We start from the raw sequence: 72,089 nt of genomic DNA on the forward strand, positions 1-72,089 counted from the left end.
ACCTTATAGGAAATTAACAGCATGGTAAATAAAAAAAAAAGGATTTATATACACATATATAATGTGTGTGTGAGTGTGTGTGTGTGTGTGTGTGTGAGAGAACGGTCAAATAGGAAAAATTACGCATGTAATCACTACTTAAAATCACTTTTTTTCCCTTCTTGGACAACCAACCAATCACAGTCTTCAAAAGATTGTGTCCTACATAGCAACGGGGTCAACCCCGCCTCCTTACTAAGATGAAAGTTTTTGTCTTTTCCTTACTCAGAGTTGCTCTCAGATCGGTCATGAATTGCTCTTAAGCTAAGACTCCTACGTAAAAGTTTTTAAGCTAAATTAAGAGTTTTCTGAGAGGATTCTTAGAATCTTTATGAATACGGGCCCAGGCTCCTATCTAAATGAATGGGCAGAGAGTCAGAACTGCACTTTCACTGGTCACCGGGACATATAAACTGCATGTATAGAAACAGCAGTAAAATATGATAAAAATCGCTGAAAAAGTTTGATGACTTTGCCCCAAAATAAGGTTTAAAACGCCTTTTCCCCCACATGTTATACTTTACTACGCATGCGCAAGGGTTCACGACACCAACTTCATTTACGTCTCTATCCAGAATGCCGGTGTTGTGCAATAATCAATGTCAATATTGTTCTCCATTATTTAAATATAAGCAGGTTTGCACTTTATCAGTAATAACAATGTATTGTATAGATCAGGGCCCGTATTCATAAAGATTCTAAGAATCCTCTCAGAAAACTCTTAATTTAGCTTAAAAACTTTTACGTAGGAGTCTTAGCTTAAGAGCAATTCGGGACTGATCTGAGAGCAACTCTGAGTAAGGAAAAGACAAAAACTTTCATCTTAGTAAGGAGGCGGGGTTGACCCCGTTGCTATGTATGACACAATCTTTTGACGACTGTGATTGGTTGGTCTATTCTAAGCCTTCACTTTGAAATTACATGCGTAATTTTTCCTATTTGACCGTTCTCACACACACACACACACACACACACACACACACACACACACACACACACACACACACACACACACACACACACACACACTCACTCACACACACACACATTATATATGTGTATATAAATCCTTTTTATTTTTATTTACCATGCTGTTAATTTCCTATAAGGTATTTGCTTGGCTTAGAATGATAAAAATTGTTCCACTCTTTCCAGTTACACTGATTGCTGGCATGTCTATTTAAGTGGTGGTTTGAATGTTGGTTTTAATGTATCAAACATGGAATTTTCCCAGTTGCCAAATATCGTAATGTAGTGATTACTTTCATTTCTGGCGCTATGGCATTTCTGTGCTGTGTCGGAGATGTTAGCGTGTCTCTAATAAGATCAGTCACAAACATGATCCCTGCACGATCTAATATATAGCGTCTTATTAACTCACTGTCATCCATTGTCTGCAACACATTTCTTCTCCCTCTTCGTCTTTCTGCCATTTTCTCCTCTGCTAAAGAAACTCTTAAGCCTCTTAAAAGTCCTCGTCCGTGCTCCTAACAATTTTGACCTTAAGATCTCTTTTAAGGGTTAAGATGCTTTCTGAATTACTTTTTTCTTTACTAGGATTTTTTCTTTAATTTTAAGAGTAAACGCCCACATTTCTAAGAATTTTCTTAGAATTGTGTCACTAGGAGCTACTCTTTGCATTAAGATTCTTTATGAATACGGGCCCAGTTGTTTTAACTATTCATTAACATGAATCGGTTCAAAGGAGTCATTAGTTCGCGAATTGGACGTGTCATACGGTTGTGTGATTATCCCAGCAGTTAGGACATGGACATCCCACAAGGTTAGTGTCAACACAGAAAACATTAGCCTACATCACTGGATGGGTTTTTTCGTTTATTTAGAGAGTAATTTCATGTCAGCTGAATGTGCGGAACGCATTTCAGAGAAGATAAGGCAACGTATTTTAGCACAATTCACACCCAGCGGTAATTCAGGGAAAAAAATCTCCGAATGCTCCACATGAAACTTTGGTCTTCCGACCTTTTACCATAATGTCGTTTTATTTTGATTAAAGCCACACTAAGTAGAAATTGTGTTTTTTGTCAAACAGCGACCCCTAGAGTCGCTGTGGAATACTTGCACTGTCGTAAATATATTAGCCTATAACGTTTTTACATGATTGCAGCTAAATCACAAGTAAATAGTCTATAGTCTAGGACTACTGTATAATTTAATTTGTGTTGTTTTTATTGGAATGTAAACATTACAAAATGTCAGATAACATCAATTAAGTTAAATGTACGTCGCATTATTTCATAACATTGGCCGTTATGATGTCATTAGACATGATTATTGCAATTTATCATAATAGTTTGCAAATTGTGCTCGTTTACACTATTTACAACCTCTACGTTAGGCTTATTTATGTCCTGATAATTATGTGAGATATTGAAAGCTGTTCTCATGATAATCGCAGGAATCAACCTCAAACGGCGTCGTCTGATATCCCTCAGGACTACGTGATAAATACACCTCACAACACCTGAGTTCAGCTGGCAAACTAATTCGTGAGGCATAGCTATCTGATTTATCAAAACGATTCCATTTACTCCTGGTCACATAAATGTATTTTTGCGAAACGGATTTAAATCCGATCTTCAATTCTCGCGCTATATGCTGATTTAATGGAGTCCACGTCACCGAAAGCAACAGATATGAGCTGCATTTTATAGATCATCAGCTAAAATTTCAAAATCAAAGACCGCAATAAGAGAGAGCAGTAAGCCTGGTAAGATCATTTCATTTCTTTACTTTTAATGATGAAGATTGTGTGTTAAGCGTCTGCGACTTACTTTCACTTTGATTTGCGATAGTTTGCACGTTGGCTATTTTTTAAATTTTTTTTATTATGCCTTCAACAACATTTACAGAACAATACAGCAGACAATATAAAACCAGATGCAGTTGCTCATGCGGTGATGCGTGTTCCAGCGCGTCGACATATCTGGATATAACATATAGCCTATAACACGCTCTCACACGTTATTTAATTTAATTTATTTTTTATCATTTTTGGGAGGAGTACAATTTACATATGTGGTTTCAACAACCATATGCATTTACACTTGTCCAGTTTCGTCTGGAATGCGTCTCAGATCTCCTCCTGAAGTGGTTTGAGGGATCGGATTCAAATCCGTCTCAAATGCGTTTCGGAGGGCATTTAAACCTGGACTTTTCACGATCGGATAGCTATCCGATCTGAGAAAACGCATTAAGTGGCCAGGTGTAAACAACCCCCATGACAAAAACATACGCACGAAAGCCGAAAACAAACGCTGGTTGGCCTCTCGCGTCCAAATTTGACGAAGTGGTGGGGGAAGTGACATATGCCGTAAAGCAGTCGAATTTTGTAGTTCTTTTTGTGCTCTGGTTACTACCCGAACCCCGAAGTTACATAGTGCCAGTAAAAGCGATACAGACCCTGTCAGGCTATGGCAGACGTGTCATTCAACCTATTGTAAGTCGATGTACCATCACAAGGATCTTGGAAATATATTATGAAGGTTGAAAAGTTACATAGTGTTGCTTTAATATGCGTGCGGGAGAGAGAGCAAGACAGCGCTTAATTTGGAGACGGTAAAGTCTTATTTACACTTTCGTCTGGCTCCGAAGAGAGAGTGCGCACGCGCGACCGGGGCTCTCTCTCTCTCCGCTGTCGCAAAACCTCAACTGTGCGCATGCGTCAGTGGAACCAGACGATAGGCTTAAATGTTTCCCGGCTTGACTTTTAAAAGCAGATGATTGGCTTTCCAGCGGGAGGGGCGGGACATGTGCATACAACCGCCATCTTTGCCGTTACGGGTTTTCCTTATATAGTTGTATTGAGGATTGAGGAAGTGGCATGTCTCTTATATAAATTGTCTCTGATTTCACATAGATCAATGATGCAAAAGGGAGAGTGCGCGAAACTTGTCACTTGAAAGCAAAAAAACTGCATTTGAGATTCGTCGCAGCAGATTCAAGCAGTTGTAGTTATATACTTGTGTTTGTGCTAGAAAAATATACAAGACATTTGTGGGAAAATATTCTACAAGTGTGCAACTCTCATTGGATGAATTCACATACTGATTTGCGGATGAGCAAAACTTCTGCGTGACTTCACATTTTTTGATGCAGGTGTGTAAATGCGTTTTGCACCATATTCACTGTAGCAACTGTAGCAAAAATGTGAGCGTACGAGATTCTTAATTAGTGTTTTGTAGAATAGGATTTGTCCACCTGCAATGAAGAATTTGAGAGGGTGTAACTGTTGTGTTGCGTTTGTGGAAGAGAAAAAAAGTCTACACGTTTGCAACTCTTAAAACATTTCTCTCTGTGACTTCAAATTTACTGATACACATGTGTGGCTATTCTCTACAACTACAAATTTCACTCACAGGCGTTCAGTTGATTTGCACCAAAAATACCTTCACACATTTCAGCTCATCTGTGGATAGACGGTAATGAAAACTGTGACCACTAGGGATCGCAATTAGGCTTATAAAGCTTCAGAATCGCCAGGTCGATGTTGATGTGCGATGCATGCAGTCCTTGTTCGGTTTAAATATAATTTAACGATTGGTGGACTTCAGATTTACTAAATTTGGACACAGTCATTTTTATCCCAAATATATACGAGTGAAAAATTCAGTTGCATGCCTGTAAAAACGTTAGGTAAAGTTAGGACTGTATGACTAGGAGTGCTTCCGACTAGCAGGCAGCTGTTCCAGCACGCGTTGGTGGTATAGTGGTGAGCATAGCTGCCTTCCAAGCAGTTGACCCGGGTTCGATTCCCGGCCAACGCAAGTACTTTTATAATATTTTTTAATCGTATACATTCTATATTAGAACCTCAATAGCTACACACATCCCTTATGTAAAAAAAAAAGGCAACATATAATGCATTCAGAGCTCTACTATCAGACGCTGATAGCGTCACTTTCTACACTACATTGGACTTGAAAGATCACGTTTAAAGAGACTCTCCGCAGCCCCGCCTCTCTCCCACCTCGAGACTAGTGTTCAGTTCAGCTGATCGTGCGAGGCAGAGCATCACATTCACAGTCCGCAATGTCATCCGAGGAGCTCGCACTGAATCTGCAGCGCAGTCTGGACACCAAACCCGAGTCACCGGTGCACACAGGAGCGGACGAGGAGAAGGAGAGACCCGCTCCCTCTCCCGCTGCCGTGAACGGCGACGCCACCTCTGAACTGACGGAGAAACTCAACCGCAGGCTGGACATCCATGACGGCACGACGAAACCCAAGCAGATGAAGGTCTTCAACCCCTACACCGAGTTTAAAGAGTTCTCCCGCAAACAGATCAAAGACATGGAGAAAATGTTCAAGAGGTCAGTTCACTATCACTTCATCAAAGCTCAACCGTTATTAAATATATTTATCTCAATTAAGATTTCTTCAGGTTAATCAAGTTATGGGTGTAGTGAACATTAATACAACAAGAGTGAAGTTTGTGTGCGTGTGTGTGTGTGTGTGTGTGAGAGAGAGAGAGAGAGAGAGAGAGAGAGAGAGAGAGAGAGAGAGAGAGAGAGAGATTTGGGATCATTGTGTTCTTGGAGCAGAAGGAATGATGATGCATCACTTAAATTAAATCCCTTATTGATTATTCTTGATTTTTTTGTGTATAATTATCTTTATTAGTTATTTTCTAAATCATCTTATTAAATTGATATTCCAATTAGCTGTGCTTTAATGACAAAAACTGTTTTTCTAAATATGAAATTACATTAAAAAAAACTAGTGTAAATTAAACGGATAGTGTTAGCATATAGTAATAAAATAAAAAAAAATTAATAAAAATCTATGCAGGGCACAAACTGTTGTGTTAAAAATAAGTGAATCTGAAGACCAACAATCATTTAATGACATTTAAGCCATTCGATTGTGATCAAAATCAGAAACAATATGGGGAAACAAATAGAATAATTATGAATGGAATATTAAACATGAGTTAAAATAATTCTCCCTTGCAGCTTTAGGGGAATTTGTATTGCAAACACACACAAACAAAAAAGTTAAATAATAGAATATTATTTTAAAGAAAGAATAGTAAGTGTAAGATAGCAAGAAATAAACATTCTGATGCTCACATTAAATTAACAAGAATTCTCCCTCTGAGCATCCTCGTACTGTGCCAAAATAATGTTTTTCTGTGGCGTCTCTCTCTCTGAACAGCCATTGTCCTGGTTTTCCTCATTATTTCAGTACAAGGGTCCACTCACAAACCCTGCGTCCCCATGGAACCCACTCCATGAGCAACAATGCCATCTTTGTCTGTTTGTGCGTGTGTTTGGAGGAGTCTATGATGAGAGAGGGTCTCTTTGGTTTCATACAGAGTTGTGAAATGGATAAAGTAAAAAAAAAATTCATCCTATTATTAGATATTTTTGTTTGTTTAATCACATCAAATTCAGAACCGGATCTCTGCTAGTGCAACAATAACAAGCAAACTATCCAGTGTTTGATGTGAGGAGAATCCTGGGATGTGTTTCACCTCAAAGACTTTGTTTCTGCTTGTCGACCTCTGCTGCCAGATCATGGTTTTGCCAGAAATATGCACACATAAAGATGTTAATTGATTTTTTTAGAGCATCCCAATGTTAATTTTCTTTACTGCAACTTTAAGATCAGAGAGATGATTTATTATATAAAATAGTTCTAGAAATGTGCTCTAGAAGCATCATTAACTGTGAGGTTCAGTCGACATGATTATATTGTGTTAAAGGAAACCAACCCAAAGTGTGTAGTGTATAAAACAATGATAACTAAGTGTGTATGTCCCGTAGGACTAGGTTATGTCAGGACTGCAAGGTGTGTCAGTTTAAGTCTTAGAAGTGCGTACTCTGGTTGAGCTGTTAATGACCTTCCAGAAACAATGTGTGAAGGAGACGAGATTACACGTTCAGAGGAACGATATGAAACGGCCTGATAAACATTCACATCGTCTCAGAGCTTTCTCTTTAAAATACCTTAGGAGAAATTAAAACATGAATATGAGAATTATATATAGTAATAGTATAGAAATCTAAAATGAAAATGGACTGCAGCTCAGATAGCACTACAATAAGGTTCCTTTAGTTAACATTATTTAATACATTAAAGTATTTTTTTTTTTTTATATTTGTTAACATTAGTTATTTATTGTCCCAGTTAAGAAACATATGTTCTAAGAACGTTTTGCTAACGCTCTGCTAAAGTTATGAAAACTTTATTTCTGAACGTTCAAAACGTCAAGTTTTTCAAATGTTTAAAAAATAAATTTTTGGGGGTTATACCAACGATAAGGAAACGTTTTATCACTTTGCAGACATTATGGGAACGTTGCTTCTGAATATTCTTTGAACGTTCTGAAACTAGTCGTAACTTTTAAAAACGTTAGATAAACTAAAACGTCTCAGAAGTTCCATGAACAATGTATAAATAATGTCTTTGTGCTAACGTTTGGAGAACAGTATTAAAGACCATATAACTTGGAACAAACATTATATTAATGTTACTGGTAGAACGTTTGTTCATAACTTTGTGAAAACCTTGCCAGAACGTTAGCCAAATTTCTGAGAACATTCCCTCCTATCTGGGATGACATTTGACTTTGATTTCGTTAAAGGTCCAATATGTAACAATTTTGTAATAACATTTCCGAAAATAACTTGCACAGTGTGATATATTTCCTCCAGTTGTGTACTTACAATATCTCAAAAGTCTCCAAAGATTTTTTATTTCAGAGAAATTCCGATTTTAAATAACTGTCCGTCCCGGAAAAGAAATGTCGCCTCTCAGTGACGCAATTTCCGCACTATCCTTTTTTTCCGGTGTGGACCATGTGATATTCCACCACACCGGAATATCACTTGATCAAATGCGGAAGTGGTGGTTATAGCGTTATAGCCATAGACTGTATGGTTATCATTGTTATTGATCACGATTACTCTTTGGCGAGTATTGAAGTGCCAACAAAAAGAAAGCGTCCATATTCGGATACACGCAGACTGTGTGACAAACGGCGGAATAAAACCTGGATAAATATCTGCGTTTTCGAGATGGAGAGAGCTGCGCGACAATCTTGGACTTGACAGAGACTCTGCTCTCGCGAGTGTATTGATATCAAATCAATTATTTTTTTATTGTACAAGTAACGTAATAGTTACAGTAAAGATGATTTTAATAGATATGAATTACAACACATGCCTGTACAACCCAACAAATAATTTGACAAATAGCTGTAAGTTGTAACGGGATAATATAGCATAACATTTCACGTTCTTTGCAGTTCATTATTTATGATGACATAAAATAATACGATCAGACATACAGGTAATACAAAAACGAATAAATGACCTCATCCGTGTTCATGATTCATTAATTCCATTTAGATACATCGCTAGATGGTGAAAACGCATTAAAAAAGACATCTCCCATCGTCACCTCCTTCATAGCGTCATCAAGCTTCGCCTTTGTTATTGTTGGAAACTGCGCCCTCTTGTGGTCAAAAAATATTACATATTGGACCTTTAAAGGGGTGGTTGATTGTGATTTCACTTTTTTCATTTTAAATGGTGTGTAATGTTGCTGTTGGTGCATGAACAGTATCTGTAAAGTTGCTGCGCTGAAAGTTCAACGTAAGCAGAGATATCGTCTTTTAAAAATCAGGAAGTTTAATGCCTACAAAAACGACTCGAATGGGACTACAACGAGATACTTCCCGGGTTTTATACGTAACTAACCCATGCAAAAAAGGGGGCATGGCCATATTTCTGCGGCTTTGTCGAAGAGGAAGAGTTATAGTGGAGAGCTGTAGCCATGCCGTCGAAAGTGTGTTATTTTCACCCAGCTGCCAGGTCTTCTGTGTTCGGGCTTCATACGGACGCTGTAGTTCGTCAACAATGGCTAAAATTTATGTTTGATTATGTTCCTGAAAATTTCAATCGTAATAGCTCATGTGCTGCGCATTTTACGGAATCTCCACGAATTCAATGCCGGATTCAACAAGAAACTGTTAATAAAACATGAAGCAGTTCCAACTTTAAAACCAGAGGCAGCAGTTGTTGGGCCACAACCTGTAAGTAAGACTTAATAATGTTTGCATGTATAATTTCAGAAGTAATGTTTTAGTTTTATCAAGGACGTAAACAAATGCCAGCGCTGGCTTTAGTAGCCACTTACACGTACAACGCGTACAAACATTTTGGACCTGAATTTGTAATTATGTACTAATTTTGTAAATGTATTTTCCATGTATATTTTATGACGTAATTTTTCGATTTGATCAAGAACGTAAACCAATGCCAACGCTGTTTGTTTATAGCCAGTTAGTTCGATGCTATTTTGTGTGTATAAGACAAACGTGTATAAAGTTCAAAAAATTATATGTAATCGCAACAGCAAACTTCAGCTGCTGAAGTTAAAACAATAACTTTAAAAAACGGTATTACTCAGTCATTTATTCAGTTATATTAAATGTTTAATCAGGAGAAAACCGTATCTCAAAAGCTAACAAGCAGCAGTAGCATTTTCAAGTAACAGCATATCGAAATTCATATATAATAATAGATTAGAATAGAATAGAATAGAATAATAATAATAAAAAATGTACCATTCAGAAACGTTTTGTAAGAGCCGAGGTTGCTTGATTCTCTTCATTGCCGCTTTCTGGGTCTGATTCTGGCTCAAACTGATACGGCAGTATCACACCATTATTTACATTTGACCGGAGCAAATGCAACTTTCGCTCGTAAAGGTAATGGGCGTGAAGTTTCCGGACAACATGCACTACGCAGTTTAGCCAATTACAACACACCGGCCCAACTAACCAATCTGAGCCCATTGCCTGTTTCTGAGGGAGTGCTTTCATAGAATCAGTAAGTCAACCGGTCGTTCAAATCATAGGCTGCGTTCGAAACCGCATACTCAATAGCTGTGTCCCAATGTTGAAGGCTGCATCCTTCGAAGGACGCAGACTTCAAGGATGCAGCCTATGCGTCCTCTGAAGGTCGCTCCATGGCATGAAGTTGGTTTGACGTTGGACGTTCGATATTCGCATATTTAGGGACCGTCTCAAAATTACATGCGACATTGGTATAAACGTTTCTAACTTCAATAGCATTTGAAGACAATGACTTACAGTCATAAAACCAACTGTACATTGTTCACCCAGGTGTCAGGTATGATGCACACCTTTTAGATTTTTGATATTTATGACAATAAACTGCTAAATCATATACAAATATTGTTATGTATTTCACTACTGTATGGGATCATACACAAAATATGACAATATTTAAAGCTCAATAGCATTTGAAGACAATGACTTACAGTCATAAAACCAACTGTACATTGTTCACCCAGGTCTCAGGTATGATGCACACCTTTTAGATTTTTGATATTTATGACAATAAACTGCTAAATCATATGCAAATATTGTTATGTATTTCACTACTGTATGGGGTCATACACAAAATATGACAATATTTAAAGCTCAATAGCATTTGAAGACAATGACTTACAGTCATAAAACCAACTGTACATTGTTCACCCAGGTGTCAGGTATGATGCACACCTTTTAGATTTTTGATATTTATGACAATAAACTGCTAAATCATATACAAATATTGTTATGTATTTCACTACTATGGGATCATACACAAAATATGACAATATTTAAAGCTCAATAGCATTTGAAGACAATGACTTACAGTCATAAAACCAACTGTACATTGTTCACCCAGGTCTCAGGTATGATGCACACCTTTTAGATTTTTGATATTTATGACAATAAACTGCTAAATCATATACAAATATCGTTATGTATTTCACTACTGTATGGGATCATACACAAAATATGACAATATTTAAAGCTCAATAGCATTTGAAGACAATGACTTACAGTCATAAAACCAACTGTACATTGTTCACCCAGGTCTCAGGTATGATGCACACCTTTTAGATTTTTGATATTTATGACAATAAACTGCTAAATCATATGCAAATATTGTTATGTATTTCACTACTGTATGGGGTCATACACAAAATATGACAATATTTAAAGCTCAATAGCATTTGAAGACAATGACTTACAGTCATAAAACCAACTGTACATTGTTCACCCAGGTCTCAGGTATGATGCACACCTTTTAGATTTTTGATATTTATGACAATAAACTGCTAAATCATATACAAATATTGTTATGTATTTCACTACTGTATGGGATCATACACAAAATATGACAATATTTAAAGCTCAATAGCATTTGAAGACAATGACTTACAGTCATAAAACCAACTGTACATTGTTCACCCAGGTGTCAGGTATGATGCACACCTTTTAGATTTTTGATATTTATGACAATAAACTGCTAAATCATATACAAATATTGTTATGTATTTCACTACTATGGGATCATACACAAAATATGACAATATTTAAAGCTCAATAGCATTTGAAGACAATGACTTACAGTCATAAAACCAACTGTACATTGTTCACCCAGGTCTCAGGTATGATGCACACCTTTTAGATTTTTGATATTTATGACAATAAACTGCTAAATCATATACAAATATTGTTATGTATTTCACTACTGTATGGGGTCATACACAAAATATGACAATATTTAAAGCTCAATAGCATTTGAAGACAATGACTTACAGTCATAAAACCAACTGTACATTGTTCACCCAGGTCTCAGGTATGATGCACACCTTTTAGATTTTTGATATTTATGACAATAAACTGCTAAATCATATACAAATATTGTTATGTATTTCACTACTATGGGATCATACACAAAATATGACAATATTTAAAGCTCAATAGCATTTGAAGACAATGACTTACAGTCATAAAACCAACTGTACATTGTTCACCCAGGTCTCAGGTATGATGCACACCTTTTAGATTTTTGATATTTATGACAATAAACTGCTAAATCATATACAAATATTGTTATGTATTTCACTACTGTATGGGGTCATACACAAAATATGACAATATTTAAAGCTCAATAGCATTTGAAGACAATGACTTACAGTCATAAAACCAACTGTACATTGTTCACCCAGGTGTCAGGTATGATGCACACCTTTTAGATTTTTGATATTTATGACAATAAACTGCTAAATCATATACAAATATTGTTATGTATTTCACTACTGTATGGGGTCATACACAAAATATGACAATATTTAAAGTGCAATTAAAAAATGATGATACAAAATATCTTAATATATCAAACATGTTTATTTGTATTCATTTTATTTCCGTCGGCAGCCAACAAGACTCTTTTTTGGCCTTTGACTCTTTTTTGGTAGGCTACTTGTAGGGAACTGTACAAATACCAGTGACCAATCCACAACTATTTGCATAGGCAGCACTTCCACTCAACCTTCTGAACTCTCTTGAACTTCTTTGGTGACATAGAAAGGCATGCCCCATGGAACCACCTCTTGCAGCGGTGACATTCAATCTGTTAAAAGATAATAATAACTTTATAATAATGCTCAGTAATCAATTACTTCATCACTCAATTCCAATTCAATTTTCTAATGTTCCTAATGTTCCTAATCTAAAGTGAGAATAATGTACTCATTACCAATTTTTTTTTTTTTTTACTATGAGCTGATTAAACAATAATAATTGTTACAGTGACAATGAATCAAAAACTTACTATTTTGTATATAGCTTATTAAATATTAACAATGTAGAGACTACAATGTATAAACTATGAATTGACTATACATAATAAATAAATAAATAAATAAATAACAAAAATTGTTGTTAATATGTATGTACTTTATTACTGTATACTTATTATAAAGTGTTACCAAATTGTATAATCAGTGCTACATTACCCACCCAAAATGTTTCAGCACCACCACTGGGGGGTTTTGAGGCAGCACATAATGAGCAACAATGTCCCCTCTTGAATACTGAAAACACAGAGTTATATGTTAGCTGTGTTGACAAATGGTGCATACTGTAAATAGCAAAACATACATTACCATATGTTTACTACTTAATTTTTACAGATCGTGTATTCCTCATGTAAAAAAAGAATAGTATTGTGTTACAAAGTGTGTGGTTTAATGTGATAAAACAAATCTACACTTTATGACAGGCGTTTTTGTACAAGAAATAAAAAACCTGAGCCTTTCAGAAGTTCCTCTGCCATCGTCAGTCGCATATGTTTCATTTGCTCCCTGGCTGAGTGTATTGCAAAATGGCAAGGGATACTTGGGAAAGCACCAACAACTTCTTTTGCCATCTACATAATTCAAGATAAGTTAAGGTTTTTTTTTATTTTCCAGGGGAGATTGTTTCACCACATCAGCAACACATACAAAAAAATACATACAAGTCCATAAATCATATTCAGTAGACTATTTGGATCATCTTCATGTACAGTGACTAAATTACTAAATGTAAAAATCAACATTTTGCACCAAATTTATACAAAACTGTTTATTATAAGAATTTGTTTTCACAGTTTATTGAGGAAAACCAACCTGCATTACAAACACTCCACAGCTGTACCCGTCTCGTTGTTTGGAATGGCTAATTAGTCCTTCATTCCATTTTATGTCCACCCAGTCATTTTTATTGAGACAGATTCGTCTCATCTTGAAGAACTCTCTAATGTAAATAAAGACAATCATTAACATACACATTAAATGTAAACAATCTTTGTGTTTGTTACCACTTTGTCGAGTCTAAACCACAGGTGTCAAACTCAGTTCCTGGAGGGCCACAGCCCTACAGAGTTTAGTTCCAACCCTGCTTCAACACACACACACACACACACACACACACACACACACACACACACAGACACAGACACAGACAGACACACACACACACACACACACACACACACACACACACACACACACACACACACACACACACACACACACACACACACACACACACACACACACACACACACACACACACACACACACACACACACACACACACACACACACACACACAGTTTTCAAATAAGCCTGAAGGACTTGATTAGCTGATCAGGTGTGTTTAATTAGGGTTGAAGCTAAACTCTTCAGGGATGTGCCCCTCCAGGAACTGAGTTTGACATCCCTCATCTAAATGTAGAGAAAGGTGCCAAATCAGTTTCTGTTGTTCTACACTACAGGGGATGGGGGGGATGTGTCCTGGATCATAGAGTATTTTCCTGATCAAATCCCCACTCTTCTACCCTATATTGTTTTGTCAATTCTCCATTATCCCTACCCCAAAAAAACCACAACAAAAAATAAAAATTTTTGTTGTTATTTTGATGTCCTGCACCTGAGCCCAATCTGGGTGTTTGGGCTGTGCATACCAGTTTTGGATTTTTCATTCTACGGTATATAACAAGCAAAAATCTAACCGAAATTTACTGGCTGCATGCATGGATTTTTCTTGTTCATCATGTCCCTTTGGGTCTATGACAAACACCTGGCTGGATGCTGCGTGGAGATACTGTGCAAGATAAAAAAAAAAGATTAAACTAAATAGATAATAGATAATTAACAGATAATAGATAACTAAATAGTTAACTAAATTTCATACATGAAACTGTGAAACTAAACTTCATTCATTCATTCATTCATTCATTCATTCATTCATTCATTCATTCATTCATTCAACTAATCCAGACTCTTGTGTGTGGTGTAGACACTGCCTTTGTTTGTTTATATTTGAATTATGATGGCTGGTATTTAGAGGATGTTCATAATTTAGATGAATTCAGATGAGCCAAGACTTCAAATACCAGCCATCATAATTAGAATAGAGTAACTATGTCTAATCATATAATGTATTAAAAAAGGACCATAAAATGTATTCACCAAAAACATCCAATGATTCTCGTCGACATTCAGGAAACTTATAATTCCCTCGTAGTCATAAAAGTCCACCTGAAATTTCATTGATACATTTCATTGTTTTATAACTGTCTTAATTTTTTTATTATTTAAGAAAATAAAAGATAAAGATTATGTTTACCTTTGATAGAATGTTTCTCCGTACTTTTTCTCTTTCGTCATTAATTATCACATTTGCTGTGTAGTGATCTAGTACATAAATTCTATGTCCCTGGTCACTGTTGTTCACTAACACATGCAGATGTACAGTTGATTTTATGACTGTAAGTCATTGTCTTCAAATGCTATTGAGCTTTAAATATTGTCATATTTTGTGTATGACCCCATACAGTAGTGAAATACATAACAATATTTGCATATGATTTAGCAGTTTATTGTCATAAATATCAAAAATCTAAAAGGTGTGCATCATACCTGAGACCTGGGTGAACAATGTACAGTTGGTTTTATGACTGTAAGTCATTGTCTTCAAATGCTATTGAGCTTTAAATATTGTCATATTTTGTGTATGATCCCATAGTAGTGAAATACATAACAATATTTGTATATGATTTAGCAGTTTATTGTCATAAATATCAAAAATCTAAAAGGTGTGCATCATACCTGAGACCTGGGTGAACAATGTACAGTTGGTTTTATGACTGTAAGTCATTGTCTTCAAATGCTATTGAGCTTTAAATATTGTCATATTTTGTGTATGATCCCATACAGTAGTGAAATACATAACAATATTTGCATATGATTTAGCAGTTTATTGTCATAAATATCAAAAATCTAAAAGGTGTGCATCATACCTGAGACCTGGGTGAACAATGTACAGTTGGTTTTATGACTGTAAGTCATTGTCTTCAAATGCTATTGAGCTTTAAATATTGTCATATTTTGTGTATGACCCCATACAGTAGTGAAATACATAACAATATTTGCATATGATTTAGCAGTTTATTGTCATAAATATCAAAAATCTAAAAGGTGTGCATCATACCTGAGACCTGGGTGAACAATGTACAGTTGGTTTTATGACTGTAAGTCATTGTCTTCAAATGCTATTGAGCTTTAAATATTGTCATATTTTGTGTATGATCCCATAGTAGTGAAATACATAACAATATTTGTATATGATTTAGCAGTTTATTGTCATAAATATCAAAAATCTAAAAGGTGTGCATCATACCTGAGACCTGGGTGAACAATGTACAGTTGGTTTTATGACTGTAAGTCATTGTCTTCAAATGCTATTGAGCTTTAAATATTGTCATATTTTGTGTATGATCCCATACAGTAGTGAAATACATAACAATATTTGTATATGATTTAGCAGTTTATTGTCATAAATATCAAAAATCTAAAAGGTGTGCATCATACCTGAGACCTGGGTGAACAATGTACAGTTGGTTTTATGACTGTAAGTCATTGTCTTCAAATGCTATTGAGCTTTAAATATTGTCATATTTTGTGTATTACCCCATACAGTAGTGAAATACATAACAATATTTGTATATGATTTAGCAGTTTATTGTCATAAATATCAAAAATCTAAAAGGTGTGCATCATACCTGACACCTGGGTGAACAATGTACAGTTGGTTTTATGACTGTAAGTCATTGTCTTCAAATGCTATTGAGCTTTAAATATTGTCATATTTTGTGTATTACCCCATACAGTAGTGAAATACATAACAATATTTGTATATGATTTAGCAGTTTATTGTCATAAATATCAAAAATCTAAAAGGTGTGCATCATACCTGAGACCTGGGTGAACAATGTACAGTTGGTTTTATGACTGTAAGTCATTGTCTTCAAATGCTATTGAGCTTTAAATATTGTCATATTTTGTGTATTACCCCATACAGTAGTGAAATACATAACAATATTTGTATATGATTTAGCAGTTTATTGTCATAAATATCAAAAATCTAAAAGGTGTGCATCATACCTGAGACCTGGGTGAACAATGTACAGTTGGTTTTATGACTGTAAGTCATTGTCTTCAAATGCTATTGAGCTTTAAATATTGTCATATTTTGTGTATTACCCCATACAGTAGTGAAATACATAACAATATTTGTATATGATTTAGCAGTTTATTGTCATAAATATCAAAAATCTAAAAGGTGTGCATCATACCTGAGACCTGGGTGAACAATGTACAGTTGGTTTTATGACTGTAAGTCATTGTCTTCAAATGCTATTGAGCTTTAAATATTGTCATATTTTGTGTATTACCCCATACAGTAGTGAAATACATAACAATATTTGCATATGATTTAGCAGTTTATTGTCATAAATATCAAAAATCTAAAAGGTGTGCATCATACCTGAGACCTGGGTGAACAATGTACAGTTGGTTTTATGACTGTAAGTCATTGTCTTCAAATGCTATTGAGCTTTAAATATTGTCATATTTTGTGTATTACCCCATACAGTAGTGAAATACATAACAATATTTGTATATGATTTAGCAGTTTATTGTCATAAATATCAAAAATCTAAAAGGTGTGCATCATACCTGAGACCTGGGTGAACAATGTACAGTTGGTTTTATGACTGTAAGTCATTGTCTTCAAATGCTATTGAGCTTTAAATATTGTCATATTTTGTGTATGACCCCATAGTAGTGAAATACATAACAATATTTGCATATGATTTAGCAGTTTATTGTCATAAATATCAAAAATCTAAAAGGTGTGCATCATACCTGAGACCTGGGTGAACAATGTACAGTTGGTTTTATGACTGTAAGTCATTGTCTTCAAATGCTATTGAGCTTTAAATATTGTCATATTTTGTGTATGATCCCATAGTAGTGAAATACATAACAATATTTGTATATGATTTAGCAGTTTATTGTCATAAATATCAAAAATCTAAAAGGTGTGCATCATACCTGAGACCTGGGTGAACAATGTACAGTTGGTTTTATGACTGTAAGTCATTGTCTTCAAATGCTATTGAGCTTTAAATATTGTCATATTTTGTGTATGATCCCATACAGTAGTGAAATACATAACAATATTTGTATATGATTTAGCAGTTTATTGTCATAAATATCAAAAATCTAAAAGGTGTGCATCATACCTGAGACCTGGGTGAACAATGTACAGTTGGTTTTATGACTGTAAGTCATTGTCTTCAAATGCTATTGAGCTTTAAATATTGTCATATTTTGTGTATTACCCCATACAGTAGTGAAATACATAACAATATTTGCATATGATTTAGCAGTTTATTGTCATAAATATCAAAAATCTAAAAGGTGTGCATCATACCTGAGACCTGGGTGAACAATGTACAGTTGGTTTTATGACTGTAAGTCATTGTCTTCAAATGCTATTGAGCTTTAAATATTGTCATATTTTGTGTATTACCCCATACAGTAGTGAAATACATAACAATATTTGCATATGATTTAGCAGTTTATTGTCATAAATATCAAAAATCTAAAAGGTGTGCATCATACCTGAGACCTGGGTGAACAATGTACAGTTGGTTTTATGACTGTAAGTCATTGTCTTCAAATGCTATTGAGCTTTAAATATTGTCATATTTTGTGTATGACCCCATAGTAGTGAAATACATAACAATATTTGCATATGATTTAGCAGTTTATTGTCATAAATATCAAAAATCTAAAAGGTGTGCATCATACCTGAGACCTGGGTGAACAATGTACAGTTGGTTTTATGACTGTAAGTCATTGTCTTCAAATGCTATTGAGCTTTAAATATTGTCATATTTTGTGTATTACCCCATACAGTAGTGAAATACATAACAATATTTGTATATGATTTAGCAGTTTATTGTCATAAATATCAAAAATCTAAAAGGTGTGCATCATACCTGACACCTGGGTGAACAATGTACAGTTGATTTTATGACTGTAAGTCATTGTCTTCAAATGCTATTGAGCTTTAAATATTGTCATATTTTGTGTATGATCCCATACAGTAGTGAAATACATAACAATATTTGCATATGATTTAGCAGTTTATTGTCATAAATATCAAAAATCTAAAAGGTGTGCATCATACCTGACACCTGGGTGAACAATGTACAGTTGGTTTTATGACTGTAAGTCATTGTCTTCAAATGCTATTGAAGTTAGAAACGTTTATACCAATGTCGCATGTAATTTTGAGACGGTCCCTAAATATGCGAATATCGAAAGTCCAACGTCAAACCAACTTCATGCCAGTTCCTTGGATTTCCTAATTGCGCAGCCAGGTGTTCCCGATCACCGCTCCTGGCGCCAAGCAACAGTGCGAGAGGACAGCTACTATCCTGATCATTCATTTTGATACAGTAAACAGCTATGGAGCCAGAATTGGCTATTGTCATTCATTTTTATGTTTTATATTTTACTTGAGGACATGGTGAGGATGTTTTAGCCCCGGCGCTGCCAGGTCATGTATTTTCGGTTTAGCCCTGTTTGAATACAAAACCCAATTGAATATAAAAAGTCCAGTATTTCTCGCGCTCGTCATTGGCAGCTGTCACAGTTGCCAGGCGACAAGAACAGTCCTTCGTAGGCTAGACCGGTCCGAGCGCGTCGGATGCGCCCTTTGATATGGGACGCTGCTGTAGTGAGCAACAATTTGTTAATATTGTGACTAATTTTGTTACTTTAATTTTCGGAACTGCATATTTCGTTAAGTATTCACTTACAAATGTGAAGTAACCTACTGAAGTACTTTTTTCCTCACATCACAATATGATTACATTAAACTACACAAAAGTAGCTATATAATGTAACAACCAGATATTACTGTATATTGAAAATATACAGAAGTAAAATGCAACATATACGCAGTAATGCAGTAGTAGCCTAATATAAATGCAGTAGTTATTAAAAGTACTTTTTTCAGAAAGCCGTCGATTGAATCAGCCCTGCAAACCTGTTGGTAGACAACTTAGTGGATAGTGGAAATATGCACTCAAACGCTCTGGAGACAATCCCAGATGATGTCCCACCAGCAGGAGGCCTTAGGGGCAGCCCATCCCGGTCCAGCAGCACAGCTCAATAGAGTCTACATCATTTTTTTTCTTATTTTATGTATTGTAAAATTAAATGTTTATGTTGATTTTGATATGTTTAACGTATTTTGTAAATAGTTGGAAAAAGTGCTTTAATGTAGCCTATAGAACAAATGATTTTCATTTACCAATTTTATTTGAAAAAATAAAAAGGTATAGAATTTGTTTCATGCAGAAAGTATTACTGTCATTACAAAAATAAACAATGTCCAGAACAATTCATTCTCTTTTATTTACACAATTAAAGTAGCATAAAAATAAATGTACATAATTTTTCTTTTAAAAAATAAAAGTGAAAAAAGTTAAACAAGAATATGTAGAACATTTTTCAATCATTCTCTCAAGAAGAGAAAACAGCCTGTCCATCCTCTCCCTTCTTTCCTGTGCACTCCTCGCCTCTGCCTCCCTCTGTAGTTGCATTTCTTCTCTGATCAAGTTCAAAAACCCGTCCTGTCTCGCCGCCTTCGTGCTGGTGCTCCTGCTGGTGCTACTGGTGGTGCTGGTGCTGCTGCCCCTGGCTCCTCCTCACCGTGGGCACCCACTACTGAACTCGGCCCTGGTGTGTCCTCAGGGATTGAGGCGATGAGGACAGGGGGGTTGGTGCATTGCCTCTGTCCCAAAACCTCATCCATGAGGACAAACCAGGGCCAAGTTTCAGCAGTGGGTTTCCCACTCACACTCTCACCTGTCCCAGGACACTTGCAATCCTAAAGGCAGAGCAAATGAACCATGGCTTGTTAACAACAACAGGACAATACATTTCAGCAAAGATGTGTGTATTACTTTTCTTATATATATATATATATATATATATATATATATGAAGAGTTCAGATGCAAAAGCCTCTAAATGCCATCTGAAATTTTCTTATAGAATGATCATTTTTATCAAGCTCGTGTATTTAAGTTCAGTAATTTCACTTAAATGACAATTAATAGGTAATCTGCATTGCCATTTAAGTGAAATTATTGAATTTAAATATACGAGCTTGATTAAAATGATCATTTTATAAGAAAATTTCAGATGGCATTTAGAGGCTTTTGCATCTGAACTCTTCATATATAAACCCATTTTTTCCTGAATTGTTCTCAAAAAGCAGAAAAGGGTACTTAACACAGAGGAGCAATCTTAAGTGCATTGTTAACACTGCAAAATATGACACATCAAGACATGCATACAAAATACTTAAGAAATCATATTTCTGTATACTAAAATTTGGTTAAAACCAAATAGCATGACAGCACTACAAAAACACATAAAAGTGAAACCCCATTGCCTTATTTACAGCTTTTCTTATTGTTTTGGGCTTTATTGGGTGAGTGATATTTCTTATAATACACAAGTGCAAATATTACAAATAGGTCGTTAAACTAATAACGTTATTACCACAAGTTTTGCCTAAAACTACATGATAAATGTAGCCACGCAATGGTGACGAAGGAGTTAAGAAGAAGTTTATAAGAAATTTAACTCTGGTTTCGCTAGCTATTTGAGTAAATTAAAACATATACTTACATTTAAATGTGAATTTGCTGTCCACCACCGATCTCTAGTCTCAGCCGCCTTTAAAAATAAGTAAATAAATGCTGTCGTCAACGGCGCGCAATGACTTATGGGGTAGAATAGGCCGCTAAGTGTCCATTTATGTATCCTTCTTTTCACGGGGAAACGAAGGGTGCATTTGGCGTCGCTTTTGAATCAGGGAAGCCTTCGTCGCGGCGCGATGACGCAACCGGCCTTCAAATACGGACTTCGGAGGATGCAGAACTGAGGCCGTTTCTCAATATGCGTTCTTGTCTGTACTTGTGTTCTTGTGAACTTGTGAAACGTCATCATTCGCTGCCCAAGTACTGTCCCAATACACAAGTTTGCATTTTGGCAAGAACAGTTAAAAATCCCGGAAGTGTTCTTGACACGCCCATTTTACCGAGGATGCATAGGTTGGTAACTTGTGTGAACTTGACGGCAGAAATATCCCAGCATTCATTTCGGCATTCGAGGAAGGAGTTATGTTTGGGTTATTTAAACCCGTTATTTAACCCGTTTAAACCGTTATTTAAATCGCGTTATGTTTGGGTACTGCAGACGGCGTCTGTGCGGGGGTATTATTGCGCAATACCAGCAAGAACACATCGTCTCAAACTGTCAGCAGCGTTCTGTGTGCTCGTCACCTTGTGAGTTCATTCTTCCAAGAACAACTAGCAAGAGCGTTCTCCCCAAGAACACAAGTCCGTTCTTTGCATTCTTGGTTTTGAGAAACAGCCTCTGAATTGGGACAGCCTTCATCGAGCCGCGTGACGCAATCGGCCTTCAAATGAGACCTTCCAAGGATGCAGCCTTTGAATTGGGACGTCCTTCGTCGCGCCGCGGTGACGCAATCGGCCTTCAAATACGGCCTTCGGAGGATGCAGCCTTCACTTTGGGACACAGCTAATGAGTAGGTACTTAATTTCAATAAGTACTTACTTAACGAGCGCTAAAAGAGTAGGCACTTTATAGCCAGATCTCGTTGAGTATGAATGCGAACCGGACATCTGCCATGTTGACGTTATCATGTGACCTACGGCTACGAGGCGTTATCACAAGAGCCACAACTTGAAAAATTTGAACGACACGTTTAATTCATCTATCTGTAAATATCTTGATATTGATTAAACTTGCTCATTTTGTGGCCTTTTTGAAGAAACTGCTGCCCATTTATGTTGTGAATACATTTAGGGTTGATTTAAGTTCTTATATTTAACCCTACTAATGTGACCCACCGTTTTATCCTTAACGATATTATTTATTTTTATTACAAAATCCCAAAATTGTCATCTCTTGAATATGTTGTTAATTTCTTTATTTTATATCCAAACATTTTCAGCCACAAGCAAAAATGGCTTACTGCTTTATGTTTTCCTCTTTTTCTTGATGAATTTAACTCTCGTTTCATCCCTCAGGCCTAGGCCTATAAATAACAAAAAATGATTTTTTTAAGTGTATTATAACTAATTATTTAAGAAAATATATATTAAGATATTCAACCTTGTAGGTTCTTTTTTCCTGTGTATAAAATCTCATATTATGTATGCAAACCCATGATTGATATATGTGTGTGTATATATATATATATATATATATATATATGTATGTGTGTGTGTGTGTGTGTGTGTGTGTGTGTGTGTGTGTGTGTACCTCATAACATCAGTAACTCAACAGCCCTACCTAGAACGGTTTTCTCCAGCGTGTGTAATGCGTGTGTAACGCACAAAGGGCAGCTGTGCGAAGATTCGCCTTTGGAGAAAACTGTTGATTTTATACTCGAAAAATGTAAGTATCATTAATGTTAAAAATTGATATTACCCCAGAATGAATTGCATTGCTATCCCACCCCAAAACATACAATAATAACAACGATAAATGCTGACCAATACTTAATTATATAAATTTTTACTGAAAATAATTCAATAAAACAAACAAAATGTAATGTATGTCATACGACATAGCTATGCATGAATACACTCTAGATGTGTATAGTGAACATATCTACATTTTCATTCAAACAATAAATAAAGCATTAATTAAATATTTATATTTTATTTACTGACAACAATGAGAAATATTAATAAATTTGTAAAAGAATGAATCAAAGTCACCATCACACAATAAACAAATGCATATACAAGTCAACACATGAAACAAAGCTTTATTCAAACTACAATCATGTATGTAGACTACAGGCACTGAACCCCACATCCTTCTGCCATCTCAGCACAGCGGTTCCCATTCTGTGGCTTTATTCTGATGAATCAGCTGACCACCAGAGGTGAGCCGTTCCTTCGTGCCTGAGGTTGTTGCGTGATGTGTTGTGCTTCACAATCTGAGGCAATAAGGGCAGGTGGAGTGATGGAGGGTCTCGTAAGGACAGGAGGAGTGATGGAGGGTCTCGTCCATGGCACCATCTCCAGGATTCAGCTCTGGGCTCCTCATCCTCAGTGCTCACACCAGCCTGCTGACATTTCAGATCCTACAAAAATGCACAAACATAACACAAAAAAACGGTCATTTTAACCGCACAATGTCATTTGATTTCAGTATTATTTAGAAGACAAAAACGTGTTTTTTTTTTTTTTCACAAATGCCGCCATCTTTCCTTGTAGGTCCAGCTCCACCACAAAAGCTGTGCAGCTAATGCACAGAAATCAAGAATCAGAAAAGTGCTGTAATAGCTCTGTTTGAAATTACAATAATTAAAATAAACTACAACTTAATATTTAAATAGTTGTTGTTATTTATTTCTGTAGTACTCACTCAAAGCCTTTGATGGCAGCATTCAGCTTCATGAGCCACTCTCCACTGGATAAACACATCTGTTCATCTGTCCCTGTAACATCCAGACAAGATTCACATTACCTCTGTGATTTATGAGCTCAACACTACATTTACATGTTGAGGTTGTTTTAACTTTTTATCCAACATAAATGTTCCTCAATTTATCAACAGTAATGGACAAATAAAATAGATAACTTATGTTTAGTTACTATATAGATTTGTTCTAGCACACATTCATCACTCAGATGTCTATTTCATGTTGTGATGTGCTCTTCTGCAATACTTACTGAAGATTTTCCTGTCAGATGTAAATAGACATTTAAAATAAGCATCTTTACGATGTATATGGTTTATGTAAATCCACTTTAGAGACGTAACTTACGTGTCCTTACTGGAGCTCCTCTGTTAACGTTATACATAATAAAACGTGTTTTTACAGCAAAATCACAACTATACTATACTGTGTAACGTCTTTACACCTTCAACAATTCAACAGTACAGGGCTCTCAAGTCTCACGCATTGGGCGTGAGACACACGCATTTCAACCCATTCACACGCTCACACGCCACACCTTGTATTTCTCACGCAGAGACATTACGAGGATAACGCCCACCAAGTTGCGGCGCTATTTTTTAAACCGTGAAACCATGAGTGAAACAAAAAAAAAGCCACCGAACAGCCAATCAGAAAATAGCATTGCTGTATCTGGGTAAGATTTAACACAGGCTCGTGCGTGCGACACAGATTCAGATGCTCGCTGAAGTAAGTAACGTAACGGTTACAGAAGAGGACAGCGGCTGTCACATTTTAAATGATTTACATCTCGCCGAACTAATTTCTACAGAGTACAGACTGATCAATGTGGGAGAAGAACATCCTATGTAAGTCATCTCACCATTGCTGGGGAATATGTGTCCAGACAGCTGGTAACGTTATGTTAACTAACAGTTTGACCAGACTATCACGTGAATTAGCCTATCTAGTCTGTTGAATCCCTGGTAGTTTTATCTTAAGTAACTTAGTTCACAAAGCAGTTGAGACCAACTTCTAGGAAGGACATTACCAACTTAAAGGGTCAGTTCACCCAAAAATGAAAATGATGTCAGTAATTACTCACCCTCATTTTGTTCCAACCCCGTAAGACCTTCGTTCATCTTCGGAATCACAAATTAAGATATTTTTGATTAAATCTGAGAGCTGGATCACTCCTCCATAGGCTTCTATGTGATTTGAACTTGCTGGCCCAGAAAAGTTATTAAAGAGATCGTTAATATAGTCCAAGTGACTTCAGTGGCTCAATCTTAAGTTTACGTACAACACAGAAGCGTTGCGCTAAAACACTACGTGAATTCACTCGAGGCCCACAAGGAAATCTGAATAGTAGAATAAAGTCGGGGTTTTTTTTTTGCGCACAAAAAGTATTCTCTATAATAATATATATATATAATATATAATAAGTATTACACACACACACACACACACACAAATAAATGCTGAATTAAATACATTTTATTTTATTTGTAAGAATATGTGTCATTTATGAGATCAGACACCCGTTCGCCGCCAAAATCTCACTCTGAACTCAGTTCAAAACTTGAGAGCCCTGAGTTTACTCTACAGTAGTTCAACACATGCAATTTTAACACAAGGAACCGTGTTTACTCACATTTAAAAGCACCCGCGTCGCTGATCTCTGCGATGTTTGATAATGACGTATCCTCTCGCGTGGCCTCCTGGGATAGAAGAGTACCCACGGATCAGCACTCAAAAATCTGTGTGGAAGCAGTAAGCCATCCGGGAACTTCTCGCCTACTCTTTTATGAATACTGATGTTTCGAACGTACTGCTTCCTTCACGTACTGTTTTCGCCTACTATATAGTAGGAAAGTAGGCATATTCGAACGCACTTAAGTCCGAATCTCGCGATAATTAATACGTCACCCAGGTAATTCTCGCCTACTCTTTTGGATTCGTACATACTTTTTCGCTCGCCTACTCTTTTTCCCATATTAAATAGTAGGGAAGTATGCGGTTTCGAACGCAGCCATAGACATGTATAGAAAGGCTAGATGGCTCAAGGCGGAGTCAGCTGTGTTGTCACTTGGCGGCCATCTTAGGTCAGGAGACTGCGCTGCTGCTCCCTGCTGCTGTGGACGGAAGGTGAGTGACATACGCCAACTAAAATGCTCGTAACTTGCTGAATTCTTGACGGATTTACAAACGGTTTGGTTTATTACAAACCTTATTAACGTGGCTATGATTTGTGCTGATGCCGATGTTTATGTGTATAATTTTTCACAAGTATGCAGTTAAATAGCCGCATCCCTGACGTTTATGACACACCAAGCCGTTTGAAAATCGGTTGAAAATTTAGCAAAATATAGTTATTTCAGCACTACATGCACAATAGACTTTAATGTTATAACTGGACGAGCGGTCCTGTCCTAAGATGGCCGCCGTGTGACGTCGTCGGGTCCCATTGGCTCTCAGCGCCGGTAAGCTATCTAGCCTTTCTATACATGTCTATGGTTCAAATGACAGAGGAGAAAGCGGCTTACAATAAAGGTGAAATTTATGAAAAATAAGACTTTAAAAAAACAAAAAAAAACGAAGACATGTTATATTGCACCCCATAAACACAATCATGCAAAGAAAAAAAGCAGTAAACCACCCCTTTAAGTCTCTTGAGCAGAGTTTGAGATGTTTTTGAGATCCCTTTTTAATCATGTGAGGTTATTGTGATTTTCTTATTTTTTTCTCTCTCTCTCTTGTGGAAAATCTGTGACGCATTCAACTTTCTCCATTTTGCTGTCTAGGAGAATAAAATGGCCTCTCATTCATGATTTTCTTTCCTCTGCGGAGAGGGAGAGAAGGAGAGATGAGACGATGCTCACCTGTACTTTTCTGCCACCATGAGCCTGTTCTCTCTAAAAGCATCACTCAAACCAAAATAGAAACACGTGCACACTCCTTCAATCTCAGCCTCTCCACTTTCACACAGTGTTCAAGACAAACTCTCTCTCTCTCTCTCTCTCTCTCTCTCTCTCTCTCTCTCTCTCTCTCTCTCTCTCTCTCTCTCTCTCTCTCTCTCTCTCGCACACACATGCGATCCTGCTGGTTGGTGTGGCAACAGCTGGGTGAGACTCTATAAATACTCTCCTCCGTTAGATCCTCCTTTTCCTGCTGTTTCTGCCGTCACTCTCTTCACCTGCGGTTCTGCTGGATATCTTCATGTCAACGGGCACTTCTGTGTGTCAGTAGAAGCTTGATATGATCAGGGGCGTAAATTTCATCTAAATGTTGGGGGGGACAATAAACATAATATTCCTAAAGAGCAATTTTTGAAGGGGACACCAATAATACAGGCAAAATTGTACTTTCTATGGATATGTGTACACAGAGGAAAGCCTTACTACTATTATTAGTGTAGCTAGCATGGAGACCGTGCCATTATCCTTCTTCTCAAAGTTTCTCTCTGGTTCATTGCAAAAGCTGACTAAATTGACCAAAATATTCTTCATTGGTGTGCGAAATTGACAAAAAATTTTCTCTATATTTTCAGGGATTTTATCGATAATGATAATTAGACAATATTTTGCTGAGTGTGTTATTGTGCTGGTAACTTGGCATGTTTAGGACTGCCGACTCCTAAAGTTTTTGATATTCTTCATATTCTGTGTGGAGGTCAGTTCACAGCAGTGACAGAAATCATTTTTCCAATAAGTTTCAATAGATTTTTACCTTCATTGGCATTTTTACCTTTATAAATGTATTTTTTAAACCTAAATATATGCATGCATCATCTTTTGTGTCAATTTCATACATTCAATTAAATTTAATTATAATAATAAGACACAATAGGGCTGTTACCAATCAAATTAAATAAGTATCAACAAAATCTTTGCAATGGAGAGGAAACACAGAAGCTGCATTTGAAATGGCATTTAGATTTTACACAGACATAAAAAATGTTTTGTTTAAAATATAAAACGCTGAATATTGATATATAAAATGATTTAAAACATGAAAAGATACTTTAAATGTGAAATTAAAACCGCCAGTAGGTGGCAGCAATTCAGTGTTAATGAGTGAGTCATTGAGATTCAACTGATTCGTTCAAAACGCTGATTAATAATTCAGTAAGGAAATACCTCGTGTGTTTCTCAGAGACGCAAATACAGTGCTTTGGCTTAGTTTTGAACTATTTTCGTTGGCGAAATAGAGTTAAAACAGGCAATATGGTGTCTAAAAGCAAACTTTTCAATTATCAATTTATTAAATCACATTTATTATCATGTTAATATCTGGAGAAAAACTGCACTCTTTGTGTGATATTATATTAGATTAACTATATTAAACGATATAAACTGACTAAATCACACAGTGAAAGTGTGAAAATGTAAATGCGCACCCTTGTGTAATCTACACTACACATAGTGTAGCATATGCGTACACGTGTGTGTGTGTGAGGGAACGGTTTTAAACAATCTAGGTAAATGCACAGACTGTATAAAACAAGGTTATAATCGCCAACATAGCGAGGCGGACTAACGTTACATTGGTTATCATAAAAAAAATTGTCATGATTTATTAATAACGCAGCATAATCTGTATTAAAGAGAAAAGAATCACTTCATCCGAGGTTTAAAGTGAATAAAATAGCCTTGACTTACTGGAGTTCCACAACAGAAAAACCTTGTTCTCTCCCACTGGACTAGTTTGTTTGTGATGATGAGGTAAAAGGGGAGCAGGCAGTGGACCAAAGCACTGTGAGGCAAGGGTGGGGGACTCAAAATGTTAAAAAGTTTTTTTTTTTTTGTTGCCGCGTTTGCATTTTTATTATTTTACTACTTAAACAATTATTTTAAGTATATATCATTATATTATTTACAATACACATACTTTAATTCTATTTTTAGGAGGGGACAACCCTCAGATAGGGGGGGTCCTGACCCCCCCGACCCCCCCGCGATTTCCGCCTATGATATGATGCTAGAATGCAATTAGCATTGATAAAAGTTCAAAAGAAGTCTCTTCTGCTCAACAAGAAAAAACCCAGTAATATTGTGATATATTATTATGATTTAAAATAACTGGTTTCTATTTGAGTATATTTTTTAAATGTAATTTATTCCTGTGATCAAAGCTGAATTTCCAGCATCATTACTCCAGTCTTCAGCATCACATGATCCTTCAGAAATCATTCTAATATGATGATCTGATGCTCAAGAAACATTTCTGATTTTTATCAATGTTGAAAACAGTTGTGCTGCTTTATATTTGTGTGGAAACTGTGATAAATGTGTTTTAGACAAATGTGAATAGAAAATAATAGTATTTATCTGAAATAGAAATCTTTTGTAACATTATACATATCTAAACTGTTATTTTTTCATCAATTTAATGCATCCTTGCTTATTAAAATGATTAATTCTTAAAAAAAAAAAAAAAATCTGATCCCAAACCTTTGAAAAGTCACATAAATAATTTTACTAGTAAATGTGTTCTAAACTTGTAATCCAGAACTTTTCTCCAAAACTCTCCAACAACAAAGAACCATTAAAACAGTCCATGTGACTTTTGCCCTATATTACAGGTCTTATGAAGCCATATAGCAGGTTTAAATTATGATCAAAATTGTAGTTTCACTGATGATGCTCATTGTTATTTCCCGATAATATATAGAGATATATCGTCGTCATAAATGGAAAACCAGTACAAACTGTGTGTCATTAATAACAGAACTTTAATGTCAGGTGAACTACTCCTTCAAAGCTGTTTGTATCTGTGTGTAGATTTGACTCGGGTAAAGACGGCTTCATTGATCTGATGGAGCTGAAGCTGATGATGGAGAAACTTGGAGCTCCACAGACTCATCTGGGGTTGAAGAACATGATCAAGGAGGTGGATGAAGATTATGACGGCAAACTCAGCTACAGAGAGGTGTGCATGTGTCTTTTTCATGCTGTAGTTACAGATTTGTTTAGTCTATCATCATCCCTATATTATATGACCTATATTAATACAAAATTGTCTCTATTTGTACAAAATGCTGCAAATTCATTTTATTCATTTTGCACACATAAGTTGTATTGTAGCTATTAGTTTAAATGTAGTGACGCACATTTGTGAATTTGTCAAATATATGGGTAGTTGTGCACACATTCATAATTAGCACCAGGCCTATTCATTTGTTGTGGGTTGTGAAATGCTTAAAAACCGTGAAAATAAAGTCTCAATATCCACATTTTAAAGAAAAGACGTCAATGAATGCACATCTTCTTTGTTACATGTGATACACTAATACAAAAGAAAACATTTGTATTCACAAAAATGTCTCTATTTGTACACATTGCTTCACATTCATTACATTTTTCATTTTGCACACACAAGTTGAATGGCATTTGGTTGTGGATAGTAAAACATGCCTGTAACATTTATCAAGTTCATGGATAATTGTGCTTGCACTTGTTAATCATTTTGACACTATATTCATCCCATACTGCAGAGTTTATTCAATAAACTTTTAGTTGTGTCAGTAACTGAGCACTGGGAAAGACACAACTAAAAGTTTATTGAATAAACTACTTTGTCCAGCTCTAATTCAACAAGTGTTATTATAACAAAGCAAAGTCAATGGAAAATGACCAACATCTCATCAGCGAAGAGAATACTTTTTGTGCGCAAAAAAACAAACAAAAAATGGGCTCACTATTGGCCGCTGGTCATGTGTGTGATGCTGGCCAATAGTGAGCCTACGTTCTGACGTACAACCCAGAAGCGCTGCGCTGTTACACTATGTGAACTCACTCAGAGGCACACAGAAGAAAATTAATAGTTGAATAAAGTCGTTTTTTTTTTTTTTTGCACAAAAAGTATTCTTGTCGCTTGATAAACTTAAGGTTAAACCACTGTAGTCACTCGGACTATTTTAACAATGTCTTTACTAACTTTTCTGGGATGGCAGATATCGATTACCTAGCAGCTTATGAAGAAGTGAGCCAGGCCAGCTGTCAGATTTCATCAAAAATATCTTTATTTGTGTTCCGAAGATGAATGAAAGTCTTACAGGGTTGGAACAACATGAGGGTGAGTAATTACTGACAGAATTTTCATTTTTGGGTGAACTAACCCTTTAATTAACCTTAGATAGGGCGATTCTAAGGGCCCACACACTTTTGCTCAAATAAGAGTTCATTTACATCACATTTACATTTATTTATATAGCAGAGTCTTTTATCCAAAGTGACTTATACATGTGGAATACAAATTATAAAGTACAGGCTCGAACACAGAGACACAATATCAGTCTCTTGAACTTGATGAGCAGCGACTGGAAGCCAGTTAAGACAGATCAATATCTAGAACTACATTCATAAGAAATAACTCTTGCTCTAATATGTATATTAAGGCAATATATATGTTATTACCACCATATTGCAATATTTTAAACATTTCAATTAAATCATTCTAGTTTAAATGAACCAGACCACATTAAAGATATGAATCAATTCCTTTCAAAATAATCATAAAAATAAACTATGACACAGATGTTTCATGCTTTGCAAAGTGATTGTCAGTTTGTTTTATAATGAGTCATCAGGATACGGTCCAGGATCTTCACCATATTTCAAATCTTTTGTCTCCGATGAACTGCTTTCTGTCACTGACTTTGTTTCCGAACAGCCTGAAAACACCAAATTGACCACAATATGATATAAAGTCATGTGATGTGAAAAAAAGTCAAGACCTTCAGTCAAAAAGTAAAAGTATTTATCATCAAGTATTTCATTAAATTATATTTGGCTAAGCTGTGCACAAAATATGTATTATAAACTGAACCACTGACATTTATGTGTATGACAAGTCATTTTTCAAATATGCATTTTTATATATCAAAACTACAGACATACTTAATCATATTTAAATGCTTCAAAAATGCTTATCATATGGCCCTTCAACAATGTGGATCTAAAACTAGCAGTGCTTGCATTTTTTTAACTGGTAATTTAATAATTAATTAATCAGATTACAGAAAACCGATATGACTTTATAATGTAAAAATCAAATGATTTATGTTTTGTTTTGTTAAATCACTAAAACTTCTGTTTTATTAATAAATTATGTGGGTTAGAGGGTTAATAAACATTCAGAAATAAAACACAGCTCACACACACTTACCGCACAGTCTGGATATTGCTGTGACTGGAGACGACACTGTGGATTCTCTCTGCTGATTCATCTGTGATATTATTGTGACTCACACTATAAGAAGAAATGAGACAGAAACAATAAAATAACAGAAATAAACACGTTTAGTGTTTGTCTATTGCTGCCGTGTCTCTGTAACTCACTCCAGAGTCTGAGTTTTGTGCAGATGTGGCATCAGCGGCTTCATGCAGTGATCAGTGAGTTTGCAGTGACTGAGATCCAGTTCTTTCAGCCCTTCAGAATATTCCAGAAACAACGCCAGCTGTTCACAAGCGCTCGGGTCCATCTGAGTGTGACTGAGGTCCATCTCTCCTCCCAAGGCCTGTGAAAGAACCTCAGTCCTCCTCGAAGAGCCTCTCTGAGATCCATCGTTAATACAAGCCAGAAACTGCAGCAACAAAGCTTTACTACAGCTGATGAGAGACAGGAGAACACACCGACAAACATGAGAATAATATACAGGGAGTTTATATGGAGATAAATAATTGGACTGTGTAATATCAGTAATGAAATGGATCTGTCAGGTTTCTCACCTCAACTGGACTCGAGGCAGGATTGGCCAAAGTTGTTTCAGGGCCGTATCAGAGATCTCACAGTCCTGTAAAATCAACTTCACAACACTTTGGGTTTTCTGAAGCACAGATGAGATTATTTTACAGTCTTTATCAGTGAGTTTCAAATGTTGTTGATTTTCCAGTGTGTCTGTTAAATCCAGAGCCGAGCAGCAGGAGAAGTCCAGTGTGTTGTGAAGAGCAGAGAGCAGAACAGATGCTGTCTCCTGCTGGAGATCAGAGGAACTGCAGCAATGAAGCAGCTTCAGCAGCAGCAGCCTGTCAACACTACACACACACACACACACACACACACACACACACACACACACACACACACACACACACACACACACACTGTCAACAAAGAGATTATTGAGCAAAACAACAGCCATTATAATATCAGTGCTGTAAATCTGCTAACCTGAGTTGTGTGACTCTGCTGAGCAAAGGCAGAAAGCTCTCCAGCTCCTCTGGTACGGAGGTCCAGAGCAGATTGAGTTTAACAGTGTTGCAGTTCTCGAGAGTGAAGCGCAGGGCAGCGCAGTGAACAGAGTCCAACACTCTGCCGCTCAGATTTATGTAATTTCCTGCTGAACTCATCAGACTGGACACATACTGAGGAGAGTGAGACTCATAAATCTCCATAATGATGGACAGAGTAAAGCTGGGGCTCAACCTGAGGAGAATAAGATCATTCAGTATAATCTACTTGAATCAAAGTCACTCAGTGAATACAGAGAAGTAAACTACATGTTCTTTAATAGAGAAGCAATGGATGCAATTGAACTGTTTAGCCATGATGTGAATATGTAAAATAATCTAATTTGCCACAGGTCAACCTGCAAACTTTCTAATAGGAATTTAGAATAGTGGTTCCCTTTCGTAGTCACTCCGAGTTATGTCGGATGACGACGAATGGGGTTTCGCTTAGAAAGCCTATCATCTTAGAGTATATAAAACGAGCCAATGGCAAAGAAATGCCATGGGTCTGCGGAATTTGCATAGCGTAACTCCGCCCCACCCTGGGGGTATATAAGGAAGTACGCTGGCAACATGCAGATATGTTTTCGCTTCGGAACCAAGTTCATCACTTCACTCCACAGCCAATTCTGAGTTTCATCTCTTCTATCTCTTCGAGACGAGCCTCTCTCCAGGTGTTGGTGTGACAGCGAGTTCCAGCGAGTGCACATTCCCTGCTTATCTGTGCAGTGATTTGCCAGTGTTTGTGTGTTCATCTCCCTGGTCGCTTCAACACTCTGCGGAGAAATCTCCTTTCACAAAAGAGCATTGCACGCAGCACGTCTTTTTAAAGATGCCTCGCCCGTGCACTTCTGGTTGCGGTCGCATCATTTCGGATTCTGATGGGCACAATCACTGTCTTGCGTGTCTGGGCGTTGATCACGCTAAGACAGCGTTTGTGGATGAGTCCATCATGACCAGTGTTCGAATTGTGTCAACGCTCTTGAAACTCTATTCAGATCAGTAAATTACCAAACAATCATAAAAGAAAGAAATATTATCTTACGTCATTGTGAGGTGAAAATGAGGATCCACTCTGCCAGACTCTCGTGAAAGTGCTTATCTATAGCACGAAATTAATTTCTCGTACCATTCATTCGCCAAAAATAGTTTTTGCGTGCATATGATACGATCTTTATGGCGTGTAATACACATGTACTCCACACCCCTAATCCTACCCAAGGGGTTTGCAGTGCGTATCATTTACACGAAAAACAAAACAAAACTATTTTTGGCGTATAAATGGCACGATAAATAAAATGTGTCTGTTTATAAATTCAACAGTCTGTAAATTCCTTCAGAAAACAGCGTGTGGCGCACTTGAGCGTCTTTTCAGACGCAAATCTAATTTGAATTACTATTAGCAGCAGCGCAATACTTTGATTAATATATATATATATATATATATATATATATTACCTAATAAATTATGTTTCTATTATTTTAGTTTTAATGAAAAACCAGGGGACCCCCCGAGGTAATTTTTTTGGGCCTTATGGGGGGTCCCTTGATGCTTATGGGAGGTCCCGGACCCCCCCAGCCCCCCCTCAATTCGAACACTGATCATGACCATCGCGCTGTTGCGGTCGAGACTCAATGACCTCGTTCGAGGGAGAGTCCCTTCACCCGCACCCTGATCTACGAGCTCCGCGAGAGCTGGTACTTCGGCTGGCGGCCAGGGTGACCTGAGGGTTACGGTGTGGAACAAAGCGGCGACTATTCCACGCTCCACACCCCCCTCTACCACAGTGCAACCCGCGAGCATCCCGAATGAGCCCGCGGTACAGTCTCTCGGCGTCCCGCGGAACTCATTCGGCGCTCCAGATGAAGATGAGATGTCGGTCGCTGCATCACAAGGTGGGCACGAGTCCTTGGGAAGTGACGATTCGTCTGTGCTGCCGCCTTCGGGTGCGCCAGCATTGTCCGTGTCTGATCCCGAGCTGACGGCCATTGGCCTCGAGTGGTCTCCACCACCCGGTCCAGTGCGCTCGCGGCTGGACGATTGGTTTTTGGGTGCGGCCGCTGATCCCCGTCAGCGTCCAACCCCAATGCCATTCTTCCCGGATGTGCATGAGGAGGTCACGAGGTCCTGGAAGGCAACCCTCTCTTCCCGTGATCGTTCGGCGACCTCCTCCGCCTTGCCTCCTCTCGATCAGGTGGCTGCCAAAAGGTACTGCCCAGGTTGAACGCTCTGTTGCCATGCAACTATGTCCTCAGAGTGCTTCTTCCCGCGGCGATCCTAAGCACCCCTCCAAGGCCTGTAGGTTCTCCTCCACCCTTGTGGCGAAGGCCTATAGAGCTGCGGGGCAGGCAGCCTCCTCACTGCATGCCATGGCAACGCTGCAGGTCTTCTAGGCCCAGTTGTTACGTGACATGCACGAGGGGAGGACTGACCCAGGGCTCTTTGATGAGCTGCGTACCGCCACCGACCTTGCTCTCCGAGCGACGAAGGTGACCGCACGCTCCCTGGGTCAGGTGATGCCCACCTGTGTGATCCAGGAGCGACACCTGTGGCTCAACCTGGCCGATATGCGGGAGGCCGAGCGAACCCGGTTCCTCGACACCCCCATATCCCAGGCTGGCCTCTTCGGCGGTGCAGTCAAGGACTTTGCCCAGCAGTTCTGGCTTTAAAACATGTCCTGCCCCGACGGCCCGCTGCTGCCTCCACCCAGCCGTCGGCACAGGTGCCTCAGTCCGCTTGCCGCCGAGGGCGCCCTCCCACGGCTCTCGCCCCTCCCGCACGGCCCCAGCAGCAGCCTTCACCCGGGCCGCGTCGTGGAGGAAGCCGTAGGAAGGTGCCACAGCCCTCTCCCGCCCCGCGCCCCGCTAAACGCCAGGCAAAGCGGCGCTCCTGAGACGGGCTGCTCAGAGATGGCATCCAGTTCTTTTCAGGAGACGGTAGCAGGGCCGGGGGAGAATCTTTGGTTTCCCTCTCGAGCCTCGCCACTCTCGAGCCTCGCCACTCTCGTCCCCCTCTGTCGCCAGACCCCTGTCAGAGCACGCCCCCGTGGGACGCTGGTCCTCCCCTGGCCTCCTCTGGCAGGACGCGGCTAATGACCGTGCTCTCGCACCGGGCCACTATGCCACCCACGCCTGGGCCGGTCATTCCGTCTCGCTGCACCACCGAGGGTACGTCTGGGGTCCGCATGACCCCGCTGGTACAGTTCCTGGGAGCCTGGTTAGAGCTCCCCAGGCTGTCCCGCTGGGTCCCGAGGACCATCAGGCTTGGCTACGCGATTCAGTTCGCGCGATCTCCTCCCCGCTTCACTATGGTCGGTGGCAATGCCCCTGTCATGAGAGCGGAGGTCGCCACCCTACTGGCGAAGGGTGCGATCGAGGTTGTCCCTCCAGCCGAAATGAAGTCCGGCTTCTACAGCCTTTACTTCATTGTACTGAAGAAATCCGGTAGGTTACGACCAATCCTGGACCTGCGCGTCTTGAACTGCTCCCTTCATAGGATGCCATTCAAGATGCTCACGGCCAAACGTATTTTAGAGTACGTGCGGCCGCAGGATTGGTTTGCAGCGATCGACCTGAAGGATGCCTACTTCCATGTCTCCATTCTTCCTCGACACAGACCGTTCCTACAGTTTGCTTTCGAGGGGCAGGCATACCAGTACGCGGTTCTCCCTTTCGGGCTAGCCCTGTCTCCTCGCGTCTTCACGAAGGTCATCGAGGCAGCCCTTGTTCCTCTACAGGAACACGGGGTTCGCATCCTGAACTATCTCGATGACTGGCTGATCCTAGCTCACTCTCGAGACCAGGTTTGCGAACACAGGGACCTAGTGCTCCGGCACCTAGCTTGTCTGGGCCTTCGGGTCAACTGGGAGAAGAGCAAACTCTGCCCCGTGCAGAGGATCTCTTTTCTCGGTATGGAAATCGACTCGGTCGCCATGTGCGCGCAGCTTACGAGCGAGCGCACGCAGTCACTGCTGACTTGTCTTCGCCAGTTCGAGGACAAGAGTGCTTGCCACCTCCTCATATGGAGTCAGAAGCATCTGAAGTCGCTTCGAGCCATTTATATCCCGGGAGACCTGAACCTTGCGGCCGACGAGCTGTCTCGGCTTCGGCCTCTCGCTGGAGAATGGAGACTCCATCCCCAGTCGGTCCAGCTGATTTGGGATCAGTTCGGGGACGCGCAGGTAGATCTGTTTGCCTCCCACGACTCGTCCCACTGCGACCTGTTTTATTCCCTGACCGAGGACACGCTCGGCACGGATGCACTGGCGCATAGCTGGCTGCGGGGCCTACGCAAGTATGCGTTTCCTTGCGCAAGATCAGGGAGGACGAGGAGCAGGTCATTTTGGTTGCCCCGTATTGGCACAACCGGACCTGGTTATCAGAACTAGTTATCCTCGCAACAGCACCTACCTGGCCAATACCTCTGAGGAAGGACCTGCTTTCTCAGGGACGGGGCACCCTATGGCACCCTCGTCCCGATCTTTGGAACCTCCACGTGTGGCTCCTGGACGGGACGAGGCAGGTTTGAGTACCCTACCACCAGCGGTGGTGGCTACCTTCACTTCCGCTAGAGCTTCGTCCACGAGACATGCCTACGTGTTGAAGTGGAACCTCTTCGTCAACTGGTGTTCTTCTAAACATCAAGAACCCACGAAATGCCTGATCAGTGTCGTGCTTTCCTTCCTGCAAGAAGGGTTGGAGCGAAGGCTGTCTCCCTCCACCCTGAAAGTGTATGTTGCCGCCATTGCCACACATCACGACGCAGTTGATGGTAAGTCTCTGGGAAAGCACGACCTGATCATCAGGTTCCTGAGGGGAGCGAGGAGACTGAATCCTCCTCTTCCTCCCCTCGTACCCTCTTGGGACCTCTCAGTGGTTTTAACTGCCCTGCAGAGTGCTCCCTTTGAGCCTCTGCAATCAGTGGAGCTTAAGTTCCTGTCAATGAAGACAGCGCTCCTGGTTGCATTGGCCTCCATCAAGAGGGTAGGGGACCTGCAGGCATTTTCGGTTGACGAAGCGTGCCTGGAATTCGGACCGGCTAACTCTCACGTGATCCTGAGACCCCGGCCTGGATATGTGCCCAAGGTTCCCACCAACCCCCTTTCGAGACCAGGTGGTGAACCTGCAAGCGCTGCCCTTGGAGGAGGCAGACCCAGCCTTGGCACTGCTCTGTCCAGTACGCGCACTCCGTGCTTACGTAGACAGAACGCTGTGTTTCAGGACCTCAGACCAGCTCTTTGTCTGTTATGGTGGGAAGCTGAAGGGAAAGGCTCTCTCCAAGCAAAGGTTGTCTCACTGGATAGTGGACGCCATTGCTTTGGCATACCAGCAGCAAGGTCGACCGTGCCCCCTTGGTGTGACGGCCCACTCTACTCGGAGTGTGGCGTCCTCTTGGGCTCTAGCGCATGGCGCCTCACTAACAGACATTTGTAGAGCTGCAGGCTGGGCGACACCTAACACATTCGCGAGATTCTATAATCTCCAAGTGGAGCCAGTTTCTTCTCATGTACTCGCTTCAACTAGCCGGTACTAGATTCTGCTCAGGTGTCTTCGCTTGCTCGCCATTCCTCTCCACGAACGGGATGCGTGCGATATTTCCTCAGGTGAGCCTAATAAGCCCTGAGTCTCCTCCAGCACTGTCGACGTCAACGCCAGAGTTATGCCACTGGCAGCTTCGCGCTTGGCTAGGTGCCTCCATGTGCATGGTTCCCCCTCTGGGCGACCCCCACATGTGTATTTCCACTGTAAGCCTCTCTGAGCATGTGTCTTTCCCTCGGCAAGCCACCTTGCTACCCCTGGGGTTGAAATATTCCACCTGCGGCCTGACACCCCAGTGTTACTCCATATGCAGCCCCTCTGGGTCATATGTGTATTCCAAGTCCCCCCCCCCCATAATTTTTATTATTTTTACCTTTTCAACTTGATTCTCTCTAACAAGGGCAAAAGTTCTCTGATGTTTTCACAAGTGATTTTGTTCTTTTTAAAGTCCAACTTCAGATTTAGAACTTGATGTTGCAGCAAGTAATGAATCACTTCCCAGGTCAGTGAGCAGGAAGTCAGATCCTTCGACACCTTCTTCAGGAAAGAGCGTGTCAGTTCATCATCCTGTGCTTCATACACCAGAGAAACCAGCTGTTGAAGAGTCTCTTTACAGAACCTGAACACACACACACACAGAACAGGACTCATCAGTTTTCAACAGGTTGATTTACTCACAGAAAATGGACTAACTTTGCTGAACACAGACCTGATAGTCACGGGTTCCTGAAGACTGAACAGAGCCGTGAGAGACAGAGCCCCTGATTTACACTCAGTAAGATCCAAACACTGAACAGACACCAGTCTCAGGAGAGACGTCAAGCTGCTCAGGATATGAGAGAGATTTTGCTTTGAGTCTTTTGTGAGCAGTGAAAACTCCTCTATCAGTGGTAAAGGACCATTCAATGATCTCAGCGCACTGAACATCTTCACTAACAGTTTGTCTTCCACACTGTCAAAGACAAAATCAGAGAGCATGAGAAACATTCAAACAGTAGATTTCAGGATGATTTAAAAGTGTGAATGCAGATGATGAATCTGAAACCTCAGTTTGTGCAGGTGTGTGATGTGTTTGAAGAGCAGTTTGAGTCCTCTGAGAGAGATGGCGTGTGTCTTCAGAGTCAGGTTTAGTTTTGAGGGCGAACGATCAATCAAATTGTGGGGAAATTATGTAATGCAGCATTAAATTTTTGCCATACCTCCTTATTCTATAAAAACTGTTGTATTTGTGTTTTCGGCGGGATTCTCAATGAAATTTATCTGAGATCCTCCGGCTTCTTCTTGTGAGAGATTCTCTGAGAATTGCTCGAGTAGTACTCTCCCGGCCGTGATTAAAGCATTTAAAGGACATTTGCTGAAGTCTGTTTGTCGATCATTGCTGCGCAGCAAGAAAGCTAGTTAGGGAAGCAAGTTAGTTAGGTAGACTATATATTAAACGTCGATTGGAGACATTAGGGAACATTGATTGGAGATGACCCAGGGAACGTCGATTGGAGACGACCCAGGTAGACTTAGAGTAGGAAGGGAACGTTGATTGGAGACGACCCAGATAGTTAGGTTTAGGGAAAAATCTACGACACCTGTCATGGTTATATTCAAGCATACTGACTTCTCTTTAATTAAATATACATCTTTAATTAAATATAAAGGCATTTAAAATGGTATTTTAAAATTATTTAACAGACCTGAGCTGTGAGATGTAGGGCAGACACTGGAGGAATCTCCTCACTTCACTCTCTTCATCTGTCCAGTCTCTCAGCTCTACTGGTTTCTTCTCTGTTTGGAGTTTCAGCACTTCTAGGAGGATGGAGCTCTTTCTCTCTGAGAGCTTTATTCTCCAGACTGCAGGAGCTGACTGATAAACTGGCTGTAATGCTGGAAGGACACTCCTGCCTTTTTGAGTCTCATAGTCCTTCACATGTGACCACAGATCCAGCAGGAAATCACACTGATCCTCAGTATCATAATAATTATCATGACAGGGGAAATATGTGTAGCTGCACACAGATGTTAATAGTTCAGTGTAATTTTCTTCTGTATTTGCACCAATCTCTGATGCTGAAACAAACAGATTCAGCAGAAACTTTACAGCAGCTTCGCTCTTCCTGTAGATAATGTCCCAAAATCTGTGGAGACACACATAATTATCACTTTATTGTCAAGTCAAGTCAAGTCAAGTCAAGTTTATTTGTATAGCGCTTTTCACAATACAGATTGTATCAAAGCAGCTTCACAGTATTAAATTAAAATAATACAACAAAGTTTGTTTCAAGAGGAATTTATTGATTGATAAAATTAAATTAAATATCCCCAGAATATCCCCAACTGAGCAAGCCAAAGTGGCAAGGAACCGAAAAACTCCATCAAGTGACCTAATGGTGTCCTAAAACTCCATCAGGTGACCTAATGGAGAAAAAAAACCTTGGGAGAACCCAGGCTCAGTCGGGGGCCAGTTCTCCTCTGGCATTTATGAGCTAGAGGCCGGATTGTAGTTTGAACTGTAGGATTATATGAATGCCTGGCTGAAGAGATCCGACTTTAATCTAGTTTTAAACTGGGAGAGCGAGTCTGAGCAACGAACAGTATCAGGAAGACTATTCCAGAGTTTTGGAGCCAAATGTGAAAATGCTCTCCCTCCTTTGGTGGTTCTGGATATCCTAGGTATGACCAAAAGCCTTGAATTTACAACAGCTGAATTTGTCCAGTGTAGGAGAATATAAAATATTGAAAAAAAGTGAAATTATAATCCTAAATTGAATATTTTGTAAAATAAGTATTTCTGTATAGCTTCTTGGAATCTTATAGCTTTTTGGAATCTAAACAAAATAAAACAAAAACAAATTTTAAGCAAATTTTCTGTAAAATTTGAATCACTGAATTTGTGGAAGCAAATTTGTAAAGCGAAATAAAATGGACCAAATATTGCCTGTCGAATATTATAGGTTGTATTTTTAAACAGAATTAATATTTTGGAAGTGAAATCTGAAAGGTGAATATGGATTATTGAATTTTTAATCATGAAAATGTGTGTGAAATGTTTTGAATTTAAATATTCACAGCTTGAATATACAACCATGTTGAATTTCAGCCCATAAAAATGCAAGGCCTAAATGCAAGCAGGGTTAATGCAATGCACATTTTTTCAAGTAGTGCAATTCAATAAACTTTTTTGTTTCAAAAACATTTGTCATTATTTTACTTCCATATCAATTAAAGTCAAGTGCTGTTTTGTCCTGTATTACGTCACATCAGTAATCACGTTTACACACTTTAAACATTACATTTAAGTTTGGCTAAAACATTAATAGTCTCTTAAAATGTTGTACATTTTTAGTCCAGTTGAAATTGTACTGGTTTGGTGTTTCTGAAGACGGCTGAACAGGCAACAGATAATGTGATTGTATCTTGGCTTCATCCAGCATGTTAATCAGAATACAACTGGCCTCATCGTTGTGCACTAACTGTGAAAGTCAAGAGTAATGTGTGATGTTTTTTAATCTTGCAAATATTTGATAAAGTATTGTGTGATGTATATTTACTATGCAGAAACCCACTGTAACTCGATTATAACCACAAATATAAAAGAACTGTGAGCTGCATGAAGCTGATACAATAGAAATACATGAACAAAATAAATCTCTACAGAGACTGACTGAACAAGAGTGAGAGAAGGATTTGAACAACAGATTTACTTACAACACGACTGCCAGCGGCCAGATGCATAAACAGAGACGCTTCGTTAAAACTGTGTCATGAGAACACCTCGGTTACGACTGTAACCTCTGTTCCCTGAAGAGGGAACGAGCGTTGCGTCGAAATTGACGCTATGGGGAACACTTTGCGTGATGACGTCTTGAAGCACATGTAAAATCAGTCCAATGGTGTGGCGGAACGTCAGAGGCGGGTGACGTCACGTACCAGGAAGCTATAAAAGCCAGCCCGAAACAGAAAACGAAAGCTTCGTAGAGTCTGAAGTCGTGCTGACAGGCATGAAGGAGATATGGCAAGGCGACGCAACGCCCGTTCCCTCTTCAGGGAACCGAGGTTACAGTCGTAACCGAGGCGTTCCCTTTCAAGGGAACTCGCGTTGCGTCGAAATTGACGCTATGGGGAACGTCTATACCAACGCCACCATAGCTACAAATGTCTGTCCTGTGTGAAATCAAGTGAGCAGCACTAGGAAGACAAAACCTGAGACCCTGGAGTAGAGTCTAGGTCTAAAGAGTAGCACCTGACGAAGGTGTGCGGTGAGGACCAGCCTGCCGCATCACAAACGTCCTGCAAAGATACTCCTGATATAAGGGCCTTAGAGGCCGCCATACTCCTAGTAGAGTGCGACCGGACAGCCCAAGGAGAAGGCTGCCCAGCCGCCTCATAAGCAAGTGAGATAGTCTCAACCACCCACTTGCTCATCCTTTGCTTAGACACTGGACCTCCCTTGTTAGGGGACCCAAAGCATACAAACAATTGATCGCTTTTTCGCCACAGGGCAGCTCTGTGGACATATGCGTCTAATGCCCGAACAGGGCAAAGCAAATTATTCGCCTCCTGGTCCGCTTTTCGAAAGGGAGGAGGACAGAAGGCCTCCAAGTGCCACGAGGGAAACGAGATACCAAAGGGTCTTTCCCCACAGACATTCCACCCAAAGGACTGTGGTAAGCACCTACGGCCGCCACATAAACCTTTAAAGTGGACGGGGTCAGACCTGCAGTGAACCGGTCCTGCAGGAACTCCAGAACTGTACCAATTGGGCAGTTGACTGGATCCAACCGACGGTCACTACACAAAGAAGTGAATACTCTCCAGTTCAGGGCATAAAGTTTCCTCGTGGAGGGAGCTCTGGACTGTAGAATGGTCTCAACAACCTCAGTTGAGAGACCTGACTCTATGAGCTGGGCCCCCTCAGAGGCCAAGCCCACAGGTTCCACAGTTCCGGTCGGGGGTGAAAAATCGAGCCCCCCTGCTTGGGACAGAAGGTCCCTCCTGACAGGAAGCTCCAGAGGAGGCCCGTCGAGGAGGGACACAAGATCGGGAAACCATACTCTGCCCGGCCAGCGCGGGGCTATAAGAAGCAGGCAAACCCGGTCCCTGCGAACTCTCTCCAGAACTCCCGGGAGCAGAGCAACTGGGGGAAAGGCGTACAGACGTAGCCTCGGCCACGTCTGTACCATAGCATCCAGTCCCAGAGGAGCTGGATGCGTGAGGGAGAACCAAAGTGGACAGTGAGACGTCTCTCGAGACGCAAACAGATCCACTTATGCTTGGCCAAACTCCCTCCATATCAGCTTCACCACCTCGGGGGTGGAGCCTCCATTCCCCGGGCCTCTGCCCCTGTCTCGACAGAGTGTCTGCTCCTATATTCTGGACCCCGGGGATGTAGGCTGCCCTGAGTGACAGCAACTTCCCCTGGGACCACAAGAGGATATGGCGTGCCAGATTGGATAATGGGCGTGAGCGCAAACCCCCTTGGTGGTTGATATAGGCGACTACCGACGTGTTGTCCGTATGCACTAACACATGGTGTCCCCTGAGACCTGTGATAAAGCTCCTCAGAGCCCAGAAGACAGCTAACATCTCTAGGCGATAGATATGCCAGGAACGATGATGGTCTTCCCACAGACCTTGAGATGAGCAACCCTCTAGGATCGCTCCCCAACCCGTGAGGGAAGCATCCGTCGTTAGCAGTTTGCGACGACAAGGAGCTCCCAGCACTGGGCCCTGGGACAGGAACCAAGGTTTCTTCCACATAACCAAGGCACGTAGGCATCGCCACGTGACCTTGATTGTGCGAAATGGGCTGCCCCTCGGGGAAACCCCCTGGTCCTGAGCCACCACTGCAGGGGCCTCATGTGCAGCAGTCCAAAAGGTATCACGTTGGAAGCTGCTGCCATGAGACCCAACAGTCTCTGGAACTGTTTGACAGTGAGTAGCTGGCCTAGCTTTACACTTTTCACAGCTGCCAGGATGGAATCTATGCGTGGCGGTGACAGGCGCGCCTGCATCGACACTGAATCCCAAACCACGCCTAAAAAAGTGGTCCTCTAAAATGGAGAAAGCACACTCTTCTTGGCGTTCAGCCGTAACCCCAACTCTTTCATATGGGCGAGAACAACATCTCGATGTTGAACCGCCAACTGATGCGACTGAGCTAAAATCAACCAATCGTCGATGTAGTTCGTGATGCGAATACCCTGGAGGCGCAGAGGCGCCAGAGCTGCATCCACGCATTTGGTGAAAGTGCGGGGTGATAAAGCCAGGCCGAATGGAAGAACTCGACATTGGTATGCTTTGCCCCCGAAAGCAAACCTCAGGAACTTCCAATGACACGGACGGATGGAAATATGCGTCCTTGAGGTCTATCGTGACAAACCAGTCCTCGGACCTGATCTGTGGCACGATTGTCTCAATGTTAACATTTTGAACTTGAGCTGCATGACTGACTCATTCAGAACTCGAAGATCTAAAATGGGACGCAATCCCCCGTCCTTCTTTGGAACTATGAAGTACCGGCTGTAAAACCCGGTTTCCCTGTTGGAGGGAGGTACATATTCTATGGCCCCTTTCTCTAACAGAGTGTTTACTTCCTGTTCCATAACCAGAACCTGCTCGGGGCCCACCACTGTGGGCAGGACCCCCATAAACCGAGGTGGGCGTTTCTAGAATTGTATCTGATACCCTTTTTCCACGGTCTGCAGGACCCAACGAGAAACATTTGACAGTAGCTTCCTCGCTGTCAAAGATTCTACTAGAGGTACCAGCCTCTCGAGACTGGTTTCTGGATTGTGTTGCTGTTGAGTAGTCGGTTCGTCGCCCTGTAACGGCGCACCGGCAGGGAAGGACTGAACAGACTGCTCTAACACCCTCCTCAGAGGGGGCGGGCATCCCGAGGCCACTACGTTTCCGGGTGGTCCTTGAGATATGTGCTCGCCGGAGACCGCTGCGCCCTGAAACACCGGAAGCGAGGGGTTGGCAGACCGGTCCCCTGAGGGCACCGAAGAGAGACGGGCACCGTAAAAAGAGGTGTTGGCCGCTCTACTTCGGGGGGGACTACCCTCATTTGTCCTGAGCCCTCAGACATCAGGACTTTTTCCCAGCAGCCTTCTTGGCGGTAATAACGGTCCGCAGATCCGTTTTACCCCTCGAAGACTGCTGGGTTTGAGAGCGCCCTCCGTGTCCCCGAGATTTTTGTGGGGGAGCACGGGAGGAAACGCTCTGTTTCTGAGTGGCACGGTGCTCAGCGCTCTTTTTAGATGAGTGAGGCTGCTCCCGCTCAGCAGCCTCAATGAAAGAACGGCGGGGGAGAAGTTTCTGAAGTGCAGCTGCCTGTTTTGAAGCTTCTTGAGATTTAGCTACAGCACTATTAACTGCATCTCCAAATAAACCTTCAGTGGAAACCGGTGCATCTAAAAGAACATGTTTCTCTTTGTCCTTTATATCACTTAAATTGAGCCACAGATGCCTCTCAGTGGCCACCAGGGCTGCCATAGAACGGCCGATGGATTTAGCCGTCTCCTTGGTGGCCCTGAGAGACAAATCTGTGGCTCTACGCAATTCAGACACAGTTTCGGAACCAATACCCCCGCCCTCTTCAGAATCACCCAATAATTCAGCCTGGTACGCTTGCATTAGTGACATTGTGTGTAAACACGCTGCAGCTTGGCCGGCGGCGGCATAAGCCTTATGAACCAGGGAAGATGTGAATTTCTTCCTTGGATGCAGATGCTATGAATTTACTGGCTTGGATGGTAGTGCAGGAGCCTTCAGAGAAGATGCCGTTGCTGGAGAGAGATAGCTCGCGAGCGTCTCTTCCACCCTCGGCATCTCCCCATAACCATGCTCTTTATAATTGTGAATGGAAGAATAGTGTGATGTTTGTGCAGTATACACTCTATATGACACTGGTTTCCCCCACGATCTCGACACCTCGGTGTGGAGATCGGGGAAAAACGGAAGGCTTCTGCGCTGAGGCTGTGCACGAGATGGCAGGAAACGCTCGTCGAGTTTGCTTTTCGAACGAGCGCCCTGCCGATCCTCTGGCCACTCAACAGATAATCGCTTGACAGCTCTCGTAACAACATCGAGCAATTCTTCAAACGCATGAGACTGAGGTGGCGAATCCTCAGACTCAGCGTCAATACTAACAACGTCCAACTCCTCAGAGCTGGACAATTGCAGTATTGGTGCCTCCATCGGGGGGGAAGAAACCGCAACGCGTGCTTCCACACCCTGATGAGAGGCACTGGATCTATCAGAAAGAGGCTGAGATAAGGCAGAGCCCGTCTCAACATCCACTGATAGATCCATTTGCGAACCCCAGGTCTGTGATCGACAGAGCCCTGGGGAACGCGATCCTGGTTAAATAAAGCCAGGCGGGATCTGAGCGTACGCATAGGAAGCGCATCGCAATGCTCACAGCCAGCACCCTCGAGTGCTGACTGGGCATGCTCTTCACCCAAACAGACAACACAAAGAGTGTGAGTGTCCCCACTCGTTAAATAACACGGGCAGGGGTGAACACACACTCTAAACTGCTGCTGCTTACTCGCCATACTGAATAAATAAATATAATAATATAATATAGACAGACAACAACACCAAATAACAGGGACAGATTTCACACAGAGCGCAACTGAAGACTCAGAAAGCTTTCGTTTTCTCTTTCGGGCTGGCTTTTATAGCTTCCTGGTACGTGACGTCACCCGCCTCTGACGTTCCGCCACACCATTGGACTGATTTTACATGTGCTTCAAGACGTCATCACGCAAAGCGTTCCCCATAGCGTCAATTTCGACGCAACGCGAGTTCCCTTGAAAGGGAACTAATCTGAACAACTAGCAGTTAGTTAGAGCAAATCAGACTTTCTTTACAGATTTAAATTAAACCAATATACCTCTTTATGTAACTCTTTTAAAACAGTTATTATCAGTCTTGAAGAAGAAAAATATGAGATGACTAATTTGTAAGAATATAAGAAGTTTATGCATCCGGCCGCTGTGATGTCGACAAAACCACACTTCAATTCAATGTTTTCAATTCTGGTTCACGATCACATTTATATCGTCTACCTAAACATATACATTGATTTCATTAATTTATTGTGAGCACTGAATACAATAATAAAGCATGGTTGTTCTGTTCCCTATGAGACTCTCACCTGAGCTGTGAGATGTAGGGCAGACACTGGAGGAATTCCCTCACTTCACTCTCTTCATCTGTCCAGTCTCTCAGCTCTACTGGTTTCTTCTCTGTTTGGAGTTTCAGCACTTCTAGGAGGATGGAGCTCTTTCTCTCTGAGAGCTTTATTCTCCAGACTGCAGACACTGACTGATAAACTGGCTGTAATGCTGGAAGGACACTCCTGTCTGTTTGAGTCTCATAGTCCTTCACATGTGAACACAGATCCAGCAGGAAATCACACTGATGAATCTGATACTCAATTTCTTCATAATAATCCTCATCATAGGGGAAATATGTGTAGCTGCACACAGATGTTAATAGTTCAGTGTAATTTTCTTCTGTATTTGCATCAAACTCTGATGCTGAAACAAACAGATTCAGCAGAAACTTTACAGCAGCTTTTCTCTTCCTGTAGATAACGACACAAAATCTGTGGAGACACACATAATTATCACTTTATTGTCCAGTGTAGGAGAATATAAAATACTGAATAAAAGTGAAAATATAATCCTAAATTGAATTTAGTAAAATAAGTATTTTTGTATAGCTTCTATCTTTTGGAAAATAAATACAATAAAAGTTTTCAGTAACTTAATTTCCTTAAACCTTTCATTTCAAATGAAATGTAACTGACAGTTTCTACACTGTTTATTTTCTGATTTGACAGTAAACACTTAATCTAGAGCTCCATTAAAGTCAAGCGCTGTTTTACATCACATCAGTAATCTCGCACGCACACACACACAATTTCTTTATTTGAATCCGCAAATAAATTTAATAAATTTCTCTTTCTCTCTCTCTCAAATAACTTCTGTTATTTAATAAAGCAGCAACATAGAAAAATGAAAATAAAGGCTGTATTTTCAGCCGCTATCCGATTGTTAAGTCTGACGTCACGCGTGACGTTTAGCCTTTTCCGGGTCCAAGCGCTCCTCTCGTCCAGAAATAACAATGGTGGAACCTGTACATTTATTTACGATCACGTCCTTCTTAGTGAGGCACCCTTGGCGGTCAAAAGGGGTTTAAATTCCTTTAAAGGGGTCATATAATGGTACATGCACTTTTACAAGTTGATTGCACTGAAATGTCTGTTGGCAGTGCCTGTACACAACCATCCTATCATGATTAAAATCCATCCAGTGGTTTTGTTTTAATCTCCTTAAATGTTTGACCATCTATGAAATCAAGCCGTTCGATATTGTGACGTCATAAGATCGTACGCCCCTCCCGCGATTGTGATTGACAGCCGTGCTTCAACACAAGACCCGCCCTGAGCAAGCTGTGACAGCCGTCGTCATAGTAGTCCGCCATTGTTGATATGCTGGAGTAGAATGGCGTCTACACGATTGTGGTGTTCTGTTCTTAGATGTAATAAGGAACACAGCAGTCATTTGGATGTTCCTAAATCTGAGCCGTTATATATGCAGTGGCTGAGTTTTGTTTTTGAAGCATATGCCCAAAGGGGGATTCCCTCACGGGGATTCCCCACGATTGTCCATGCTTTCATGTTTACGCGAATCATTTCACACCAGACAGCTTTACAAACGAGAAAAAACGGATCGGTACCAACGTGTTACTGCTGAACCTCCAGAAGATGTGAGTGTAATGTTTTATTAACCTTTATATTAGTATTTATATTAATCTTTGCGAAATTTGCAAACCTTGCTGCAGGCTTCAAGATGAATGCATCTAAGGTTTACACTCAGGGTACATTACAGCATGTTTTCTATGTACGACGTTCTCAATATAATTCATAATCCCACGTTTATAATGAACAACGCGTGGTCATACTTGCCAACCTTGAGACCTCAGAATTCGGGAGATATTTAAAAGGGGGGGGGGGGGGGGGAGTCGGGGGGGGGGGGGGGGGGGGGGGGGAGTGGGGGGGGAGTCGGGGGGGGGAGTGGGGGGGGGGACCGGGGGGTGGGGGAGTGATAGAGTTAACACGGGTGAATCTGACTGCAGTAGATGTGAAAGATATGAATAAAGTTCATTCGGCCCAGGGGGGTAATCGAGCTCTCGATTTCCGTACCACCCCCGGCGGCCGCCATTGGCTAACAAGCCTTCACCTGCTGTTAGCATCCCATTGACTCCCATTCATTTTGGCGTCACTTTGACAGCGAATAACTTCACATCTGAGGCGTTTAAAGACTCCATTTGTCCATTATTTATTTCTAAAGAAACACGACAATGTATAAAATGCTCCATTACCTTGTATCTTACGTTATGGCCACGTAGAAGCAGTTTTTGTAAAAACAGGCTAACAATTGCGTCATAACCACGCGACTCTCTGGAAATTACCGTAGAGACAGGAGGAGAAGCTCGTAGTCAATCGGGGGGACGTGGAGGCATAAAGCCCGATAAAGTCAAGGGAGAAGCTCATAGAGAATCATAAAGTTGCTCCTGCTCCTAGCTCATGGACAGCTCCTACTCACGCTCTCCGTCTCTGCAAGTTTCGGAAGGGAATGATTCAGATTTTTCTTGGCACAGCTCCTAGAAGACTTACAACTGTCAGACAGGCTGCTAACGTCACATCCACGTCGTCAAGCTCAGTTTGAGTCTGCGCAGTTCGCTCGGCAATCAGGAAATGAGTGCTTCTAATTTGCTTCACTTTTCTCCGTTGAAACCTATGGGGTCGCTGTGTCCAGTTTATATACTGTTTATGATTCGGCCAGCGCTCATACCCGTGTTTACATCCTGTTTTCGGTTGAAGTCCAAAGTAGTCGATTGTCGAGTTCACGCGCATATGTTTAGTTACCTATGATCACGCGCGTGAACTCGACAATCGACTACTTTGGACTTCAACCGAAAACAGGATGTAAACAGGTATGAGCGCTGGCCGAATTAACTTCATTTTAACGGATGGTGTAGCAATATTGTTGTCCAGGTGGAATTCGGGAGAAATTCGGGAGAATGGTCGGTCCGGGAGATTTTCGGGAGGGGCTTTGAAATTCGGGAGTCTCCCGGAAAAATCGGGAGGGTTGGCATGTATGCGCGTGGTTATTGTGTTACAAACGGTGTACGCACAGAACAGAGGGGCGGGGTGAGCAAAGCTCATTATCATTTAAAGACACATGCACTGAAACGGCGTGCTGAAAACAGAGCTGTTTTTGACCAGGTAAAATTAGTGTTTTCTTACAATACTAATGAGAATTTTTAATTAAAGTATATTACAAACTTTTAATTTAGACCCTAAAGAATCATATTAGCTTGTACAAAAATGGCATTATATGACCCCTTTAACACCAACAGAATGGTTAGTGTAGCTCATCACTCAGGTGACATAATTAAGGGTAGAGTCCAGGCATCAATGAAAAAGAAGATTTACGAGGTTGAAGTGAGTTAGCTCGGGACACGGGACACAGCACTGCGGCATTGTAAAAACACTCAATAATAACCAAAACACTCGCGAAAGCGGTAGGTAGGTAGTGTTGTGAACTTAGAATCGAAAGACCAGGAGACTTGGTTGTTTCTTCAGCAGGATTCTTTATTGAGAACACGAGCTGTCGGTAGCTGCAGTCACCAAGTCTGACGTGAATGTTCTCTTACAGTTTATATACATTTAGGGGCAGGAACCGAAAAAGACAGGTTTAGGAACCGGTTTTAGACTGAGAGCTTTGCCCACCCTAATCCACTCAGCATATCTATTCAAACACTGAGACCCGAGTACAGGACTGGCTGGACTTTCTTGCTAAAACACAACCTCCAAGAGTTTCAGTAAAACAGGACTGACCAGAGTCTTTTGCTAGAAAACTCTGATAATCATAATTTATACCTAACCTTAACATGCTAAATTCAATGTAAACCTAAATTAAACATTTTAATAAATTTGCATTCCCACAGTAGAGAGGACCTGGACTTTGGACCCGGAAAGAGTATTATCGGAGAGTGGTTACGTCACGACTTAACAACCGAATATGATCTGAGCTTCTCCATCTTCAGACAAAGCCAGCTTGCTGCGCTGGTGAAGTCATGAGCGCACACACACAACAATGATTATGAAAACTGATAAGGATGATTGGATTTTTGAATTTCAAATCATTAGCAATTGTGACAAAAAAATAAATGTTATTAGTTACACTACTGTTACGTCCAGAGCCGTAAGGTTTTGTTTGTGCCCAAGCTGTGCTCTGTTTCTCTCTCTCTCCCCGTCTCTCTTTGTAGGAGAAATGGTTTCCACCTGATGCCAATAATCAATGCCCAGCTGTGATTGGATGCTGGGAGGGGAAAGTGTTTAAACTGACACCATCATCAGAGCTGTGTTGGTGGTCTCATGTTCAACCCCAGACTTGATGTTGTGTTGAAACAAGTAGTTGGTGATGTTGTGTATCTTTCCCTCATTTGTGTTCTACTGATTGAAGTAGAGTTTATTCTTTAGATTACACTTATGATTGAGACTTAAAAGGCAGAAGTGAGTGTTAACTTCAATGATTATTCATTGTATGGTTTAATTCAGCCTTTCTCAAAGTGGGTGCCGCGGCACACTGGGGTGCCCCCTGACTGTGTCAGGGGTGCCGCCCAAAAATTATGTAGGCTAAAAAAAAAATCAATAAAAAAAAAAAATCGGACATTTCATATATAAATATATTTGAATTTACATAAATACATTCTTCTTCTTTTTAACCCTTTCGCACGTACGCTCACACCGGTGTGATCAGTCTAGGCTGGTCCCTGGAGCACCGGTGTGATTAGAACGGTCAGTGCATGACGTGATCAACTGCTAAATTCAAATGTGCTTTCGCGCGTAGGCTGGCGCTGAGCCAGAGACAGGCGCGCTCAGAGCTGTCATATATCACAACTTTTCAGTGTTTTCATCCACATAATGTTTGTTTTAGGTTTCAGACATAAGTACTAAAAAAAACAATACATTTAGAGTTTGTAAAATACACACTGATGTCAAAGGAAGAGGCAATAATAATCCTTTCCATTATAATTAGTTGTATTCATATCAGATACACATTGTGTAAGTAACTTTAAAGTTTACTCTATTCTTCTCCCAGTTCACCTGCCACTTACTTTTATGTATTTCGGGAGAAGTGGATGAATTCACTTGTTGTAAATCCAACAGATCCGATTCTCTGAACTGCGTCTGCGGCACAAACTAACATGGTGGCGCCCATCGCGCATACAGCTCAACTAACGTGATCGTTATAATTGTGTTCAAAAAACAAAACACTTCCACTTGCATATATTTGACAATCGGAATATCAGATATTTCATGCCATATCTAACAAATTTGTGAATATTTTGAATAAAAAAGGAAAAATGACATAAAAGCAGATCATCATTCATTCAGCTCTGTTGTTGCTGCGGTGTGTCACGTGACAAGCAATGACGCGTCACCATGGAAACCATAAAGTGACACATTCTAAATAACGGTCACCTTGAAAAACTCACGCTGGCAGGTCAGCCAGAATATTTTAAATTTACGTGTGAAATGGTTAAACATATGATCGGATTAATAAAATTGTAAATTAATTTGAGATAAATATATATATATAAAATTTGCATTTACATTTGGGTTATGCAGTGTTTTTAAATTATATTTTACACTGGGGTGCCTTGAGATTTTATGCACTTTTGAAAGGTGCCCTGACTGAAAAAAGTTTGAGAAAGGCTGGTTTAATTCATCTGTTTTTCTCTTGGTTTACTTGAAGTTTGCTAGTTAAAGGTACAATATGCAAGAATTGTTTGCCGCTAGAGGGCGCTACATTCCAAACAACGGCATAGCTTGATGACGATGTGAAGGAGCGTGGAAAGATGGGAACTGTCGTTTTAAACTCCACCGTGGATGTAAATCAGTCAGACGGGAATCGAAAAATCATGTTCATGGATGAGGCTAAGTTCTATTTTTATAAATGTTGCGTTTAATGACATGCTTTTTGTGGCGAGGGGGGCGTGGCTCAGCGCGGTCTGTGATGGGAGAGAGAAGAGACGAGCAAGTAGGTCAAGTGCAAATGACGAACACCTGTGTCTTATTGCAGTATTATTGGCGTGGAGAGACCGCTTATAAGCCGCGCTGGAACGAGAGAGAGACTGGAGAGAAAATTGGACGCAGAGGAAGAAAACCGGTGGATCCGAGCTCTCATTTTTGAACTGTTTTGTGCGTCACATTTTAATTTCATTAAAATGAATTAATCGCAAGAAAAGTAAGGTTTAATACTAAATTGGTTATCATAGATGTTACTGTATTTGTTGAATTCATTGTTGTGATAACGCTGCACAGTTTTACGTGTTCTAAACAATTGTTGTAAAATTACATTCGAACATACCCACATCATTTGCCAAAATACTGATTAATCTTTATGTATAACACATGCTATGTTTATTTACATGACCATAAACACCAGACGTGATAAACAATGTCAATAAACTAAACACAAATCTAAAGCAATAATACTTTCCTTACATAAACATAACTATTACCGAATACTACATTTGGAAAATATAAAATTATGCATGCTTTGTCGAAAGAACCAGCTGCAATCGGTAAAGAATAATTGTGTACCATAACGACTGCAAGAAACAAGCTAAAGTTTGTACGTTACAACTACAACTTCCGCATTTGTCCAGGACTCCACGCAGTACGAGCGGAAACCGAGGGTAACGCGGATATGACGCAATTGACTGGCGACTCCCAGCTCCCCCCTGTTCTTCCCCATGAGACTCTCACCTGAGCTGTGAGATGTAGGGCAGACACTGGAGGAATCCCCTCACTTCACTCTCTTCATCTGTACAGTCTCTCAGCTCTACTGGTTTCTTCTCTGTTTGGAGTTTCAGCACTTCTAGGAGGATGGAGCTCTTTCTCTCTGAGAGCTTTATTCTCCAGACTGCAGGAGCTGACTGATAAACTGGCTGTAATGCTGGAAGGACACTCCTGCCTGTTTGAGTCTCATAGTCCTTCACATGTGAACACAGATCCAGCAGGAAATCACATCTCTCATAATTCACAGATGACAGCAGTTTCTTCACAGTTTCTTCTGTTGTCTCTTTCTGGTGAACAGCAGCTTGCAGACACAAATCCAGTATGAATCTCTTTCTTTTCTCCAATGATTCAGATGATTTATTCTGTGGTTCAACAAATCTAAAGAAACAATGAACATGATTTAGCACTGTATGAAGTACATGTTTACATATATTTTTAGTATATTGTATATTTGACAATTTAAGCCTAAATTAAAAATGGGCAGAAACATGTGTCATTTTTTTTTTTTTTTAAGACTGTGATTCTTAAATCTATGATCATAATTGTTTACAGGTATACATTTTATTTGTAAGAGTATAACTCCAAAATGTATATTTGGTTTAGTTTACAGGCACAATGTGGACTTTTACTGCAGCTCAGTTACAAACACAAACACAATATAAAAGAGTAAAAAGTGCCTTAAAGTACAAAATGACTGTCAAAATAATCTGACAACAGTCACAGACATTAATAAACGTGTAAGATAAATTGTTTCCAAAAATCTATCTTGGGAAAGTACAGGCGTTTAAATCTATTGGTGAGAGCAGAGTGGCTGATAAATACAGCGGTAACACTTTACAATACGGGTGCACTAATATATATGAATTCATGCTTAACTAATGCACAGATAATCATGTGTTAATGTATGACTCATGAAGAACTAAACCATTCATTATTACTGCATCAGCAACTAATAAAGATACTGTATGATTAAAAGATTGAGTAATATGTGAATTGTTATTAATTAATTGTGTTATAATGCATTAATTCAATTAAATAATAACAATTAAAAGGAAATTAATGCGTTAAATGGTCAAAGCTATGTACTTCAACTTCCAGCTGTCTACACTGGACATGACAGACCATTGCAAGTTAATTCATCCTTCATAACAGAAGTAGTGCAAGAGCCTGGAGTACATCAGAAATAGAAAGTGGTGCGCGGGGCCCTCCCTCTGCCGTCTCACCATGGTATACCTTGTGCGGGGGCACACCTCTTTTTTCTCCTCTCTGTAACCCTCCTAGGTGATCATGCTTCCATATTCCCAGCCAAACAACAACAACCCTGCATTTCTCCTTATATACACCCACACACACACAAACTAACACACGACCATCTCCACACACCCAATAACCCCCCCCCCCCACATTAAGAATGTGATTGTTACCACACTCTTAACTGGGAACGATAAAATGTAAACCAGTCAAAACAAATTTGCATCTGTAAAACTATTTCACTTGTAGAGCTTGTATTTGCATCGTTACAAAGACAGAATTACTCATAATGGCTTCATTGACTGATTTTGTCCAATATAACAATTAATTGTAAATATAAAGTATCTAGACCTCAGCTGTGAGATGTAGGGCAGACACTATCAAAACAATATCAAATATATCAATTTCAGACAGTATCAAAACAGTATCAAGACAGTATCAAAACAACAGATCTGTCTTACAGTCTTATAGCTAAAATCTTCAGCTACATTAAAACAATAGAAATTAAGCTTACATCACTAATGGATCTGACATAAATGTATATCAAATTAATCAAAATTAACAATATTATTTATTTGTCATTTACATGACAACATTAAAATAAACTGAATTAAACTATGAGTGTAATTTTCCCCATGAGACTCTCACCTGAGCTGTGAGATGTAGGGCAGACACTGGAGGAATCCCCTCACTTCACTCTCTTCATCTGTCCAGTCTATCAGCTCTACTGGTTTCTTCTCTGTTTGGAGTTTCAGCACTTCTAGGAGGATGGAGCTCTTTCTCTCTGAGAGATCTATGATCCAGACTGCAGGAGACACTGACTGATAAACTGGCTGTAATGCTGGAAGGACACTCCTGCCTGTTTGAGTCTCATAGTCCTTCACATGTGACCACAGATCCAGCAGGAAATCACCCTGATACATCTGATACGCAGGATCTTCATAATAATCCTCATGACAGGGGAAAGATGTGTAGCTGCACACAGATGTTAATAGTTCAGTGTAATTTTCTTCTGTATTTGCATCAAACTCTGATGCTGAAACAAACAGATTCAGCAGAAACTTTACAGCAGTTTCTCTCTTCCTGTAGATAATGTCCCAAAATCTGTGGAGACACACATAATTATCACTTTATTGTCCAGTGTAGGAGAATATGAAATATTGAATAAAAGTGAAAATATAATCCTAAATTGAACATTTTGTAAAATAAAGTATTTTTGTATAGCTTCTATCTTTTGTAAAATAAATACAATAAATGTTTTGAGTAACTTAATTTCCTTAAACCTTTAATTTCAAGTACATGCAATTGGCACATATTGAGTTGATATGAAGATAAACCTGCGTTCTCTCTCTCTCTCTCTCCCTCTCTCTCTCTCTCTCTCTCTCTCTCTCTCTCTCTCTCTCTCTCTCTCTCTCTCTCTCTCTCTCTCTCTCTCTCTCTCACACACACACACACACACACACACACACACACACACACACACACACACACACACACACACACACACACACACACACACACACACACACACACACACACAGAAATGACCTGGTAAGACTGCATCAGAGCAGATTTTAAGAATATGCGGATTGTGAAATAAAATCAATAAATCATACAAAAAAAAGACTCCCATTCTCTCTCTCTATTATAGTGACACTATTCTCACTTTAAAAATGTATTTTATTATAATATTGCATTTATTGAAAAATAATGTAAAACAAATTTATATTAATTTTAATGGACAAAATAGATAAAAAAAATATATAAAAAATGCATTGTATCATAAAATCCCCTCAAAATTCTAAATAATAATCAAAAAATATTATTGAACAAAAAATATTACATTGATTTCCCTGAAGAAAAAATAAGTTACATTTTAAGGCTTTGGTCACTTTTGACCATGAAGGGGCCAGTGTGACCCCAAACTGAAGAGGCTCAGATCCTGTGAAGATTTGATCATGTATTGTGTGATGTATATTTACTATGCAGAAACCCACTGTAACTCGATTATAACCACATATATAAACGTACTGTGAGCTGCATGAAGCTGATACAATAGAAATACATGAACAAAATCAATCTCTGACTGAACAAGAGTGAGAGAAGGATTTGAACAACAGATTTACTCACAACACGACTGTCAGCGGCCAGATGCATAACCAGAGACGCTTAGTTAAAACTGTGTCATGAGAACAGTGTTGGGCTCGTTACTCAAACAATGTATAATTTACTCATTACTAGTTACTCCTTTCAAAGATAATATTATTACTTTACTTATTACTCCTGGCCAACAGTAATTAATTACACTACTAGTTACAACACTTTTCTATTACACCTCAAAAAAATTGGTAATTGCATAATTTTTGCAGGCTGTGAATCCATGAAAGTTACAAATAAACGAAGAGTAAAACTGTCTCAAACTGATGACAAGCCACAATTTTATTAAATAACTTCTGTTATTTAATAAAGCAGCAACATAGAAAAATGAAAAGAAAGGCTGTATTTTCAGGCGCTATATGATCTGAGCTTCTCCATCTTCAGACAAAGCCAGCTTGCTGCGCTGGTGAAGTCATGAGCGCACACACACAACAACCATTATGAATATTGATAGGGATGATTGGATTTTTGAATTTCAAATCATTAGCAATTGTGACAAAAAAAAAAAAAAAAATGTTATTAGTTACACTAGTTACCAGAGAAAGTAATATTACTGTAACGCATCACTAGTAACTAGTTACTGCCCAACACTGCACAAGAACTAGTGTGAACAACTAGCAGTTAGTTAGGGCTAATCAGACTTACTTTTCAGATTCAAATTACACAAATATACCTCTTTATGTAACTCTTTTAAAACAGTTATGATCAGTCTTGAATAAAATGATTAGATGACTAACTTGTAAGACTAGTCTAAGAAGTTCATGCAACTTAGTGTTTTCAATTCTGGTTCACATATATATTGTATTCCTAACATACACTTTACATTCATTTCATTAATTTATTGTGAGCACTGAATACAATAATCAGGTATGGTTGGTCTGTTCCACATGAGACTCTCACCTGAGCTGTGAGATGTAGGGCAGACACTGGAGGAATCCCCTCACTTCACTCTCTTCATCTGTCCAGTCTATCAGCTCTACTGGTTTCTTCTCTGTTTGGAGTTTCAGCACTTCTAGGAGGATGGAGCTCTTTCTCTCTGAGAGCTTTATGATCCAGACTGCAGGAGACACTGACTGATAAACTGGCTGTAATGCTGGAAGGACACTCCTGCCTGTTTGAGTCTCATAGTCCTTCACATGTGAACACAGATCCAGCAGGAAATCACACTGATACATCTGATACTCAGTATCTTCATAATAATCCTCATCACAGGGGAAAGATGTGTAGCTGCACACAGATGTTAATAGTTCAGTGTAATTTTCTTCTGTATTTGCATCAAACTCTGATGCTGAAACAAACAGATTCAGCAGAAACTTTACAGCAGCTTCTCTCTTCCTGTAGATAATGTCACCAAATCTGTGGAGACACACATAATTATCACTTTATTGTCCAGTGTAGGAGAATATGACATATTGAATAAAAGTGAAAATATAATCCTAAATTGAATATTTTGTAAAATAAGTATTTCTGTATAGTTTCTATCTTTTGGAAAATAAATACAATAAAAGTTTTGAGTAACTTAATTTCCTTAAACCTTTAATTTCAAGTACATGCAATTGGCACATATTGAGTTGATATGAATATAAACCTATGTTATCTCTCTCTCTCTCTCTCTCTCTCTCTCTCTCTCTCTCTCTCTCTCTCTCTCTCTCTCTCTCAAACACACACACACACACACACACACAGAAATGACCTGGTAAGACTGCATCAGAGCAGATTTTAAGAATATGCGGATTGTGAAATAAAATCAATAAATCATAAAAATAAAAAAAGACTCCCTTTCTCTCTCTCTATTATAGTGACACTATTCTCACTTTAAAAATTTATTTTATTATAATGTTGCATTTATTGAAAAATAATGTAAAAAAAATTATATTAATTTTAATGGACAAAATAGATAAAAAATGTATAAAAAATGCATTGTATCATAAAATCCCCTCAAAATTCTAAATAATAATCAAAAAATATTACATTGATTTCCCTGAAGAAAAAAGAAGTTACATTTTAAGGCTTTGGTCACTTTTGACCATGAAGGGGCCAGTGTGACCCCAAACTGAAGAGGCTCAGATCCTGTGAAGATTTGATCAAGTATTGTGTGATGTATATTTACTATGCAGAAACCCACTGTAACTCGATTATAACCACATATATAAACGTACTGTGAGCTGCATGAAGCTGATACAATAGAAATACATGAACAAAATCAATCTCTACAGAGACTGACTGAACAAGAGTGAGAGAAGGATTTGAACAACAGATTTACTCACAACACGACTGTCAGCGGCCAGATGCATAACCAGAGACGCTTAGTTAAAGCTGTGTCATGAGAACAGTGTTGGGCTCGTTACTCAAAACATTTATAATTTACTCATTACTAGTTACTCCTTTCAAAAATAATATTAGTACTTTACTTATTACTCCTGGCCAACAGTAATTAATTACACTACTAGTTACAACACTTTTCTATCACACCTCAAAAAAATTGGTAATTGCATAATTTTTGCAGCCTGTGAATCCATGAAAGTTACAAATAAACGAAGAGTAAAACTGTCTCAAACTGATGACAAGCCACAATTTTATTAAATAACTTCTGTTATTTAATAAAGCAGCAACATAGAAAAATGAAAAGAAAGGCTGTATTTTCAGCCGCTATATGATCTGAGCTTCTCCATCTTCAGACAAAGCCAGCTTGCTGCGCTGGTGAAGTCATGAGCGCACACACACAACAACCATTATGAATATTGATAGGGATGATTGGATTTTTGAATTTCAAATCATTAGCAATTGTGACAAAAAAAAAAAAAAAATGTTATTAGTTACACTAGTTACCAGAGAAAGTAATATTACTGTAACGAATCACTAGTAACTAGTTACTGGCCAACACTGCACAAGAACTAGTCTGAACAACTAGCAGTTAGTTAGGGCTAATCAGACTTACTTTTCATTTTTAAATTACACAAATATACCTCTTTATGTAACTTTTAAAACAGTTATGATCAGTCTTGAATAAAATAATTAGATGACTAACTTGTAAGACTAGTCTAAGAAGTTCATGCAACTTAGTGTTTTCAATTCTGGTTCACATATATATTGTATTCCTAACATACACTTCACATTCATTTAATTAATTTTATTGTGAGCACTGAATACAATAACAATAATCAAGCATGGTTGGTCTGTTCCTCATGAGACTCTCACCTGAGCTGTGAGATGTAGGGCAGACACTGGAGGAATCCCCTCACTTCACTCTCTTCATCTGTCCAGTCTATCAGCTCTACTGGTTTCTTCTCTGTTTGGAGTTTCAGCACTTCTAGGAGGATGGAGCTCTTTCTCTCTGAGAGCTTTATTCTCCAGACTGCAGACACTGACTGATAAACTGGCTGTAATGCTGGAAGGACACTCCTGCCTGTTTGAGTCTCATAGTCCTTCACATGTGACCACAGATCCAGCAGGAAATCACATCTCTCATAATTCACAGATGACAGCAGTTTCTTCACAGTTTCTTCTATTGTCTCTTTCTGGTGAACAGCAGCTTGCAGACACAAATCCAGTATGAATCTCTTTCTTTTCTCCCATGATTCAGATGATTTATTCTGTGGTTCAACAAATCTAAAGAAAGAGTGAACAAGATTCAGTTAGAGATGACAAAGGAGACAAATAAAGATTCTTGAAATTAATCAAACAGTTTGTCAGACAACACCTAAGGTCAGTGTAATTGAACAGTGAAAAGTGATGAACAGATGTTTTTATAATTATCTTTAGTTTACAATTTTGCTCTGAAGTGGAATTATATTTTTTGTAGCAAAATATCAAATGATTATTGGCAAATTGAACCACACTAGTTGAAATCAATTACATTCGTCAAACAAAAAAAAAGAGGGCATAACTGCAAATAAACTGTGAAACATAATAAAACAAATACAGTAATTTAAATAATTTCCTGAATCACAAGTTCTACATTATTAGTTTAATTAACAGATTCAGTTGCTGTTACTGTAAATCTCTGTCAGACAGATGGTTGCTCCAGCATTACTGATGCATTAATAAACACTTTGGCTGCATTTACACTGTCAACCAATTCCATTTATTCCCCAGATATCTAGAAACCGAAATATATTCACGTATCAGCTGTGAGTCTCGCTGTGTGGAAGAAAACATTATAAACTCAGGAAACACAGAACCGCTGATCACAAACAGATGTGTTGCCAGATCCAGTTGTTAGTCGCCACAACACAAGACCAACACGTTTCAGAAGAGGTATTGCCTAGCTGAGACTTCTTGTCTAAATCATACATCCCTAGTCAATATTAGTAGGGCCACATTTTCCCCTTTTCTCTGGTGAATCAGCCACAGTATTATGTTTGTTGAATAATAAAGCATTTATGAAATGAGGAATCAAATTTTCTTTGATCTATTGACATATAAGATGTCATTGTAAAATAAAAAAACTTTTCAGACTCCCCAAAAATTGTCATAAGTTGAAATCAAGCTGCTAAATGACTTGTTTTCTACTTCCTCCACATTGTGACATTAGATTATAGTAGATATTTTCATCTGACCAACTCCACAACAACACATCAACGCCTACTTTACCATTTAATTTTGGTAACCTCTCCAGCAGTGGAGAACAATGACATGACAACAAAGAGAGAGCCGGTCACCCAAGACTATAGAGGGGCTCATGTTACTAACTGCAAGTTTTAAACTAGTTAAAGATTAAGATGTTAGGGAAGATCTGCACAGCCTTCTGAAGGACTCCAGCATTAGGAACAAATGGATGGTTTATTATTAAACAATCTCTGGATCATGTTGGAAGATTATGTTTGTTCTGATCATTTCACTACAGACTTGGTTTTATAATCAGGTGCAATTTAATGCAGAGTTTGGAAAGAAACGTTTGTTGAAAGATAGAGCAATGCTAACTCTTAGATCCAGCAGGAAATCACACTGATTCCAGGTATAACACTTATTCTCATCATAGGGGAAAGATGTGTAGCTGCACACAGATGTTAATAGTTCAGTGTAATTTTCTTCTGTATTTGCATCAAACTCTGATGCTGAAACAAACAGATTCAGCAGAAACTTTAAAACTTCTCTCTTCCTGTAGATAATAATGTCACAAAATCTGTGGAGACACACATAATTATCACTTTATTGTCCAGTCTAAGATAATATAAAATACTGAATAAAAGTGAAAATATAATCCTAAATTGAATTTAGTAAAATAAGTATTTTTGTATAGCTTCTATCTTTTGGAATCTAAATACAATTACAATTTTGAGTAACTTACTTAATTTCCTTAAACCTTTCATTTCAAGTACATGTAATTGGCACATATTGAGTTGATATGAAGATAAACCTGCATCAGACAGACAGTTTCTACAATGTTTGTTTTCTGATTTGACAGTGAACACTTAATCTAGAGCTCCATTAAAGTCAAGTGCTGTTTTGTCCTGTATTATGTCACATCAGTAATCTTACACACACACACACACACACACACACACACACACACACACACACACACACACACACACACACACACACACACACACACACACACACACAAGGCCAATCACAATATTTGTTTATAAAACAAATTGTAGAGAATTCAAAATCCTCTCTATATTTCTATAGGGAGCTATAGGTGGTTACACCATGACATCACACGTTTGTTTTTAACACCTCCAGGTGACACTATTCTCACTTTAAAAATGTATCTTAAAGGCTTCCATAATATTGCATTTATTGAAAAAAAAAGTAAAAAAAAAAAAAAAAAAAATATATATATATATATATATATATATATATATATATATATATTAGGGGTGTGACGAGATTAAAACGCGACGAGATTTCTCGTCGAGGTGAAACTTTAGGTGTGTTCGACATCGGCTGCTGCTGGATGTAACCGATCGGCGAGAGTAGCCGCGTGCAGGCGGGGAGGAGCTGCAAACGGAGACGTGAAGTCGGACACTTTCTGGTTCCCGTAGTGACCGCTCACGTGGTGTTCGCGTACTTTACCACAGCTGAAGTTAAATAAATGTAATATTGGCCAAATAATACACAGATGTTTCAGAGACATTTTCATTCAATAGGCCTACTTTATGTACTGCTTCATACAGCGTCTGTTTGAACAAGAATAAAGTTCAACATAATTGCTACTATTAATGAAGTGGAGTCTATACGTTTTTTAATCAGTTTTAATTTGATAAACATGACACAATATAACATACGACATGAAAAGAGTGTTTACTGTTATAAAAAACTGATTTGTGAGCTTTAGAGTAACTAAAGGTGTTCGAATAAACAAGAAACACACGTGATCGTTGTCATGCGGTGAATCCGGCCAATCGTGGGACAGCTGTGTCGTCATCAGCCCTCCTGCAGCCCAGTGCAGCCGCTCTTGAGAAGCTGCGCTGGCTGAGTTCTCCGGCTACTCTCGAAATGCTCTCGCGGTACTTTGATGGCATATGTCACAGTCACGTGGCGTCGGCGCTGTATCAAGTCGGACAAAATTTCTAACCGGCATGCACTGCTTCAAGTCACCCGCCGATCGGTCTGCGCAGAGCTGTATGAAGTCGAACAAGCCTTTTGTCTCGTGAGTAGTTGTGATGTCAGTGATGGAGCGTGAGGGTGAAATAAGTATTGAAGATGCCCCTGCCACTTTTAAATCATTTGTGTGCCGGGCCAATCACACACACACTCCGCGCACACACACACACACACACACACTCACTCACTGTCCCTCGCTCTCTCACTCACTCGCGCACACACACTCACTGTTGCTCGCACTCTCAATAGAACCCGTCGTGGAGGACCGTTCAAATTAAACATGCTAGTCTTTCTGTCGTGATGTCCTGAAGCATCGCAGACGCGTAGGTTATCGCCCACTATGACACACCATACGAAATGAAACGATCGAATCTTGCGTCCCGACGCCCGTTGTCCGAATCTCCACGAAACGTATCGTGCCAAAATCGTGCTAAAATAGTGTAATCTGAACCAGGCAGGTAATAAACATTTGACCTATCACGCAAAGAATCTATTAAAGCACTAAGACATGGGAACAGTATAGCTAACATTCACATATCACAAGTCATATCGACATCGCAATATTAAACAATGTTATCGCACATCGCAGCTTTTCCTCATATCGTGCATCCCTGCCCAAAGGTCTCAACTGCTGCCAGAAATCGTCGACATGCTTATATTCTTGAAAAAGAACATGACCATAATCTTAGGCTGTTCTGTGTAGTTAATTTATCACTTTTTCATGCTTGAAGAATTTTTTTTTTTTTTTCTGTTTGAACTTGTAGTTTTGAGAGAGCAGTACTTTGATTATGGATACACACTTACTGTTTGCATTTAAAGTGTTATTTCAGTTATTTATATTTATTTTATTTATACTGTTTTATTTTTTTATGTTCGATTTGTGGAAAGGAGTTAGATTTCTCATGTGAAATCGTACAGGGGAGAAGCCAGACGGTAGAGTTTATAGCAAAACATTTTGCAGTGTTTGCATGTCCTTTACTGCATAGAATTAATTAAAATAGAAGTAAAATAACATTCATTACAAGTTGATTTCAAAATGCACCTAAATTGTTTTGCATTTTGTGATTTTCAGTTGAATAAAAGACTATTTTCCATTCATATATTTCATCATTGAGGATTTCTTAAAAATTGTGTAAAAATCTCGTCTTGTCTCGTTCTCGTGAACCCAATCTCGTGTCTCGTCTCGTCTCGTGGAGTAAGCGTCTCGTCACACCCCTAATATATATATATATATATATATATATATATATATATATATATTTACACTACCGGTCAAAAGTTTTTGATCGGTAAGATTTGTAATGTTTTTAAAAGAAGTATCTTCTGCTCACCAAGGCTGCATTTATTTGATTAAAAATACAAACAAAAACAGTAATATTGTGAAATATTATTACAATTTAAAACGTACTCGGTTACTAACGTAACCTCGATTCTCTCTAGAAGAGGGAACGAGTACTGCGTAAGTATCTTACGCTAGGGGAAAATCCCTTTTCCGCGAGATATTGAAGCCAAAAAATTATCCTTAATTTTGTATTATTGTAAAACGCGTTGCGGCAGCATACAGACATAGGCAAGACGGCTCGCGTGCCTATTGGCTGTCCTGTGGCAACTGCAGCAGCCTATCGAGCGAGGCCTAGCGTGACGTCAGACCCAATGAGGGTGCTTCACGCCCGCTGCGTCACGTCCCGCCGAAACGGGCGTGGCTTAGGCCTATAAATCCAGCTCGCAGGCAGCTGATATCTGGTTTTTCATCGCCGAAGCGAACCAGAGCGTGTGCATGCACGGCAAGATACGCAGTACTCGTTCCCTCTTCTAGAGAGAACCGAGGTTACGTTAGTAACCGAGTACGTTCTCTTACGAGAGGTCTCTCGTACTGCGTAAGTATCTTACGCTAGGGGACCCAATGTAAAACGCCGTGCGTGCTGGGATCTGACACCAAAGACCCAAGGGCGAAAGCCCGGGGTTCATATAGTGCACAATCACCAGGGGAACTCACAGGGAGTCCGGGAAGAGGGAGGGGCGGAGCCGCACTCTTCCACATATAGCAGCGTCCCTCAGACGCAAATCACATCATACAGACAGGGCGGAGTTCGGCCTGAACTGATGGAAAATTGTGGGTCTTATTCATTTTGCCCATAAGTATTTTATGGTCGATCAGCGAGCAGCGCTCAGCGGACACAGTATTCTGAACCGATAGCATCAGAACAGACAGTACTGGTTTATTTAGACTGACAACAGCCTGGCCTGTAAGGCGGGAACCTCTAGGTTATAAAACCTTATAAATGTAGAAGGGGAGGCCCAGCCTGCCGCCATACATATATCTTGCAAGGCAATCCCACTTGACCAGGCCCACGATGAAGCCATGCTTCTCATGGAGTGCGCTCTGACACCCAACGGGCACTGCATGCCCTTTGAAGTGTACGCCAGAGCTATGGCGTCAACTATCCATCTGGATAGGCTCTGTTTCGACGCGGCTGGTCCCTTGGAACGCCCGCTGAACGAAACAAAGAGCTGCTCCGTCTGTCTGAAGACAGATGAGCGAGACACATAAGCTCTTAATGCCCTGACTGGGCAAAGGAAGCTTGCGTCTCCTTCCTCGTCAGAGACCGGTAGGGCTGACAGGGAAATGACCTAAACGGTGTGTTGAGGGATTTTGGAACATAACCGTGCCTAGGTTTGAGTATAACTCTTGAGTCATTCGGCCCAAACTCCATGCACGGCGCGCTTACTGAGAGCGTGTGTAAGTCCCCTATGCGCTTCACTGAAGCGAGAGCCAGAAGAAACACTGTCTTGAAAGACAGGTGTTTAAGATCAATCGTCTGTATAGGCTCGAATGGGTCACCTTTCATGGCTTCCAGCACCATAGAAAGGTCCCATACAGGGACTGAGGGAGGTCTGGGAGGATTCAGTCTCTCAGCTCCTCTAAGGAAGCGGATGACTAAATCGTTCCTTCCTATTGACTGACCAAGCGTTGTTTTAGAGAACGCTGCTATGGCCGCCACATAAACTTTGAGCGTGGAAGGGGTCCTACCCTTATCCAACAGCTCTTGTAGGAAGGAGAGAACCTCCGTCACCCCACAGTCTGGAGGTGATATGCCACGAGCTGTGCACCAGCTGGAGAACACTGACCATTTCGAGGAGTAGAGCCGCGTCGCGTAGACGGGGCTCTAGCCTGCGTGATCGTGTTTAACACTCCCCTTGGGAGGTCAGCGGGTACCCGTTGATGGCCCAAACATGAAGGGACCACAGCTCTGGGTGAGGATGCCAAATCGAGCCCTTGGCCTGAGAGAGGAGGTCCCTCCTCACTGGCACTGGCCATGGGGCAGTGCTCGCTAGCTGCATTAGAACTGGGAACCAGGGTTGGTTTTTCCAGAACGGCGCTACGAGTAGCACTGAGCATCCCTCTTTCCTGATCCGTTCTATCACCTGAGGCAGGAGAGAGATGGGAGGAAAGGCGTAGAGCGGGCAGCGGGGCCACACATGAGCCAGCGCATCCCTGCTCTTGGAGAAAAATTCCAGACACTGAGCATTTTCTTGAGACGCAAACAGGTCTACCTCCGCTCTGCCGAATTTCTTCCACAGCAGTTGGACTGTCTGTGGGTGTAGAGACCACTCGCCTGTCGGAACGTTGTTCCTGGACAGCCTGTCTGGTCCTACGTTTAGGAGCCCTGGCACGTGCACTGCTCTCAGAGAGAGCAGGTTGCGTTGAGCCCACACCAGGAGGCGTTCTGTCAGCCTGTGCAGGTTTCGGGACCTGAGGCCCCCCTGGCGATTTATGTAGGACACCACTGACATGTTGTCCGAGCGGACCAGGACGTGGTGTCCTCTTATTTGGGGACCAAAACGCATCAGCGCGTTGTCTACTGCCAACATTTCCAGGCAGTTTATGTGCAGAAGCTTCTCCCGTTCTGACCATTGGCCGAAGAACGGTCTGCCCTCGAGCAGCGCTCCCCATCCCGAGGTGGATGCGTCCGTAGACACCACCCTCACACTCGAGGAAGTCCCCAGGCTTACACCTGATCGGTACCAGTCGGTTGCTTTCCAAGGTTTCATGTGTTCATGTGTCATGGTTCGCATGTGAAGCAAGCCCAGCTGAAGTACTGATGATGCTGAGGCCATGAGACCCAGCATCCTCTGAAATTTTCTGAGCGGGACAGACGCGCCACAGTGGAAAGAGCTCACTGCGCGCTGAATATCCAGTGCGCGCTGTGGTGACAGTCGCGCTATCATAGACAGCGAGTCCAGTTCTGTGCCCAGAAAAGATATTATCTGTCTGGGGGACAGAGAACTCTTCGCCCAATTGACTCTGAGACCCAGATTCTCGAGGTGATCGAGTAAAATGGTCCTGTGCTCTATGAGCTCCAAGTGAGATTGAGCTAGAATTAGCCAATCGTCCAAGTAGTTCAATACTCGCATGCCCTGTAGTCTGAGGGGTGCAAGCACTGTGTCCATGCACATCGTAAATGTACGGGGTGCTAGGGACAAGCCGAACGGTAGGACTGTGTACTGATATGCCTGGCCCTCGAAGGCAAATCTCAAATATCGCCTGTGACGTGACGCTATCTGTATTTGGAAATACGCGTCTTTCAGATCTATTGACACAAACCAGTCTCCTCGGCGAATTTGCGCGAGGATTTTTCTGGTCGTGAGCATTCTGAACTGTCGCTTCGCAAGCACTCTGTTCAGCTGTCTTAGATCTAGTATGGGTCTGAGACCCCTGTCTTTTTTCGGTACCAGGAAGTATCTGCTGTATAGCCGCTCTGAGCTTGAGATAAAGGCTCTATGGCCCCTTTGCTCAACAGTTTCAATATTTCGGCTCGAAGTAGGTGTGCTACTTCTGTTTTTACCGTAGTTTCGACGCGCGTCGCACAGCGGCGATGGCGTCGACGAAACTGTAGCGAATAGCCTCTCTTTATAATGTCCAGCACCCACTTCGAAACCCCGGGAAGCATTGCCCATGCATCTGCATGAATGGCTAGGGGTTGAATGCGGAGCGCGCTCTAGTCGCTTAGCGACAGAGGAGCTTCGGTGTGCTGTAACATAAGCGTCGCGCTTATGACATTCGAGGCAGGGGGCGCGCTGATAACAGCGGGCAGACTGCCCGCGCTCGACTCCTCTGCGGCGGTCAACCGAGAGGGGGAGGGCTGGGCGTGTCCCGTAGGACTTGTCATGTCTGTGAGTGAATGTGGGCGCGGGATGGCGGGCACATTTACAACACTGAGAGCATTGTCCGCCTGAGCAGAGCGAATGCACGCTGGTTTCGTTTTTACAGAAACCTTGAGACATGCAGAACGTAGTGTTTGTGGGCACTGGGCAGTGGGCACATTTACTACGTTTAATGCACAATCGATCTGGGTCGATTTCATGTGCGCGAGCCCTGTGTGACGGGCTGTGCTTGTGTGTAGGAATGAGCACTGGGCAGTGGGCATTTTTTCTACACTCATAGCACCATCGGCCGTGGCAGGGACACCAGAAAATACACTCTTTATGGGATTTATCTGGGTAGCCGTGAAAACGGCATTTGTGTGCAGGCAAGCGGGCAGTGGAACCGGCTTGTTTACTGCAAAATACACTGGAACAGTCACATTTCTTGGAACTGAACGAGCGATGAGTTTTGGTGGAAGTCCGGCCGCGGCGGGACTTGAACACCGTCGTTTCCCTAGGCGTGCTAGGACGACTTCGGGGCCTCGGGCTTTACCGCAATCCTAGGCGGCGGCCCACGCGGGGCGGGGCGGTGGCTAGTTGAGCGAGAGCGCGGTCTCGTGCTTCGGGCCTGTCGGCGCTGCGAAGTGGCGGCGGTGGGCGGAGGCTGAGGCTGTGAGCTCTGAGCAGACGGTTTCGCACGGCCTGCTGCAGAACTGGAGCGCTTCGGTAGGAAGTGCTTCATGGCCTGTGACGCTTTCTGTACCTCAGCGAATCTTTCCACGAAGTCATTGACGGAAGATCCGAAGAGGCCAACAGGAGAAAGCGGGGCGTCGAGGAATGCGGTGCGCTCAGACTCAGACATCTCAGAGAGCGTTAGCCACAGGTGTCTCTCAGTCACAGTGAGAGAGGCCATGCTCCGTCCTATGGCCTGTGCAGCAGACTTAGTAGCGCGGAGAGCGAGGTCCGTGGCACTTCTCAAGTCTGGCACGCAAATTGCATCTGGTCCTTTCTCGTCCAGCTTTCGGAGGAGATTGGCCTGGAAAATGTGCAGGGTGGCCATAGTGTGCAGCGCTGACGCAGCCTGCCCAGCGGCAGAGAAAGCGCGGCCGAGCAGGGTTGACGTCATGCGGCAAGCTTTCGATGGTCCAGCGGAGGGCGGTCATAGGTGGGCTGCTATCGCTTCTTCGACCGGCGGGAGCGAATGGTACCCTCTGTTTTTGGCATCGTCAACAGCGGAGAATGCCAGCGAAACAGAAGAGCGCATTCTAGCTGAAAAGGGGGCTTTCCAAGACTTATCGACTTCTTCGTGTAACTCAGGAAGAAAAGGCGCTGGTCTGGACGCAGGCGAAGTGCGCTCCCCAGGGAGGAAGTATCCATCCAGCCGGTTGTGAGCAGGCTGCTCAGGCGTAGACCACTCGAGGCCGAGGCTCGCCGCGGCCTGTGCGAGTACACGCATCAGCTCTGACTCGATGTTAGCTCTTTTGCCCGACGATGCGCGAGCAGAGGGCGCAAGATCCACAGAGCTCGCCCAATCCTCACTGCCCGACGCCAGGATAGAGCGTCCTCATCCTCCCCGAGGCGGCTTTCTCATCAGCGTCGTCGACGGAAGCGGCGGCAGACTGCGGCAGCTGTCCGTCAGGAAGAGACGCTAGCGAAGCCGGTGAAGCAGGCGGGCGAACCGGCGAGCTTTGACGGGTGGGGAAGGGCTCCGGGACCCGCTGAGCACGCCGCTTTTTACGGCGCGGCACCACAGCGGGCGGGGGTGCAGTCTCAGAGAAAAATGCCAGGCGAGTCCTCAGAGTCACCATAGGCAGTAGCTCGCAATGAGGGCAGCCGCCGTCAGCAAGCGCGAGAGCTGCATGATCCTCACCCAGGCAGGAAACACAGATCACATGGCGGTCCCCGTCGCTGAGTGGGGCTCTGCACGAGCCACAGGAAGGCATCTTTAAAAAGACGCAAGCTCTTTTAGGCAATGTGTGTCGCGGCGGCGAGCACACACACAGAACAGAGAGCAAAGGATATAGGCGCCGGATAGCGCA

The 72,089-nt window shown here is 40.8% G+C and overlaps 3 protein-coding genes and 2 long non-coding RNA genes across 5 annotated transcripts; 1 reads left to right on the forward strand and 4 right to left on the reverse strand.

Moving 5' to 3' along the window:
* Positions 1 to 5,062: 5,062 nt before the first annotated feature.
* LOC309506932 (EF-hand domain-containing protein D2-like) lies at positions 5,063 to 31,273 on the forward strand. Its single transcript, XM_082180975.1, has 3 exons — positions 5,063 to 5,372; positions 30,072 to 30,219; positions 31,244 to 31,273. The coding sequence occupies exons 1-3, from the start codon at positions 5,092 to 5,094 to the stop codon at positions 31,256 to 31,258; spliced, it is 444 nt and encodes a 147-aa protein (XP_082037101.1). The 5' UTR covers positions 5,063 to 5,091; the 3' UTR covers positions 31,259 to 31,273.
* LOC309505815 (uncharacterized protein) lies at positions 12,393 to 15,162 on the reverse strand (the record flags this gene model as incomplete). The annotated part of the gene is made up of 7 exons (XM_082179270.1): positions 15,047 to 15,162; positions 14,890 to 14,958; positions 14,430 to 14,521; positions 13,543 to 13,669; positions 13,181 to 13,301; positions 12,893 to 12,966; positions 12,393 to 12,503 (listed from the first exon to the last, which is right to left on the reverse strand). Exons 2-7 carry the CDS (start codon positions 14,896 to 14,898, stop codon positions 12,393 to 12,395), a joined length of 534 nt encoding a protein of 177 aa, XP_082035396.1. The 5' UTR covers positions 14,899 to 14,958; positions 15,047 to 15,162.
* LOC309506945 lies at positions 20,170 to 21,522 on the reverse strand. Its single transcript, XR_014208976.1, has 2 exons — positions 21,477 to 21,522; positions 20,170 to 20,668 (listed from the first exon to the last, which is right to left on the reverse strand). It is a non-coding gene; the product is annotated as an uncharacterized lncRNA (long non-coding RNA).
* Positions 23,624 to 24,974, reverse strand: LOC309506946. The gene is made up of 2 exons (XR_014208977.1): positions 24,255 to 24,974; positions 23,624 to 23,970 (listed from the first exon to the last, which is right to left on the reverse strand). It is a non-coding gene; the product is annotated as an uncharacterized lncRNA (long non-coding RNA).
* A 16-nt stretch (positions 31,274 to 31,289) lies between the features above and the next one.
* LOC309506913 (uncharacterized protein) lies at positions 31,290 to 40,228 on the reverse strand. The gene is made up of 8 exons (XM_082180938.1): positions 40,105 to 40,228; positions 39,769 to 40,011; positions 39,433 to 39,678; positions 33,463 to 33,717; positions 33,021 to 33,326; positions 32,631 to 32,900; positions 32,458 to 32,541; positions 31,290 to 31,963 (listed from the first exon to the last, which is right to left on the reverse strand). The coding sequence occupies exons 2-8, from the start codon at positions 39,984 to 39,986 to the stop codon at positions 31,897 to 31,899; spliced, it is 1,446 nt and encodes a 481-aa protein (XP_082037064.1). The 5' UTR covers positions 39,987 to 40,011; positions 40,105 to 40,228; the 3' UTR covers positions 31,290 to 31,896.
* Between the last annotated feature and the right edge of the window lie 31,861 nt (positions 40,229 to 72,089).

The sequence above is a fragment of the Leuciscus leuciscus genome (genome assembly GCF_965113295.1).
Source record: "Leuciscus leuciscus genome assembly, chromosome: 9".
Classification (NCBI taxonomy): domain Eukaryota; kingdom Metazoa; phylum Chordata; class Actinopteri; order Cypriniformes; family Leuciscidae; genus Leuciscus; species Leuciscus leuciscus.

Bases quoted from the DNA above. Each gene is read 5' to 3' on its own strand.
- LOC309506932 (XM_082180975.1), top strand. From the start codon at position 5,092: ATGTCATCCGAGGAGCTCGCACTGAATCTGCAGCGCAGTCTGGACACC. The intron at 5,373-30,071 runs GTCAGTTCACTA...ATCTGTGTGTAG, and splicing joins ATGGAGAAAATGTTCAAGAG to ATTTGACTCGGGTAAAGACG.
- LOC309506913 (XM_082180938.1), bottom strand. From the start codon at position 39,986: ATGTTCAGTGCGCTGAGATCATTGAATGGTCCTTTACCACTGATAGAG. The intron at 39,679-39,768 runs GTCTGTGTTCAG...GTGTGTGTTCAG, and splicing joins CAGGAACCCGTGACTATCAG to GTTCTGTAAAGAGACTCTTC. The intron at 32,901-33,020 runs GTGAGAAACCTG...GTCTCTCATCAG, and splicing joins CTGCCTCGAGTCCAGTTGAG to CTGTAGTAAAGCTTTGTTGC.